Source organism: Pristiophorus japonicus, chromosome 9, assembly GCF_044704955.1.
Source record: "Pristiophorus japonicus isolate sPriJap1 chromosome 9, sPriJap1.hap1, whole genome shotgun sequence".
Classification (NCBI taxonomy): Eukaryota; Metazoa; Chordata; class Chondrichthyes; family Pristiophoridae; genus Pristiophorus; species Pristiophorus japonicus.
The window spans coordinates 183606210-183678298 of NC_091985.1; the positions used below are offsets into that span (position 1 = coordinate 183606210).

Genomic DNA, 72089 nt, shown 5'->3' on the forward strand with positions numbered 1-72089 from the left:
AATTAGGACCGGAGGCTAAGGTTCGAGTTCGCAGATTGGAGGACACACACAAATATATTGCTGTTCTGAGGAAGTGACAAAGCTCTAAAGGCCACATTTAGTACCGCTCGTTAGTTGCCTCAAGGTGAACATTCTTACTGATTATTTTGTTTTAAAATGGCTTTCTAGACCATCTCAGATTGCAGATAGAATTAATCATGTAGTGTGGGATGGGAATCACACGTTGGCTGGACTGGGCTTGGGTGACAGATTCTCTTCCTTGTAGCATCTGGAAACTCAGGTTACATACATTAAATACAGATTTATTAACTGCAATATGCAAAACATGCTGTTGGGAGTTGAACTCACAACATCAGGACTGTTAGGTCTGTACTATAGTCACTACTCCAATATGGCAGGCAGTGACGAGTGGAGTGCCGCAAGGCTCAGTGCTGGGACCCCAGCTCTTTACAATATACATTTATGATTTAGATGAAGGAATTGAGTGTATTACCTCCAAGTTTGCGGATGACACTAAACTGGATGGCGGTGTGAGCTGTGAGGAGGTCGCTAAGAGGCTGCAGGTGACTTGGACAGGTTAGATGAGTGGGCAAATGCATGGCAGATGCAGTATAATGTGGATAAATGTGAGGATATCCATTTTGCGGGCAAAAACACGAAGGCAGAGTGTTATCTGAATGGCGGCAGATTAGGAAAAGCAGAGATGCAACGAGACCTGGGTGTCATGATTCATCAGTCACTGAAAGTGAGCATGAAGGTACAGCAGGTGGTGAAGAAGGCAAATGGTATGTTGGCCTTCATAGCGAGGGGATTTGAGTGTAGGAGCAGGTAGGTCTTACTGCAGTTGTACAGGGCCTTGGTGAGGCCTCACCTGGAATATTGTGTTCAGTTTTGGTCTCCTAATCTGTGGAAGGACGTTCTTGCTATTGAGGGAGTGCAGCGAAGGTTCACCAGATTGATTCCAGGGATAGCCGGACTGTCATATGATCATATGTCATATGGATCAACTGGGCCTTTACTCACTGGAGTTTAGAAGGATGAGAGGGGATCTCAGAGAAACCTATAAGATTCTGATGGTACTGGACAGGTTAGATGCAGGAAGAATGTTCCCAATGTTGGGGAAGTCCAGAACCAGGGGACATAGTCTTAGGATAAGGGGTAGGCCATTTAGGACTGAGATGAGGAGAAACTTCTTCACTCAGAGAGTGGTTAACCTATGGAATTCCCTGCCACAGAGAGTTGTTGATGCCAGTTCATTGGATATATTCAAGAGCGAGCTAGATATGACCCTTACGGCTGAGGGGATCAAGTGCTATGGAGAGAAAGCAGGAAAGAAGTAGTGAGGGAATGATCAGCCGTGATCTCATTGAATGGCGGCGCAGGCTGGAGGGGCCGAATGGCCTACTCCTACACCTATTTTCTATGTTTCTATGTTTTATGTTTCCATCATACTGTTGTGTATCTGAAAAGCATGCGCTCACAAGTTCCGCCACCAGGTAGCTCATTCGCTGAAGTCCCAAGGGATCCCAGCATCCCTTGGGAGCATTGTACATAACCAGCCCCTAAGGCCTGTTCCTCATTCTAGCGTGTCTTATTAAAGACTGAAGTCACTGTTACTTTAACCTCCCTGTGTGCAGCCTCATCTGTGTTAGGTACACAATAACTGGCGACGAGAATACGAATCCAATGCAAAGATGCAGCAAACTGTGGGCATCCTGGTGAAGTTCTCGGAGGGTGAGGACTGGGAAGCCTATGTCGAACGGCTAGACCAATACGTTGTAGCCAACGAGCTGGACAGAGAAGGAAACGCTGCAAAATGGTGAGCGGTCCAACTCACATTCTGCGGGGCATCGACCTACAGCCTCATGAAGAATCTTCTAGCTCCAGTGAAACCCACAGATAAGTCGTATGACGAGCTGTGTACACTGCTTCGGGAGCATCTTAACCCGAGGGAGAGCATGCTGACGGCGAGACGTCAGTTCTACATGTGCCAGCGATCTGAAGGTCAGGGAGTGGTGAGCTACGTCACCGAGCTAAGGCGACTTGCAGGACAATGTGAGTTTGTTTGCTCCCTGGAGCAAATGCTCAGAGACTTTTTTGTACTGGGCATTGGCCACGAGACCATCCTATGAAAATTTTTGCTGTAGAGACACCGACCCTCAATAGTCCATTGCGATAGCACAGGTGTTTGTGTCCACCAGTGATAACTCCAAACAAATCTCTCAGCACACAAGTGCTAGCAATGTTCATAAATTAACTGGAAATGTGTTTGCGAGCAGACATATACAGGGCAGAAACCACAAGTCTGCAACTGCCAGCAGGCCTCAGGTTACCCAGATGACTCAGAGTCCCCAACAAAAGATGAATGAAAGGCAATTCACACCTTGTTGGTGTTCTAGAGGCTTCCATTCAGCCTATTCATGCCGCTTCAAAGGGTATGTTTGCAAGAGATGTGGAAACATGGAGCACCTCCAACGAGCTTGCAAACGAGCTGCAAGTTTCTGCAAAAGCTGCTACCCACCACGTGGCAGAGGAAGATCGGTCCAAGGTGGATCAAAGCAATTTCGAGCCTCAGAGTGAGGAGGCAGATGTTGAAGTACACGGGGTGCACACATTTTCGACGAAATGTCTGCCTAAATGCTAAACATAAAATTGAATGGCTCACCCATAGCCATGGAACTGGACACTGGCGCTAGCCAATCCATCATGAGTAAAAATATGTTTGCGAGACTGTCGTGCAACAAGGTATTCAGACCAGCCCTGAGTCCCATCCACACGAAACAGAATGTACACCACTGTCCTGGGCAGCGCCATGGTCAAGGTCACCTACGAGGGCACGGTGTATGAACTGCCACTCAGGATTGTCCCGGGCGACGGCCCCACACTGCTTGCAAGGAGCTGGCTGGGCAAAATCCGCTGGGACAGGAATGACACCCGAGCGCTATCACATGTCGAAGAGGCCTCATGTACACAGTTTCTTAAAAAATGTCCTTCCCTTTTTGAGTCAGGCATTGGAAACTTTTCCGGGGCGAAGGTGTGGTTTCACTTGGTCCAAGATGCACGACCCATTCACCACAAGGCGCGAGCGGTACCTCACATGACGAGGGAGAGAGTGGAAATCGAGCTGGACAGGCTGCAACGCGAGGGCATCATCTCCCCAGTGGAATTCAGCGAGTGGGCCAGCCCGGTTGTTCCAGTACTCACAAATGATGGCACGGTCAGGATTAGCATCGATTATTAATAATTTCTCGCAAAAGGACCAACACGCGCTACCTAAGGCAGACGACCTATTTCCGAAGCTGGCAGGAGGCAAGACGTTCACCAAGCTCGACCTGACTTTGGCTTACATGACGCAGGAGCTGGATGAGTCTTCGAAGGGCCTCGCCTGCATCAACATGCAAAAGGGACCGTTCATCTACAATAGATGCCCGTTTGGAATTCGGTCGGCTGCAGCGATCTTCCAGAGAAACAAGGAGAGCCGACTAAAGTCGGTACCACACACGGTGGTCTTTCAGGACCACATGTTGCTCACGGGTCGGGCCACCGCCGAGCACCTACAAAATCTGTAGGAGGTCCTCCAGCGACTGGATCACGTAGGGCTGTGGATGAAGAGGACGAAATGCGTCTTCATGGCAAAAGAAGTGGAGTTTTTGGGGAGAAAGATCGCGGCGGATGGCATTCGGCCCACAGACGCCAAGACAGAGGCTATTAGGAACGCGCCCAGGCCACAGAACATCACGGAGCTGCGGTCGTTCTTGGGATTCCTCATCTATTTTGGTAACTTCCTACCGGGGTTAAGCACCCTCTTAGAGCCCCTACATATGTTATTGCGCAAAGGTGAGAACTCGGTATGGCGAAAAAAACCAGTAAATGCTTTTGAGAAAGCCAGAAACATTTTATGCTCCAACAAGCTGCTAGTATTGTATAACCCATGTCAACCACTTGTGCTAGCATGTGACACGTCGTCGTACGGAGTCGGGTTTTTATTTCAACCAGCTAACGTTGTGGGGAAGTTGCAACATGTGGCCTATGCTTCCAGGAGCTTGTCCAGGGCCGAGAGGGTCTACAGCATGATTGAGAAAGAGGCATTAGCATGTGTGTTCGGGGAAAAGAAAATGCATCAGTACCTGTTTGGCTACAAATTTGAGCTGGAAACCGATCACAAGCCCCTCATATCCTTGTTTGCTGAAAACCAGGGGATAAATACTAATGCCTCAGCCCGCATACAAACGTGGGCACTCGCCCTATCAGCGCGTAACTATACCATCCGCCACAGGCCAGGCACCGAGAACTGTGCGGATACTCTCAGTCTGCTACCATTGCCCACCACGGGTGTGGAAATGGCGCAGCCTGCAAACTTGTTGATGGTGGCGCAGCCCACAGACTTGTTGATGGTCATGGAAGCGTTTGAAAATTATAAATCACGTTTCACGGTCCGCCAGATTAGGACTTGGACCAGCCAAGATCCTCTGCTGTCCCCCGTAAAAAAACTGTGTACTGCATGGGAGATGGGCCAGCATCCCTGTTGAAATGCAAGACGTAATCAAGCCGTTCCATCGGCGAAAGGGCGAGCTGTCGATTCAGGCAGACGGCCTGTTGTGGAATAACTGCGTAGTGCTGCCAAAAAAAGAGCAGGGAGACGTTCATCTCGGATCTCCACAGCACACAAACGGGTATAGTAATGATGAAAGCGATAGCCAGATCCCAAGTGTGGTGGCCCGGTATCGACTCTGACTTAGAGTCATGTGGACGGCAATGCAGAGTATGTGCTCAGTTGAGCAACGCGCCAAGAGGCACCACTAAGTTTGTGGTCCTGGCCCTCCAGACCATGGTCGAGGATCCATGTCGGCTATGCGGGCCCGTTTCTCGGTAAATTGTTCCCGGTGGTGGTGGATGCTTTTTCAAAATGGATTGAATGTGAAATAATGTCGGGAAGCACCGCGACCGCCACCATTGAAAGCCAGAGGGCCATGTTTGCTACCCAAGGCCTGCCTGACATACTGGTCAGGGACAACGGGCCATGTTTCACCAGTGCCGAATTTAAAGAATTCATGACCCGCAATGGGATCAAACATGTCACCTCGGCCACGTTTAAACCAGCTCCAATGGGCTGGCAGAGCGGGCAGTACAAACAATCAAACAGAGCTTTAAACGAGTCACAGAAGGCTCACTCCAAACCCGCCTGTCCCGAGTACTGCTCAGCTACCGCACGAGACCCCACCTGCTCACAGGGGTTCCCCTGGCTGAGCTACTCATGAAAAGGACACTTAAAACCAGACTCTCGTTGGTTCAACCGAACCGGCATGATCAGGTAGAAAGCAGGCGGCAGCAACAAAATGTAAACGATGTTGGTGCCACTGTGTCACGGGAAATTGATCTGAATGACCCTGTGTATGTGCTAAACTATGGACATGGTCCCAAGTGGATCGCGGGCACGGTGATAGCTAAAGAAGGGAGTAGGATGTTTGTAGTCATACTAGACAATGGACAAATTTGCAGAAAGCACCTGGACCAAACGAGGCTGCGGTTCACAGACTGCCCTGAACAATCCACAGCAGACACCTCCTTTTTCGAGCCCACATCAGACACCCAAAGGATCAACGACAGCACGCCAGACCAGGAAATCGAACCCATCACGCCCAACAGCCCAGCAAGGCCAGGCTCACCTAACAGCCCTGCAGGGCCAACAAAGGCCAGCCCAGCGAGAGCAGAGCCAACACAACAGAACAGACATTTGTACCGAGGCGGTCCACCAGGGAAAGAAAGACTCCCGACCGCCTCACCTTGTAAATGGTTTTCACTCTGACTTTAGAGGGGAAGCGATGTTGTGTATCTGTAAAGCATGCACTCCCATGTTCCGCCATCAGGGAGTTCATCCCCTGAAGTCCCAAGGGATGACAGCATCCCTTGGGAGCACTGTATATAAGCCGTCCCCTAAGGCCTGATACTGACTCTGGAATGCCTTATTAAAGACTGAGGTCACTGTTACTTAAACCTTCCTGTGTGCAACCTCATCTGTGTTAGGAACACAATAATACAATCTCCAGAATACTGTAAAAAGCACGGCCTGTCGAGAAGGAGAAAGGTAGAAAGATGTGGAGCTGAGAAAAGCATTGACTAAATTTAACAATCCCTTTATTGCATCCTGTTCAACCGTGCGAGATAATCGATGACCTCAGAAAAAAATCACTGCCGCTAGCCAGCTCACAAATGTCCCAGTTCCAGTTACAATCTGAACCAATCGCCATCTCCTGCGATACACTCTACCAATCGCAATCTCCTTCAAAAAACTTTAACAATCGCCATCTCTTGCTTCACTCTACCAATCTCAATCTTCTGCGGCGCTCTCTACCAGTCATTATGTCCTTCTACAATCTCTACCAATCGCCATCACCTGCTACAATCTTTGTTTTTATTCGTTCATGGGATGTGGGCCTAGCTGGCAGTGCTAAAATGAATTGGCCATCCATGATTGCCCTTGAGAAGGTGGTGATGAACCACCTTCTTGCACCGCTGCAGTCCGTGTGTTGAAGGTACTCCCATAGTGCTGCTAGGGAGCGAGTTCCAGGATTTGACCTAGCGACAATTAAGGAATGGTATTCAATTTCCAAGTCAGAATTGTATATAACTTGGAGCAGAACTTGCAGGTGATGTTTATATGTGCCTACCACCCTTTTCCTTCGAGGTGGTAGACGTCGCACGTTTTGGAGCTGCTGTCGAAGAAGCCTTGGCGAATTGCTCCGGTGCAGATGGTAAACAGTGCACCTACGGTGCACCAGTGGTGGAGGGAGTGATTTTTAAATGTGGTGGATGGCATGCCAGTAACGCGGGCTGCTTTGTCTTGGGTGCTGTCGAGCATCTTAATTGTTGTTGGACCTGGACTTATCCAGGCAAGTGGAGAGTATTCGATTACACTCCTGACTTGTGCCTTGTAGATGGTGGAAAAGCTTTGGGGAGTCAGGTGGTAAGACACTTGCCGCAGGATACCCAGCCGCTGACCAGCTCACTATTTATGTGACTGGTCCAGTTAAGTTTCTGGTCAGTGGTAAACCCTGGAATGGTGGGGGATTCGGTTATGATAATGCTGTTCAATGGCAAGGGGTGGTGCTTATACTATGTCTTGCTGCCGATGGTCATTGACTGGCACTTGCCGCCCAAGCCTGAATGTTGTTCAGTTCTTGCTGCATTATCTGAGGAGTTGTGAATGGAACTGAATACTGTGCACTCATCAGCAAACATCACCACTTCTGACCTTATGTTGGAGGGAAGGTGATTGATGAAGCAACTGAAGATGGTTGGGTCCAGGACACTGCCCTGAGAAACTCCTACAGTAATGACCTGGAGTTTATCTCAACCATCCCTTTCTACGAACTCTACCAATCGCCATCTCCTACTACAAATTCCCGCATCCCCAGCAATGAATTTTGATGTCCCATTGCATAATTCCTCATTATGTTTATCAACTCACCGAGACAGCTCATTCGCTGCCTCTTTCAGAGTCCTCCCATTCTCTGCTTCTCCTGGAGTCCCCTCTGTCTCTTTCACCCCCATATTTTCACACCCGCTGCAATCTCTCTCATTTTTCTGTGGCGAGATGATCTCTTATAGGAGCAGCAATGTCATTGTTCAGAAAACAACACCCGGGGCCAGTCTGCACGGTACAAGTGACATTAAAATCTCACATCCCACCCAGCCCGTCATTCTGCAGTGTCCACGTTTTACCAGATGATAATTCTTGGATGTGGTTACAATCCCTGGACCGTCCACTATTCCATACATACAGCTTCCTCTCTTTTATCTAGTTCATTGTAGGACTTCACACAGATTCTTATGAAGTTCACGACCAGCTGTGTCCTGTTTTCTTGGTACATATTGTGACAACCGGCAGTTGCACTCCCAGTATTGTGCCCAACTTCCCATTCTCGGTGTGAGAGTTTAGACATTGAGCACTCTTCACCGGAGCCACGACCAGCGGGAATCAACGCATACTTGCGATGAAGACAAACCTCTCTGTAATTCTCTAAAGCCTGGCCTCCAAGGCCAATTGCATTAGTTCCAGCTCCCATTCGTGGTAAAGATTAGTTAACACAGGACAGTGGTGGCACACATCCTGGCATTTAGAGATCATGTGGCTGGGTTAGCAGTTGCTTTTATCAACTGAGCTGTAAATAATCTGTTCCTGCAGAATATCAGGTGCTTACATATAAAATCATTAAAATCATATTTCATTGGCTTGTTAATTGTAAAGCTGTATTCAGTTTAAGGTTTGAATTCTGTGTCGTTAACGTTGTCCCATCAACTTCGAGGAGAAAGCTCTCCCAACCGATTGCTGAAATGACTGAGACATTGTTCAATTGAGGTAACTCATTGCAGATTGCATCCAATCTGGTGGAAGGTCCCTCTGCATTACTGCTGTTGTTCCTCACATGCATTGGGTTTGTATAGCTCAACAAATCTTTGGCTCCGAAAAATAACAGCAGAATTCCACGCCATTTCCCGTGTCTAAGGCAAGTCGTTATTCTGAAGATAATGGCCCTGGATTTGAGGTCGGGGGCTTCCTGCGGGGAAATGCCTCTGATCCGCAGATACAATGCCCGCGTGCCTGATGGTTCAGGTGGTGGAGACTCGCAGTTCTGGGCCTCTCAGGGTATCCACGGGTAGAGATCCAAATATCTGAGGGGCGCACGCAGTTCGCAAGTGACTCTGTGATCACGTAGTCTGGCCCAACGACTGATGGAAGGGAATCCACATTCATACATATGGAGATTCCGGATGTATGGAAATCCCATAAGCATGAGTTGGAATGTCCCCAAAAGCACGTACCCATCAAAAATTAATTCAACTGTCTTTTAATTAAATAATTAAAACAAATATTTAATTAAAAAACATTGTTTTAATATTTTAACTGGGCTAAAAATAAACTTACCTTATTGTACTGGTTTAAAAAAATCTATCGTTAATTTATAAAACAATATTTTTATGTTTTTCAAAACTCTTATGCTCGTAAAATCATGCCATCTGCCTGCTTTTACCAGGTGTAAGAATTTTACGGGCATTCACTGTGAATGCTCTGTTTCCATGCATGCATTGATCTGTCAAGTAGTTTCTTGACAGATCCGAAGTTCCACATTTTCACGCATGCACTTCACACATGAAAACCTTGTATGCGTGCATAAGGGGCACGCAAATTACAGCCCATTATGTTTGGGTACAGTATATGAGCAAATTGAAATAAGACATGTGGTAAGTGCATCAGCCTTGGGTGGAAAAGATGATACCTGTTCCCTCAAATGTCTCACCACTCGGGCTTTGCCCGTCTGTTGTAAGCTAATTTATAGAGACTGATTGCTATGATTAATGAACAACCCAATTATGGTTGTATCCTGCGACGACCAGGATTGTAGAAGGTGAAATACGTGGAACTTGGTCTTTTTTATCTTGCAATTTCTCTGCTCCTGTGTAATCACTGTGAATGACAGAACTAAAATCCATTGTTCCAACAGAACTCAACTATTCTGTGTTGCCGATGTGAGCCATATTATTAGCACATGTAAACCAAACTCTATCAGCAGAACTGAGCCATATTCGATGACCAGTAATGTGGTGCAGTAATTCTGTTATAGAATGCATCTGCACTTCCAATCTGTTACGAGAACTATTAACTCTTTGTTACGAGAACTGAACCTAAATGTTACTGGAAGTAGCCACACTTTGTTACCGAACTGAACCGCACTCAGTTATAAAGGTCACACTTCTGTGAAGTAAATGAGAAATGAACACACTATCTTAACAAAATTGACCCAAACTGTTACTGAAAGTAGCCACATTTGGTTACCTGTACTAAACCGCACTCAGTTAGAGAGGTTACACTTTGGTGAAATAAATTTCGTCAGTTCTAAATACATGTCTTGCCGGTGTTATTATCGGAAATACACAATTAAGACGCATTTGGATCTGTATAGTTCCTTGACAGACTTTTGACTTCCAATTTATTCAGCGAGCAGCAGGCCACTGGGTAAGAAATTATTTCAGAATAATTATCTTCTCTACAGAACCGAGAATACAAATGGTTCCAAACCACTATGTGTACACGGACCAGGAAATCCACGAATAATGATCCCTAAGGTTTGGGATTATTTTATTGAATCCTGTTCTTGGCTCACGGGGCAGGGTTTTGCAACACGAGACCCAAATAATCTGATAAAGAGCCACAGGTAATATTTCTGACCTGTGTAACGGAATACACATCGAGCTATTCGAAACTCAGACAGGAGGAACACTCATCAAAATGCACTCATTTATTGAGGCCAAACTTGTAATTTATAACTCCATAGTTTGTTGGAGGCAGGGGTTGAGTGAGATAAACATTACCACACTATTCAGGATATGAGACCAGTGAATTAGCATTTGGAAACAATGGAATGATTCTTGAGTGCAAGATGCAGTGTGGGAGAAGAGTGTGCCGACTGGAGCTTGAGGACCACAATAAGACAAGGATGTGAATAGCAGGTACAACAGTCAGGTGGATGTGAGGGAAATGACTCCACGGAATGTCCTAGTTAGCTGGAAGTAGCTGCTACAGTTCTGCTGGAAGATTTATTCATCATAGATTCTCCTGGCAACCCAGAGTTAGAAATCTCGTCGTGTTATTATCTCAAGGCAGGCACTTTCTAAGGTTCTACCGCTGGTCAGTTTTAGCTCAGTTCCTGTTCAGTGACGCACTGACAGAGGTACATCTCATAGAGCGATGCCTGCAACAACGAAAGGAAAGTTTCCGTTTTAATAAAGGAAATTCAAGAATTAATTATATCAAACACTGGAATGTCTGTTGAATTAATTGTCGCGAGACAGACATGCACATATTCAAGGTAAATACAGGGCTAATAAATGGCAAATTTTGAATGTAGATTTAAAAAATAAGATATATAAACTTTTATAATCAGAGCGAGAACATGAAGACAGGGGAAATTCACCTTTTTCTCAACCACAACACGTTGGACATAGTCATGGTATGCCACTAGTTCCTTTTTCTCCTTCCACGATAGAGTAGTTTTGATGCTGAAAAAGGAGGCAGAAATGACCACAATCCAGGATACCATGTGTGAATGAGCAGTTTCCTCAGTCAGAATCTAGCATTATTTAACATCTGGCAAACTGTACCTGCAGAAATCGTCCTCCATGATTAAATGCCTACACCTCCACTGATGATTATCTCGATCAACCTCTCTCCCCCTTTCTCTCTCTCTCTCTCTCTCTCTCTCTCTCTCTCTCTCTCTCTCGCTCTCTCTCTCACACATGCTCGCTGTATCTCTCTTCTCTCTATCTCTAATTCGCGCTCTCTCTTTTTTCCCTGTTGCTCACTTGGTCTCCTCGCTCTCTTTTTCTGTATCTCATTCTTCTCTCTCTCTCTACTTCGTTATAGCTCATCCAGATTTCGCCTATATTTCTCTGTAAGCCCCCTCTCTCTGTTCTGTCTAGCCTTTTATCTGTTTGTTCGCTGACATCTCGCTTTCTATTTGTTGATGACTTTGTCTCTTTCTGACATTACCTATCTTCCCTTATCTGTTACTGCTTCTCACCAGATATCTGACTCTTTCCGTCTCCCTAGACCTCTCCCGTTATCTCTCTCTCCCGCTGTTTTCATTGCTCTGCAACTTCCGCTGTCAGAGAAATATTTACCTCGAGTAGCACTTTGAAAGAACAATGAAACGAACATGAATCCGATGAGCATAATCAGAGTCAGAATGTAACTGTCTCCATTTAACAGGTTCCAGGTTGCCGATACGCACCATTAGCCAGAAGAGAAGTGACACATTCAGCAGGCCCTTAATACAGGTAGAGTAAAACTCTCACGTTGCATTCTTTATAATTTACATTTCGGTTAGATACAGAGTAAGTCTCCCTCTACACTGTCCCATTAAAAACTCCAGGTCAGGTACTGCATGGGTTAGATACAGAGTAATGCTCCCTCTACATTGTAACTAATCTGGTTGTGTCTGCTGGGACAGTGTAGAGGGAGGTTTACTCTGTATCCAACCCGATCTGTACCAGCCCTGAGAGTGCTAGATGGGACAGTGTGGAGGGAGATTTATTCTGATTCTAACCCGATTGAGATTACAGAGACATGGCTCCAGGATGATCAGGGCTCGGAACCCAACATTCAAGGGTATTCAACATTCAGGGAGGATAGAATAAAAGGAGAAGGAGGTGGGGTAGCATTGCTGGTTAAAGAGGAGATTAATGCAATAGTTAGGAATGACATTAGCTTGGATGATGTGGAATCTATATGGGTAGAGCTGCAGAACACCAAATAGCAAAAAACGTTAGTTGGAGTGTGTACAGACTTCCAAACAGTAGTAGTGATGTTGGGGAGGGCATCAAACAGGAAATTAGGGGTGCATGCAATAAAGGTGCAGCAGTTATCATGGGTGACTTTAATATGCATATAGATTGGGCTAACCAAACTGGAAGCAATACGGTGGAGGAGGACTTCCTGGAGTGTATAAGAGATGGTTTTCTAGACCAATATGTCGAGGAACCAACTCGGGGGGAGACCATCTTAGACTGGGTGTTGTGTAATGAGAGAGGATTAATTAGTAATCTCGCAGTGCGAGGCCCCTTGGGGAAGAGTGACCATAAAATGGTGGAATTCTACATTAGGATGGAGAATGAAACAGTTAATTCAGAGACCATGGTCCAGAACTTAAAGAAGGGTAACTTTGAATGTATGAGGCGTGAATTGGCGAGGATAGATTGGCAAATGATACTTAAGGGGTTGACAGTGGATGGTCAATGGCAGACATTTAGAGACTGCATGGATGAACTACAACAATTGTACATCCCTGTCTGGCAGAAGAATAAAAAAGGGAATGTGGCTCAACCGTGGCTATCAAGGGAAATCAGGGATAGTGTTAAAGCCAAGGAAGTGGCATACAAATTGGCCAGAAATAGCAGCGAACCCGGGACTGGGAGAAATTTAGAGCTCAGCAGAGGAGGATAAAGGATTTGATTAGGGCAGGGAAAATAGAATATGAGAGGAATCTTGCAGGGAACATTAAGGCGGACTGCAAAAGCTTCTATAGATATGAAAAAAGAAAAAAGGTTGGTAAAGACAAACGTAGATCCCCTGCAGTCAGAATCAGGGGAAGTCATAACGGTGAACAAAGAAATGGCAGACCAGTAGAAGAAGTACTTTGGTTCAATATTCACTAAGGAGGACACAAACAACCTTCCGGATATAAAATGGGTCAGAGGGTCGAGTAAGAAGGAGGAACTAAGGGAAATCCTTATTAGTTGGGAAATTGTGTTGGGGAAATTGATGGGATTGAAGGCTGATAAATCACCAGGGCCTGATGGACTGCATCCCAGAGTACTTAAGGAGGTGGCCCTGGAAATAGCGGATGCATTGACAGTCATTTTACAACATTCCATAGACTCTGGATCAGTACCTACGGAATGGAGGGTAGCCAATGTAACCCCACTTTTTAAAAAAGTAGGGAGAGTGAAAACAGGGAATTATAGACCGATCAGCCTGACATTGGTAGTGGATAAAATGATGGAATCAATGATTAAGGATGTCATAGCAGCGCATTTGGAAAGAGGTGACATGATAGGTCCAAGTCAGCATGGATTTGTGAAAGTGAAATCATGCTTGACTAATCTTCTGGAATTTTTTGAGGATGATTCCAGTAGAGTGGACACGGGAGAACCAGTTGATGTGGTATATTTGGACTTTCAGAAGGCTTTCGACAAGGTCCCACACAAGAGATTAATGTGCAAAGTTAACGCACATGGGATTGGGGGTAGTGTGCTGATGTGGATTGAGAACTGGTTGGCAGACAGGAAGCAAAGAGTAGGAGTAAATGGGTACTTTTCAGAATGGCAGGTAGTTACCGCAAGGTTGTGTGCTGCGGCCCCAGCTGTTTACATTGTACATTAATGATTTAGACGAGGGGATTCAATGTTATATCTCCTAATTTGCGGATGACACTAAGTTGGGTGGCAGTGTGAGCTGCGAGGAGGATGCTATGAGGCTGTAGAGTGATTTTGATAGGTGAGATGACTGGGCAAATGCATGGCAGATCGGTATAATGTGGATAAATGTGAGGCCATCCACTTTGGTGGTAAAAACAGAGAGACAGACTATTATCTGAATGGTGACAGATTAGGAAAAGGGGAGGTGCAACGAGACCTGGGTATCATGGTACATCAATCTTTGAAGGTTGGCATGCAGGTAAGCAGGCGGTTATGAAAGCAAATGGCATGTTGGCCTTCATAGCGAGGGAATTTGAGTAGAGGGGCAGGGAGGTGTTACTACAGTTGTACAGGGCTTGGTAAGGCCACACCTGGAGTATTGTGTACAGTTTTGGTCTCCTAACTTGAGGAAGGACATTCTGCTATTGAAGGAGTGCAGCGAAGGTTCACCAGACTGATTCGCGGGATGGTGGGACTGACATATCAAGTAACACTGAATCAACTGGGCTTGTATTCACTGGAGGTCAGAAGAATGAGAGGGGATCTGATAGAAACGTTTAGACAGGTTAGATGCAGTAAGAATGTTCCCAATGTTGGGGAAGCCCAGAACCAGGGGTCACAGTCTAAGGATAATGGGTAAGCCATTTAGGACCGAAATGAGGAGAAACTTCTTCACCTCGAAAGTGACGAACCTGTGGAATTCTCTACCACAGAAAGTTGTTGAGTCCAATTCACTAAATATATTCAAAAAGGAGTTAGATGTCGTCCTTACTGCTCGAAGGATCAAGGGGTATGACGAGAAAGCAGGAATGGCGTACTGAAGTTGCATGTTCATTTATGAACTCATTGAATGGCGGTGCACGCTCTAAGGGCCGAATGGCCTACTCCTGCACCTATTTTCTATGTTTCTATGTGTCTAACCCCGTGCTGTACCTGCGCTGGGATTGTTTGATGGGACAGTGCAGAGGGAGCTTTACTCTGTATCTCATCCGATCTATACCTGGCCTGGGAGTGTTTGCTGGCAGCGGCAAGTCGGGGCCATAAAAGAAGCGACGAGCAGCGGCCTGGAGCAACGTGGCGGCCGTGGAGTCGCATGGCGGTATTCCATTGCAACATACAGCGGAAGCGGGTGCTGGATGGCGACAGCAGAAAAGAGGGCGACTAGATTAGACGTCATCAAGGTCCAGGTCGATGAGTGGAGCAAGAGCGGGAGCGGCGAGGTTGGGATGAAGTCGCGGCAAGAGATCATGGAGCTGCGTAATCAGGCCCAGGAGAGGCGTCAGTTTGGTGCCAGAAGAGGCGAGAGCCCTGGGGCAGCACGGGCCAGCCCACATTGCGATATGTGTGCACAAAGTCCGTGCAGCAGAAATGGTCTCCAGCCGTCTTGGTCAATCCTTGCCACTGGACCAAGACCTAGCTCTGTCAAGCCGTGTGGTGGCTGGTGTGCAACAGCCACCACACGTTAAAAATTCCATGCACAGGCATCTTCCACCCTTCAGGATGCAGTTCGGGACCTGGAATATGTCCTTCATTGAAACATCTGCGAACTTATCCCTTTTTGGCGAGGAAGAAAGTCATCCTCGATACGAGGAACCGCCTATGATGATGATGATGAATTCACATTTATGGTAAGAAGTTATCACGGTCCGTGGCAGGTCAGGCTGAGATTCTCTGAATAAAATCAAGCGCTTTCCCTTGTTGCAAGACAAGGCCTTTTTGTTCTTGAGTATCTGAGAAGAAGAAAACGAAAATACACCACGTGAAGCGGACATCCAAAACATTGATTTCCAATCTTAGTTTGCAAGATTGTAATTGACCGGAGAATTGGGACAACCTCGTTATCTCTAAGAAATATATTAAGTTCTTAACGTCCACCACCTCATTCTGTGCCCAGAGAAAATGCCAGCATCTTATCTACCAAAGGAAGGCTAAGAGCTGAAAAATTCCAGCTACGTCAACCACAAATTACCAATCAGGTTAGGTACAATAGATGCTGGCACACAGTAAACATCACAGTACACTATCACATTAATCACGCATAGGGCAGGTACAACACGGGTTAGATACAAACTAAAGTTCCCTCTACACTCTCCCATCAAACACAGATAGGGCACCTACAGAACGGGTCAGATATAAAATAAAGTCCCCCCTGCACTGATCCATTGAATATTTCCAGGGCAGATACGGCACAGATCAGATGCAGATCAGAACTCACATTGTAATATCCCATCCAACACTGGCATCAACTACCATCAGGTTAGATACAGTAAGGATTAGATAAAGCATGCGTCAGATACAGTTAAGCTCCATCTACACTGTACCATCAAAACCACCCAGGGAAGGTACACCACGGATTAACTAAAGAGAAAGGCCCACTCTGCACTGTACCATCAAACATTCCCAGGGCGGGTACAGTATGCGTCAGATACAGAGTGAAACGCCCTCCACAATTCCCAATCAAACACTCACATCAACTATAAAGCAGTTACATAAAGTATGGGTTAGATAAAATATGCGTCAGGTACAGAGTAAAGCTCCATCTATAATGTCCCATTAAGGACCTTCACGTTAGGTAAAGCACAGGTTAGAAACAGATTTCATCTTTCGCTACATTGTCCCATAAAAATTCCTAGGGCAGGTACAGCACGAGTTAGATACACTGTTCCATCAAACGCTTTGTACACTGTTCCATCAAACGCTCCTAGGCTTGGTGCAATGCGCTTTTGGTGCACAGTAAATCTCCCTCTGCATTTTCTCCTCAAACACTCACGGGGCAGGTGCAGATCGGGATCTTGAACAATGCTTCATCTGCGCAGTCCAAGCAAATATATAGATGTTGAACACTGGCAGATATTCATTGGTTAGACTCAGGTTAATAAAAGCGTGCCATACCGCCCAGATCTGCGAAATGTGGGCCAAGTCCTCTCTCATTACATCGGCGAGGGTTTCGCCTGGTGTGTTGGAAATGATGAAACTTGTCAGCAATGAGAGTGGTGCCAGGTATGTCAAGGAGCTGAAGAACATACGCTTGATCCAGACTCTCTTGTTCTTAGATGCCTGTTCACTGAAATGAAAGCGAGAATCACCATCTTAAGTAACTGGTGGAAAACAGCTTCCAAAAGTCCACCAAATCACTGAAATAGTGAAAACTTAGCACTGCATGACACCAGAATTCAACAACAGTGATCTGAAACTACAGCATTTCTTAATATATGAGTTCTGCTCTCAGTACCAAACATTCACCTCAAATAACCTCCATTGCCGTAATTATAACATTAGGCATGGTGTTCATTGATGGTGTTCAATGGACGATATGCATTATCGGCTCCGTTCAATTTTCCTTGACATTGGGAGTAAATCTGACCATGTGATAATTTAAAATGGATAATAGCGAATCGATAGCCAGTTTTCTATCTCTCCTGATTAACTTCAATGGAAAGGAAAATCTCGTGAGGTGTATCGCGAGCTATCAAACCGATATAATCTGTGTTACACTATTGCCTAAAGTTAAAATGGTTACCATTATGATGCGCCCCTTTCTCCCAATATGTGGTGGTCACTGTTTCCAGGTCGCTCTCCTACTCTCAATGCAGTTACTTACCCCACTCAAATTCCCTGAAATATCTAAGTAATGCCTATTTCCTTGTTGAATTGAAACATTCTTATCTTACTTACCCGATCTCGTCTAAAATGTGTTCTCCACTTTGCTCACGCACATTATTCATGTCTATTGTTTGATTGCTAAATTCTCCCAATATGACTAAGCTTTTGTTCTTATATTATCTCTTTGATCTGGCTGCAGTTCTTCCCTCTATCACACAATTCTAGTGTTCTGTTATGTACATCGAGAATTGTACCATAGCCCTTCCAAGTCCGTAAAGCTGTCCATGTGAATCCTGTCTCATTGCATCGTTCGTGATATCACTATTTTCTAGCGCTGTAACTGATTCCATCATTAATACTGCTATTCCAGCACCTTTTACTGCCCATTTCTCTCATGAAAGCAGCAACAACGTGATTTTATAAAACGCCTTTAACAAAGTCAAATGTCCCAAGGTACTTCACAGGAGAGTAATCAGATACAAATTCATACCGAGCCAAAGAAGGTGAAAAGCTTTGCGAAAAAACAAGGTTTTAAGGTTTGTGTTATAGGAAGAGAGATGCAAAGAGGTTTGGGAAGGGAATTCCAGAGTTTAGGTCCTAGGCAGCTGCAGGCACCGCTGCCAATGGTGGGATGAAGGAAGTGGAGCATGCACAAGAGGGCAGAGTTGGAGGAATGCAGTGTTTTCGGAGGGATGTGGGGCTGGAGAAGGTTTCAGATAAGGATTAGCGAGGCGATGGACTGATTGTAACAGGCGGATGAGAATTTTGAAATCGCAATTTTGCTGGATAAGGGTAAAATGTCGGTAAGTGCTCACAGGGGTGATGGGTGAACGCTAATTGATGCAATTTAGGATAGGGGCAACAGAGTATGCGATTAACTCGAGATTATGGAGCGTGAAAGAAGGGATGCCAGCCAGTCGAGTCCATTCTGGAGGTAACAATAGCATGGATGAGGGTTTCAGCAGCATATTGGCAGAGGCAGGGTCGAAACTTTGAATATTGGACTATAAATTGACATCGGAGGCTAACTCCTCAGATCCACAAAACAATTCCGAAAATACCTCCTGACATCCAGGCTGAAAATAGTTGCAGTCTCGGACTCCAGGTGGATGGCAGCATAAAGGCCCATGGGATGCAGGCAGTTCGGATGTATCTCTGGGATCACATGGGTCTGGTCCTCCAATGGCAAAGGAGGATTCCATTGCAATAACTTACAAAAGCATCCCCCGATGATATGCATGGAGTCCCCAAATTATCAAACAATTTACAGAATTTTAACAATTATTAACGTATGAATTGCAATTTTAGTGATAACATCATTCACTTCATTATCTTCAATAAAAAATTAACTTTTTGATAAATAATTTTAAACATCCTAACCCTGGCCAATATTTGAATAAAATGATTTAAAGTATATGTGTATAGTTTTGGATTTATAAATGGTTTATTTAAGCATTATATATACTCTTACGCTGAAAGAAGAAAGCCCTACGCCTGCTTTTATTAGATGTAAGAGTTGCATGGGTAATTGCTTGGCAGTTGTTGGGCAAATACTCATTTTTCAGGCGGTTCATAAGTGCATGCAGGAATCCAGAAGTTGCTGAGCCTTTCAAATGGATTATGATGACATACTTAGAATACGCGGACACGGAGACTGCAATTTCAGTGCCAATAATTTGGCAAGGCAATCCAAATCTAAGCAACACTCCCATTACAGTTATTTCCTATTTAATCATAACTATTATAGCTTCTTATATTGTTTTCTTTCAACATTGTTTTGAATGCCTTGTGCATCAATCCTGACTCCAGTTTCTGTGTACTTCGTGCTTCAATACTCTTCCATGGATTCAAGGATCTCAGTTCACTTTGGATAAAATGGGTCATCTGATTTCTGTCTTGCTCTTAACTCCACGATTCTACCTCGTGTGCCTTGATAGTTCAAAATAACTTTTGTGAACGAGCCCATTAGCCTGAACGTTTCGAGGAGATCACGTAAAAGTATGATAATTGCTGTAAAAAATAAGTCTAATTTTCCTATCTAAATATTCCTGATAAAGTAATAGCAAGAACTTGAATTTATATAGCGCCTTTAAAGTTGTGAAACATCAAAAGGAGCTTCACTATAGCGTTATCAAACAAAATTTCACACCGAGACACAAAAGGAGATGTTAGGGTAGGTGACCAATAGCTTGGTCAAAGAGTTTTAAGCAGCATCGTAACTGAGGAAAGAGCGGCAGCGAGGTGACAAGGCTTAGAGAGGGCATTCCAGAGCTTAGGCTCTCGGCAGCTGAAAGCACGGCCACCAATGGTGGAGCGATTAAAATCGGGGATATGCAAGAGTCAAGAAATGGTGTAACGCAGAAAAGAATATAGAGACCAGTGTCCTTGCCCTGACATCCTCTTCAATTATAATACTTTTTCTGTTAGCATTTCTCACAGTGTTGTTTATTCCCATCCTAGTTTCCCCAGTCTTACCGCACCTGTCCTGAACACAGCACACACTAAAGCCTCACCTGCTCTCCTTGAGCTCGTACCTAGTTCTGCGGATGATCAGCTTGCAGTCCTTCTGCAGTTGGTTCAGTGTGTTCTGAATTATCCGGTTTATCACCTTTTCTGTTGTCGTGCACACCTCTTGGATCTGATTCATGCAAGGTGTTAGCTACCAGTCTAAAAGACACAAACAGACAGAGGAACCTACCATCTAATAAATTAGAAGCATCTGATTCTGAAGGACACACTGTACATTCTATTACCCACATCGATAATTAACTAATTTTTTGCGACCTCCTTACTTGCTGGCTGCATTTAGCTGAGAACTCGTTGCATTGATTCCTACACTAACTCAATGGAGATAATTTTACCAGTCACACAACTGTGTTGATAACTGAATAACTCTTGATGCTCTGATTGAACTGTCGTGAATCTATATTTACTGTAATCTGTCCAAAATTTCAGGATTCTTAGTCCGAATGTCTGACTTAACACTTTGTCGATGTGTTTTATGCTCGCTGTCCATAGTCCTCCCAGGGGCTGAATAACTCATACAGCTAAGCAGAATTTAATATCTTCATCGTTTTAAAGCATTCAATGATATCTCCACCGAACTAACATTTCCCTTATGATATTCAACTCAATTTATGGAGCCTATCCCAAAAACAAAGGGCCATAAGAATGAGTATTGCTTTGATCGCTTTCCACCATACCTTCTAAAGGGCCTCGATATCTCTCACCATCTGTGCCTTCCAAAATGGGCTGCAATATTCCAATTGAAACTATGTCAAAGCTCGTTATGGTGTTCTTAGTATATATTGTACTATTGTAGTAATACAACATAAATCTCGATTTACCTTACCAATATCTTTGTAACACTGCTTGTGGATCATCAATGATTTATTGCTTGTGACACCATGTTTCCTCGCTGCATATCAGCCTTTAACATGTACCGCTATGTTGTGAGTACAATCTTGGAATTTCCCATGCGGAAATGCATCACCCTACGCTTATCCAAATTGGAGAATATCTGCGATGCTGGGACCTATCCCATACATCGGTCTTAATTCACCCCAATACTAAACGCTCCACTTCCGACACAATGTGACTGCTGTATGTACGGTCTATAAGATGAACTTCAGCAACTCTCTGAAGTTACTTCGACAAAACTTTTCATTCCTCTGCGAACTTGACTCTAAAAAAAATAAGAGCCGCAAAGTACTGGGAGCATCAACTCCTCCAAATCATTCTCCATGCTACACTTCACCCTCACAGGGACATATATCGCCATTGCTTTACCGGATAGGGTCAATTTCATGAAATTCCGCCCCTGACGCCACCTGAGAGCACCAGCGTCACAAGGACGTCAGTGATTCTAACAGAATGCCCGCCATCATCTCAAGGAAATTTGTGAGCAGCAATAAAAGCTACTTATCCAGAACCACCCATATGTCGCGAACAACTAAAGGGGAAATTATTTCAAGTCCCAACTTCTACGCACAATTTTGTGATATGGGAGCGTGCTAACATTCCATACTCTCAATCAAATTACTTAAGAAGTTGGTTAACAGCAGTCACCCAACACACTGCAATGCAGGACTGAAATTGTGACCTGCCTTTAGGTGGATTTACCCCATTGATGAATGCCATTTGCCTGCGCGGTTGATACTAGTTCCTTATCCAACATGCACATTGGAAACCACACATGCAGCCTCAATAGAGCATTTTTCCTGTATATTTCTGATTACTATTGAGGGAACCGCGGCCCTATCTTGTTGGAATGTGGAATGTAGATGTTCGGCATATCAAAGCCACATTTGTTGAGCCCAGGTCTCTTGCACAGCGTTTGCACTATCTGCATCATCATTCTCTGAGGAAGAACACAGACATATTCCAATGTAAATCTGAACACAAATCTTGAGCAAACAACATCCAATCAGAAAAAAATAAATCCTATTGTTTTAGAGCTTTTAAAATTCTCAGAATGTGACAAAGCACTTCACAATTCATCAACTGTTGAATTGCAGTCACCGTGATTGTCAGGCAAACGTGGTGGCAAATTTGCGCATGGCAACATCCTGAAAACAGTATTGAGATAAATGACCAGATAAGCTGCATTATAGTGACGTTCATTAAGGAATGAATATTCGCCAACATCACTACCTTCTTCAAATAGTGTCAGCGGATTTCTTACATTCACGTGAGCAGGCAGACAAGGATTCAGTTTAACTTCTCGTCCAAAAGACAGGACCTCCCACAGTGCAGTTCTCACCCACATCGCAACAGTGACTTCACTCCAAAAGTATATCATTGACTGTAAAGCACTTTGAAACGTCCGGCGGTAGTGATGGGCGCTATATAAATGCAAGTCCTTCTTTTCATCTGATCCCAAAGCTCTGTTACTATGTGTGTTAATCATGTCACTCCACGGATGCTGTTGTTGCAATCAATCTAGTTCCGGTGCACAATCAAGTTGATGCACAGTTAGCCCCATGGGTTGAAAAGTCTCTCAAAACATTGCACTATGTATATTAGGATTTGAAAGCTTGCTCGATTAACATGCAAACCATTCCAACGCTGGATTCAACTACGTTGTCAGTTATTGCAACAGGCAGTTATTGGCAGGCGTTAATCTTTTTATTATCTATGGCCTATTCAAAATGTTATGCATGATGCATTACCGGTCTACGAAACCTAATTTCAGTTGTCACATTTCCCGTATAAATCTTTTTCCTCTTATCAATTGCGATGTCTAAGTTAATACTGCAAACCCCATAACCACCTGTAATCCTGTCGCACCACTGGTGGCGCTGTAACATCTCAGGTTCATTTCTTTCCGCTCCTGAGTTTTTCCAGCAGAGAAAGTCCAAGAAGCTTCAAAAAATCAATTTCCAAATTGCATTAAGACTTGCTGCTTAGTTAAAAGTAACAATATCAACTCAATGAATTATATCGAAAATAAGGACACTGCGTATGACTTTAAAATGGGGAACCAGCCGCCTCTACACAATTAATGACTTGGTGGGACTTTTTAAAAGCATAATTCTCTCATTCAAAGGAAACACCTTAATTTATTTGTGGCAGGATATAATAAAAGTGCTTTTTAAAGAGAATCTCATTGTATGCATATATTCCACATCATATCTGCCTTTTATTAATTGGTTGCAATTTTCAGTGAGCACCATGATCACATCATCGAATGTGGAAATCCATTCACGAAGTGGACTCCCAGCTGCAATAAAACGAACTCTGTCTGTATCTGTCTGTCACTCTCATTACAGCTTCATCAGCTTTGCTCAGGTAGAATTTCAGTTTATTGCCGTGCTTTTCGTTCATCCAGTACATTCAGGGTTCGTTTACACAGGGCCCTGCCCATCGGATCAGATCGGCCTGCTAACCTGAAGACTTGAAAATGAATCGATAATTACACTGCAAGGCTGGTAAGTGCACTGAAAGGTGTCGAACGGAAGCATATGATGGTACAAACCTATGTTCATCAGCTCTGCTGTTTTATCTACTCTCAGCCAGGCTGCAGTGAATGATGCAACTTTCCTGAATGGGCCCTGGGTCAACGATTGACTCCTGTAGCTGATCTCTGACCATTGACTCCATGCACGTGCAGGTAAGGGGAGGGGAATAAATGAGCTCGGTTGTATCAGACTGCCGCAATGAAAAGCCAGCCCACGCACAGTGTCTTGGCTGAAATGTGGAGAGTAACAACTCACATCAGGTACCAGAGGCCATCCCACGCCCGTGAATCAGAACCTGGCAAGAGTAATACTCAGAATGGAGAAAGCATTAACAAAAGGAAACAAAGATGGCTCCCTTGATGAAGTGGATGGCAATGAAGTGGCCATGGTACTGGCGTTAGAAACCAGAGGTTGTTCATTGGAATCTCACCATGGCAAGTTGTGAAACTGAATGAAATAATTTGGTAGTAGATAAATTACCATGGAAGCTCCTGGATTATTGTAGCAAACGTTCACTACCATCCCTTCAGAGAAGGCAACCTGCCATTCCTACCCTGCCTTGACTGCACGTGACTCCAGTCCCATATTATGGGATAAGACAGGCGCCACTGTACTCCAGTACACTTTGTGTCACCAACCATCGCACTTATTAATTGGAGATGAGAGGAAGACTATCACTGGTGGGTCGCATTCTTCCTACGTCGTTTCAGAAGATTGCAGGCTCACCACCGGGTGAGCAATCAGCAGGCCGTTTATTGGCGATTGGTATTGGTTCTACCCTTCTATATGTGGATTCCTCAGCAGGTGAGTACAGCGGGCAGCGAGTTGATACAAAGGAGGCGAACTGAAATCCTACCGCATGGATCTTCAAACCTGAAATCATGAAATGTGACACTGCCAAAACACGCTTACCAAGGTCATTTAAATTTCCATCCTCAGTCTTCCACATCCGGTCACATTGAATGTTGGTCGCCCATTACTCCCATCTTCACTGACCTACCTTGTGTGCTAATTCTCTAGATCCGTTAAATTTAAAATCCTCACACTAGCCCATAGTTTTCTCAGCAGCTTTTATCACCTATTTCTGGAAGCTCCTCCAGTCTTAAGTTGACCTCCATACACTTCATTTAGCGTTACATCCCTTCCCATACATTTCATTTACCCTTCGATATCCTTGCAAACCTCCCCATACATTTCACTTACCCTTCCATACGCTTCATCCCTCCCCATACATTTCACTTACCCTTCCATGCCCTTTATCCCTTCCCACATATTTCACTTACCCTTCCATACCCTTCATCCCTTCCCATAAATTTCACTTATCCTTCCATACCCTTCATCCCTTCCCATACATTTCACTTACCCTTCTATACCCTTCATCCCTTCCCATACATTTCACTTATACTTCCATAGCCTTCATCCCTTCCTATACATTTCACTTAACTTCCATACTCTTCTTCCCTTCCCATATATTTCACTTACCCTTCTATACCCTTCATCTCTCCCCATATATTTCACTTACTCTTTCACACCCTTCATTCCTCCCCATACATTTCACTTACACTTTCCTACCCTTCATCCCTTACCACATATTTCACTTACCCTTCCATACCCTTCATCCCTTCCCATACATTTCACTTATCCTTCCATAGCCTTCATCCCTTCCTATACATTTCACTTATCCTTCCATACCCTTCATCCCTTCCCATATATGTCACTTACCCTTCTATACAATTCATCCCTTCCCATACATTTCACTTATCCTTCCATAGCCTTCATCCCTTCCTATACATTTCACTTACCTTCCATACTCTTCTTCCCTCCCCATATATTTCACTTACCCTTCTATACCCTTCATCTCTCCCCATATATTTCACTTGCCCTTTCACACCCTTCATCCCTTCCCATACATTTCACTTATCCTTCCATACCCTTCATCCCTCCCCATACATTTCACTTATCCTTCCATACCCTTCATCCCTCCCCATATATTTCGCTTACACTTCCCTACCCTTCATCCATCCCATATATATTTCACTTACCCATCCATACTCTTCACACATACCCAGACATTTCAGTTTCCCGACCATACATTCGCCGCTTCCCATGCATTTCACTTAGACTTCCATACGCTTCACCTCCATTCATACCCTTCACTTCCCATTCCACATTCTTCCAACCCTCTCTTCCCTGCCGTACAACCCCCCCCATAACCCGCGTTTCCAGACCCATACACCACTTCCATTTCTGCACACTTCAGTCCTCCCATATCTTTCACTTCTCTCCCATATCTTTTATCACCCTCCGCCATATGTTCCGGTCTCTGACTCTATGTATTCAATCCTTTTCCTCATGCCTATCATCAACTTCTAACGCACTCGCTCGAAAGCCCTCCTTCAACCTCTCACGGCGCTCCAACTTTAATTAACCTATTTAATCCAGTTTGATTTCTTGCCCAGCCAGATAAGCGCTTTACCAACGTCAAACTCATAGATCATATCTCCATCCACACGTCCTGGTGTATCGATAAATGTCACCAGGTTAAGCTTCTTCTGTTTGGATGTGCTGATCTGGGTGGCCAGGTAGTCTGCCACGCCTGTGGCAGCACAGAACAAGCAGTGGGCAGAAGCAAATGTTGCTCAGGAATTCCAGGTTGAGCTTCGTGAATAGGACTTTACATTTCATGTCTATGTGTTTGTAATTGCTAAAAAGATTGTATTATAATACCCTACATGTTGTTTCTGAGATATATCATATAACGTCATGTAAAACAAAAAATCTTATGTATGTGCGCATTTCTGTCTGCAAATTTTTCACCGAAATCAGTTTTTTTTCAAAATTCTCATTAGCATTTTCCACATTATAAATTCCTGTGTCCATTTTATAAGATAAACTGAATGCAGACATTATGCTGTAATTGCAGCCTTCTCTCAATAGCGGTGCTGTGGTACCTTACTTGTCTATCTCCCTGCTCATCAAGCACAGAAATACATATACTCAATAGAACTCTACTTCTCTGCCTCGTAATTTCTTCTATGTTTGATTCTATGTGCTGGTTTTGCCTTTGTTTATTTCCCATTTAGATAATATACCCCTCATGCAAAATTCTGCTGCTCCTATCTTAACTTGCATTAAAATCCCGTTCTCCCATCAACCCTGTTGTTCCTAACCGACTCTGCCACCCAGTCTGACAATGTCTCGATATTAAAATTAAAATCGATCTGTTTAATAAACCCCTCATGGCCTCGACCATTCGTATATCTGTAACCTACTCCAGCCTGACAACACTCCAAGATCTCTGAGGTCCATCAATTCTAGCCCTTGCACATCTCAATTCCCCATATTGGCGGCTTTACCTTCAGCTGCCTGGCCTTAAGATCTGTAATTCCATCTGGAAAGTATTCCATGTCTCTACCTCTATCCCCTCCTTTAAGTCACTCATTAAAACCTACCTCTTTCTTAAAGCGTTTGGTCATCTGTCTTAATATTTTTAACGTGGGCTCGATAACAAATTGTGTCTGAACACTATCCTGTTTAGTTTCTTATTCTCTATATTTCACATTTAGATACAATTCTCCCTGTTCTTTCCCAGTTATTCACCATTCCGTCGCTTATTACACATTTGGTTTATGTACCGCTGCATATGCCCCACTGAGTTTATATTCTCCGTGTATATTCCCCATGTATTTATATATCCCATTTTATTTCATTTCATTGTCGAGTCTCATAGAAACATAGAAACATAGAAACATAGAAAATAGGTGCAGGAGCAGGCCATTCAGCCCTTCTAGCCTGCACCGCCATTCAATGAGTTCATGGCTGAACATGAAACTTCAGTACCCACTTCCTGCTTTCACGCCATACCCCTTGATCCCCCGAGTAGTAAGGACTTCATCTAACTCCCTTTTGAATATATTTAGTGAATTGGCCTCAACTACTTCCTGTGGTAGAGAATTCCACAGGTTCACCACTCTCTGGGTGAAGAAGTTTCTCCTTATCTCGGTCCTAAATGGCTTACCCCTTATCCTTAGACTGTGACCCCTGGTTCTGGACTTCCCCAACATTGGGAACATTCTTCCTGCATCCAACCTGTCCAAACCCGTCAGAATTTTAAACTTTCTATGAGGTCCCCTCTCACTCTTCTGAACTCCAGTGAATACAATCCCAGTTGATCCAGTCTTTCTTGATAGGTCAGTCGCACCATCCCGGGAATCAGTCTGGTGAATCTTCGCTGCACTCCCTCAATAGCAAGTATGTCCTTCCTCAAGTTAGGAGACCAAAACTGTACACAATACTCCAGGTGTGGCCTCACCAAGGCCCTGTACAACTGTAGCAACACCTCCCTGCCCTTGTACTCAAATCCCCTCGCTATGAAGGCCAACATGCCATTTGCTTTCTTAACCTCCTGCTGTACCTGCATGCCAACCTTCAATGAATGATGTACCATGACACCCAGGTCTCGTTGCACCTTCCCTTTTCCTAATCTGTCACCATTCAGATAATAGTCTGTCTCTCTGTTTTTACCACCAAAATGGATAACCTCACATTTATCCACATTATACTTCATCTGCCACGCATTTGCCCACTCACCTAACCTATCCAAGTCACTCTGTAGCCTTATAGCATCCTCCTCGCAGCTCACACTGCCACCCAACTTAGTGTCATCCGCAAATTTGGAGATACTACATTTAATCCCCTCGTCTACATCATTAATGTACAATGTAAACAGCTGGGGCCCCAGCACAGAACCCTGCGGTACCCCACTAGTCACTGCCTGCCATTCCGAAAAGTACCCATTTACTCCTACTCTTTGCTTCCTGTCTGACAACCAGTTCTCAATCCACGTCAGCGCACTACCCCCAATCCCATGTGCTTTAACTTTGCACATTAATCTCCTGTGTGGGACCTTGTCGAAAGCCTTCTGAAAGTCCAAATATACCACATCAACTGGTACTCCTTTGTCCACTTTATTGGAAACATCCTCAAAAAATTCCAGAAGATTTGTCAAGCATGATCTCCCTTTCACAAATCCATGCTGACTTGGACCTATCATGTCACCATTTTCCAAATGCGCTGCTATGATATCCTTAATAATTGATTCCATCATTTTACCCACTACTGAGGTCAGGCTGACCGGTCTATAATTCCCTGCTTTCTCTCTCCCTCCTTTTTTAAAAAGTGGGGTTACATTGGCTACCCTCCACTCGATAGGAACTGATCCAGAGTCAATGGAATGTTGGAAAATGACTGTCAATGCATCCGCTATTTCCAAGGCCACCTCCTTAAGTACTCTGGGATGCAGTCCATCAGGCCCTGGGGATTTATCGGCCTTCAATCCCATCAATTTCCCCAACACAATTTCCCGACTAATAAAGATTTCCCTCAGTTCCTCCTCCTTAATAGACCCTCTGACCACTTTTATATCCGGAAGGTTGTTTGTGTCCTCCTTAGTGAATACTGAACCAAAGTACTTGTTCAATTGGTCTGCCATTTCTTTGTTCCCCGTTATGACTTCCCCTGATTCTGACTGCAGGGGACCTACGTTTGTCTTTACTAACCTTTTTCTCTTTACATACCGATAGAAACTTTTGCAATCCGCCTTAATGTTCTCTGCAAGCTTCTTCTCGTACTCCATTTTCCCTGCCCTAATCAAACCCTTTGTCCTCCTCTGCTGAGTTCTAAATTTCTCCCAGTCCCCAGGTTCGCTGCTATTTCTGGCCAATTTGTATGCCATTTCCTTGGCTTTAATACTATCCCTGATTTCCCTAGATAGCCACGGTTGAGCCACCTTCCCTTTTTTATTTTTACGCCAGACAGGAATGTACAATTGTTGTAATTCATCCATGCGGTCTCTAAATGTCTGCCATTGCCCATCCACAGTCAACCCCTTAAGTATCATTAGCCAATCTATCTTAGCCAATTCATGCCTCATACCTTCAAAGTTACCCTTCTTTAAGTTCTGGACCATGGTCTCTGAATTAACTGTTTCATTCTCCATCCTAATGCAGAATTCCACCATATTATGGTCACTCTTCCCCAAGGGGCCTCGCACAATGAGATTGCTAATTAATCCTCTCTCATTACACAACACCCAGTCTAAGATGGCCTCCCCCCTAGTTGGTTCCTCGACATATTGGTCTAGAAAACCATCCCTTATGCATTCCAGGAAATCCTCCTCCACCGTATTGCTTCCAGTTTGGCTAGCCCAATCTATGTGCATATTAAAGTCACCCATTATAACTGCTGCACCTTTATTGCATGCACTCCTAATTTCCTGTTTGATGCCCTCCCCAACATCACTACTACGGTTTGGAGGTCTGTACACAACTCCCACTAACGATTTTTGCCTTTTAGTTTTCTGCAGCTCTACCCATATAGATTCCACATCATCCAAGCTAATGTCTTTCCTAACTATTGCATTAATCTCCTCTTTAACCAGCAATGCTACCCCACCTCCTTTTCCTTTTATTCTATCCTTCCTGAATGTTGAATACCCCTGGATGTTGAGTTCCCAGCCCTGATCATCCTGGAGCCACGTCTCCGTAATCCCAATCACATCATATTTATTAACATCTATTTGCACAGTTAATTCATCCACCTTATTGCGGATACTCCTTGCATTAAGACACAAAGTCTTCAGGCTTGCTTTTTTAACACCCTTTGTCCTTTTAGAATTTTGCTGTACAGTGGCCCTTTTTGTTCTTTGCCTTGGGTTTCTCTGCCCTCCACTTTTCCTCATCTCCTTTCTGTCTTTTGCTTTTGCCTCATTTTTGTCTCCCTCTGTCTCCCTGTATAGGTTCCCATCCCCCTGCAATATTAGTTTAACTCCTCCCCAACAGCACTAGCAAACACTCCCCCTAGGACATTGGTTCCGGACCTGCCCAGGTGCAGACCGTCCGGTTTGTACTGGTCCCACCTCCCCCAGAACCGGTTCCAATGCCCCAAGAATTTGAATCCCTCCCTGCTGCACCACTGCTCAAGCCATGTATTCATCTGCGCTATCCTGCAATTCCTACTCTGACTAGCACGTGGCACTGGTAGCAATCCCGAGATTACTACTTTTGAGGTCCGGCTTTTTAATTTAGCTCCTAGCTCCTTAAATTCTTTTCATAGGACCTCATCCCTTTTTTTACCTATGTCGTTGGTACCAATGTGCACCACGACAACTGGCTGTTCTCCCTCCCATTTCAGAATGTCCTGCACCCGCTCCGAGACATCCTTGACCCTTGCACCAGGGAGGCAACATACCATCCTGGAGTCTCGGTTGCGTCCGCAGAAACGCCTATCTATTCCCCTCACCATCGAATACCCTATCACTATCGCGCTCCCACTCTTTTTCCTGCCCTCCTTTGCAGCAGAGCCACCTACGGTGCCATGAGCTTGGCTGCTGCTGCCCTCCCCTGATGAGTCATCCTCCCCAACAGTACTCAAAGCAGTGTATCTGTTTTGCAGGGGGATGACCACAGGGGACCCCTGCACTATCTTTCTTGCACTGCTCTTCCTGCTGGTCTTCCATTCCCTATCTGGCTGTGGACCCTTCTCCTGCGGTAAGACCAACTCACTACACGTGATACTCACGTCATTCTCAGCATCGTGGATGCTCCAGAGTGAATCCACCCTCAGCTCCAATTCTGCAACGCGGACCGTCAAGAGCTCGAGGCGGATACACTTCCTACACACGTAGCGCCCAGGGACACCGGAAGTGTCCCCGAGTTCCCACATGGTACAGGAGGAGCATATCACATGGCCGAGCTCTCCTGCCATGTCTTAACCTTAGATACCCTTAAATTGGTAATAACAATGTTACAGTTCACTTACTGATATGAAAAAGAAAAGAAAAGCTACTCACCAATCACCAGCCAATCACTTACCCAATTGGCTGTGACGTCACTTTTCGATTACTTTCTACTTCTATTTTGCTTTCTCTCCCGCTGTAGCTGCACCGGTATGCTTTTGACAGGTCGCTCCCCTCTCACCAACTGCCGCTGGCTCTCGATCTCCCGCTGGGCTTTTGACAGGTCGCTCCCCTCTCACAACTGCTGCTGGCTCTCGATTTCCCGCTGGGCTTTTGACAGGTCGTTCCCCTCTCACCAACTGCCGCTGGCTCTAGATCTCCCGCTGGGCTTTTGACAGGTCGCTCCCCTCTCACCAACTGCCGCTGGCTCTCGATCTCCCGCTGGGCTTTTGACAGGTCGCTCCCCTCTCACCAACTACCGCTGGCTCTCTATCTCCCGCTGGGCTTTTGACAGGTCGCTCCCCTCTCACCAACTGCCGCTGGCTCTCGATCTCCCGCTGGGCTTTTGACAGGTCGCTCCCCTCTCACCAACTGCCGCTGGTTCTCGATCTCCCGCTGGGCTTTTGACAGGTCGCTCCCCTCTCACCAACTGCCGCTGGCTCTCGATCTCCCGCTGGGCTTTTGACAGGTCGCTCCCCTCTCGCAACTGCTGCTGGCTCTCGATTTCCCGCTGGGCTTTTGACAGGTCGCTCCCCTCTCACCAACTGCCGCTGGCTCTAGATCTCCCGCTGGGCTTTTGACAGGTCGCTCCCCTCTCACCAACTGCCGCTGGCTCTCGATCTCCCGCTGGGCTTTTGACAGGTCGCTCCCCTCTCACCAACTGCCGCTGGCTCTCGATCTCCCGCTGGGCTTTTGACAGGTCGCTCCCCTCTCACCAACTGCCGCTGGCTCTCGATCTCCCGCTGGGCTTTTGACAGGTCGCTCCCCTCTCACCAACTGCCGCTGGTTCTCGATCTCCCGCTGGGCTTTTGACAGGTCGCTCCCCTCTCACCAACTGCCGCTGGCTCTCGATCTCCCGCTGGGCTTTTGACAGGTCGCTCCCCTCTCGCAACTGCTGCTGACTCTCGATTTCCCGCTGGGCTTTTGACAGGTCGCTCCCCTCTCACCAACTGCCGCTGGCTCTCGATCTCCCGCTGGGCTTTTGACAGGTCGCTCCCCTCTCACCAACTGCCGCTGGCACTCTATCTCCCGCTGGGCTTTTGACAGGTCGCTCCCCTCTCACCAACTGCCGCTGGCTGTCGATCTCCCGCTGGGCTTTTGACAGGTCGCTCCCCTCTCACCAACTGCCGCTGGCTCTCGATCTCCCGCTGGGCTTTTGACAGGTCGCTCCCCTCTCACCAACTGCCGCTGGCTCTCGATCTCCCGCTGGGCTTTTGACAGGTCGCTCCCCTCTCACCAACTGCCGCTGGCTCTCTATCTCCCGCTGGGCTTTTGACAGGTCGCTCCCCTCTCACCAACTGCCGCTGGCTCTCGATCTCCCGCTGGGCTTTTGACAGGTCGCTCCCCTCTCACCAACTCCTTTTTTTTAATTTAGTTTCTATTCGATTTTTATTTGCCAGTTAGTTTCTTTTACCACGATTATTCCCCAGTTAATTTTCCGTTTAGTTTATATTACCCGTGTTTCTTCCCCACTTAGTTTTTATTGCTCTGATTATTCCCCATTTGGTGTCTATGCCCTCTGTTCGTCTCAAATTTAGCACTCACTCAGTACTGCAGTGAAATGTCCTCAGAGGTGAGAATGCTGCCACGGAGCTCCAGATGTCACGATCTATCCTTTCATTCAAACTTAGCCCTTTGATGCGTGCTCCGAGAATTTCTGCCTTTGTATTACTTTCTACATAAAACCTACTACAATAAAAGGTAAATCATCCCATGTAAAGCGGAAATAGATGCACCAGGCCTATAAGCAAACAGCATCGCAGAATGAAACAATGCAAATGAAGGACATTCGATTCATTGTGCCTGCGTTGGTTCTCTGAAAGAACAATTCTCTTTGTTCTATTTGCATTTTCTTTCCCCATTCGCAATGTTTGCTTTGTCAAATATATATTTCCTTTCCTTTTCAAATGATTCTGAATCTGTGCCCGCCACTGTTTGTGATAGGTAGTATATATCCTCACAACCAATTGCATAAAACATCTCCTAACCTCTCCACTCCTTTGCTGATGATCGTAATTTACTAATTATCCATTGTCACAAATGCGAAGAGATTTTTTCTCGATTCTACTTCACAAAATCCCCGAGAATTCTGAACCGCTATCAAATCGACCAGTAACTGTCTTTGTTCGAAGAGCGGATAACATATCACTTCTATCTCTCTCTCTCTCTCACACACACTCTCTCTATCATCCTCTCACTCTCTTGATCTATATTTCTCCCTCCATTATATCTTACTCACTCGCAAAAGACCAACATAAGTCTTTCTCCGGTGAGAACATTTTAATCAGCTGTCGAGCAACCTTGAATTTCAAGTAGGAGGCAACACACTCAAAATGTCTATAATCTTCCCAAAATGGATTCTATGTTTCAATTACAATAGATCACGTGCTCACTATCTAATGCTACATTGCTAAAACCTGTGAGTCCTAATTCCAATATTTAGGAAGTGACGATTAATCTGGGGGCACACACTGCCTGTGACAGGTTCAGAGTTCAATTGTTGAAACTTCACTAAATTGAGGGGCAGAGACAGTCAGCGTTTCCCGCCTATTGTCTACAATGCTGTTAGTAACTGTGACTTTACCTTCGATCAGTTCCAGAGCTTGGAATTGCGGATAGAGGTGGAGCGTAGCATTTCCCTGTGAAAATAAAATCAATGATTAGGAACATAGAAACATAGAAAATAGGTGCAGGAATAGGCCATTCGGCCCTTCTAGCCAGCACCACCATTCAATATGATCATGGCTGATCATGCAACTTCAGGACCCATTCCTGATTTCTCTCCATACCCTTTGATCCCTTTAGCCGTAAGGGCCACATCTAACTCCATTTGAATATATCTAACGGACTGACCTGATCAACGTTCTGTGGTACAGAATTCCACAGGTTCAAAATTCTTTGAGTGAAGAAGTTTCTCCTCATCTCTAATGGCATCCTAAATGGCTTACACCTTATCGTTAGAAAGTGATCTCTGGTCATGGACTTCCTCAACATCGGGAACATTCTTCCTGCATCTAACCTGTCCAATCCCGACAGAAGTTTATATGTTTCAATGAGATCCCCTCTGATTCTTCTAAATTCCAGTGAATATAAGCCTAGTCGATCCAATCTTTCTTCGTATTTCAGTCCTGTCATCCCTGGAATCAGTCTGTTGAACCTTCGCTGCACTCCCTCAATAGCAAGAATGTCCTTCCTCAGATTAGGAGACCAAAACTGTGCACAATATTTAAGGTGCGACCTCACCAAGGCCCCAGACAACTGCAGTAAGACTTCCCTGCTCCTATACTCAAATAATCTCGTTATGAAGGAAAACATGCCATTTCCCTTCTTCACCGCCTACTGTACCTGCATGCCAACTTTCAATAACTGATGTAGCATGACACCCAGGTCTCGTTGAGCCTCCACTTTTGCTAATCTGTCACCATTCAGATAATATTCTGCCTCCCTGGTTTTGCCACCAAAGTGGAAAATCTCACATTTATCGACATTATACTGCATCTGCCATGCATTTGCCCACTCGCCATCCTGACCATGTTATCCTGCAGTCAATTAGAATACTCCTCACAGCTCACACTGCCAACCAGCTTGGTGTCATCTGCAAACTTGGAGATATTACATTCAATCCCTTCGTCCAAATCATTAATGTAGTGTACACAGCTGGGGGCCCAGCACTGAACTTTGCGGTATCCCACAGCTAGTCACTTTAATAAATGCTCGGTCCCTGTAACTTCTTTAAAACATTATATTTTTGTAATACATTCTCGGCGAGTATTTCCGAGTGTAGTCCGGAAAAATGCAAGTGATGGCCCGATCTCGATCACTGATCCATACTAGGTTTGCTCGTCTCAGCCGGTGATTATAATAGAATAATCACACCCTTTGGGCTAGACAGGTAGAAATTGGCCACGGTTCCTATCCATTCAGCTATACTGCAAAATCCACGAGTGTACAAGGTAGCTGGGGCACAATACCCTATTAAACGCACGTTATTGATTTCCAAAATGAATTTCAGGGCTTCAGGGAGGGTATATGGCTGTGGGGATGTCACAGCCCTCACACGGAGGCGCGGGAGCCTTTATCGTTAATCTAGAGTGTGCTGAGTGTCCCACTCTGATGTACCGAGATTGATGACGTTTTTATTGACGTTCCTTCTCAGACAATCAATCAGCGACACAGAATGAGCCAGATTCATGGGATTACTCACTGTGAGAGATTCCCTTTTCTTTCCATTGGTGACGAAAGTAAATCCTTGTGTTTCTGTGGCAACTCCTGTTTTCTGTACATTTTTTTCAACAAATCTACAAGACGCAATGATTAGAGTGTCCAACTCGGTGCTCCCAGAAATTCCTAGCAGGGAGCCGGCAGACATCCAGGTGTCTCAGTGGATAGATGAAGAGACATACAACTATGTAAAGACAGAGAAATGCATAGAAAAATAGTCATATAAATTAGCATGGATGTGAACAGAATAAAGCTGAAGGCACTGTACATATTGACCGGCAATATCATATCAAGTCCTTCAATCTTCCTTTGTTTCTATCATTAATGCAGTGATTTTCTACCATCTGTGCACACTTCGTTTATTTAAGGTTCTACTTCCTGCTTTTGCGTTAATTACAATTTCAGATCAACTTTCCGCGTCCCATTGCATCTGCCCCGCATACCAGTTGTGGCGCTTTGACCTAGGAGCTGCCTGTACTGCAGAGAAACCCTGTTTGCACCAATCATGCCTGCTTCCTAAATTACCGTTGGTACTGTGATTTACCTCCAATAATAATATTACAATTATTATATAAAAATAAGGTGTGAATATTTTGTTCTAAAATGAAAAGTGTACTAAACGTGTGCACCCTGCTCCAGTTATTCATAGAATCATTGAATCAGAATGATTACAGCACAGAAAGAGAGCATTCGGTGCATGCAGCCAATGCCGGCTCTCTGCAAGAGCTTCTCACCGAGTCCCATTCCCCCGTCCTATCCCTGTAGGTCCGTTTTCTTTCCCGTTCAGGTACTTATCCAGTTCCCTTTTAAAAGCCACGATTGTGTCTGCCTCCACCACCTTCTCAGGCAGTGAATTCCAGATCCTAACGATTCGCTGATTCAAAAACGTTTTTCCACATGTCGCCTTTGGTTCTTTCGCCAATCATCTTAAAATTATGTCCTCTGCTTCTCGACCCTTTCACCAATGGTAACACTTTCTCCATATCTACTCTGCCAAGAGCCCTCATGAATTTGAATACTTCTATCAAATCACCTCTCAAACTTCTCCAGTTTATTTAGGTAACTGAAGCCCCTCATCCATGGGACCATTATGGTAAATCGTTTCTGCATCCTCTCTAATGCCTTTCAATCCTTCGTAAAGTGTGGTGCCCATAATTGCATACATACTCTAGTTGAGACCGGACCAGATACATAATGTCCTTTCTTTTCTTCTCTATATTTCTATTTATGACGCCCAGCATCCCGTCTGCTTTTTTAACCACTTTCTCAACCTGCCCTGCCACCTTCAACGCTTTGTGCACATATATCCCCAGGTCTCTCTGTTCATGCAACCCCTTCAGAATTGTATCGTTTAGTTTATATTGCCTTCCCTCATTCTTCCTTCCAAAGTGTATCATTTCGCACTTTTCTGCGTTAGATTTCATCTGCCACGTGTCCATCCATTCTGCCAACCTGCCTATGTCGTCTTGAAGTCTAACAGCATCCTCCTCACTGCTCACTATACTTCCAAGTTTTGTGTCATGTGAAAATTTCAAAATTGTGCCATGTACATCCAAGTCTAAGTCATTAAGTTATATCATGAAAAGCAGTGGTGATAGTACCGACCATTGGGGGCACCACTGCAAATTCCTCCAATCCAAAAAAACGACCGTTCAACACGACACTCTGACCACTGTCACGCAGCCAATATCGTATCCATGCTTACACTGTTCATTTTTTTCCATGAGCTTCAGTTTTGCTGGCAAGCCTATTTTGTGCCAATTCATGAAAAGCCTTTTGGAATTCAACGTACACCATATCAACCGCCTTGCCATCATTGACCCTCTCTCTTACCTCATCAAAAAAATCAATTAAGTTAGTTGAACACGATTTGCCTTTGACAAATCCGTCCTGGCTTTCTTTAATTAATCCAGACTTGTCCCAGTGACTGTTAGTTTTATCCCGCATTAACGTTTCTCAAAGCTTCCCCTCTTCCGTGGTTAAACTGACTGGCCTGTAGTTGCTGGATTTATTCTTACGTTTTTGAATGAGGGAGTAAAAATTGCAGTCCGCTGGCCTCCAAGGAGGATTAGAAGTTTATAGCCAATACTTCTGCTATTTCCACCCTTACCTACCTCAGCATCTGAAGATGCATCCCGTCCAGTACTGGTGACTTATCCACTTTAAGTATAGCCAGCCTTCATTGTAAGTCCTTCAAATCAATTGTTAGCTCTTCCAGTATCTCAACTACCTTGCATTTCACTGTGACTTTTGCAGCAACTTCTTCCGTGGTAAAGACAGATGCAAGGTAGTCCTTTAGGACCTTAGCCATGCCCTCTGTCTTAGATCTCATTTTTGGTATCTAATTGGCACCAATTCTCCTCTTGCTACCCGTTTATTAATTATCTACCTATACAAGACTTGTTCCCTTTTATGTCAGCTGCCAATCTATCGCATACGCTCACTTTGCGCCTCTTATTTTCTTTTTTGCTTCCCCTCTGAACTTTTTATGTTCAGCTTGGTTTCCACTTGTATTCACAATATGCAATCGACCACACGCCCCCTTTTTCAGCTTCAATCTTACTCTCTATCTCCTTCGTTTTCCAGGGAGCTCTGACTTTGCTCGCCCCATCTTTCTCCCTCGGAGGTATGTAGCTCGACTGTACCTGATCCATCTATCCATTAAATGCATTCCATTGATCGATTACAGTTTTGCCTGCCCATCTTTGATTCCAATTTACCTGGGGCAGATCCCTTCTCATCCCACTGAATTAGTCCTACACCAATTAATGTTTTTATTCTAGATTGTTCCTTGTCCTGTTCGATGGTTAATCTAAACCTTATGATCACGGTTCAATCAATATTCCCAATGATACTTGGTCCACTTGACCCACCTCATTCCCCAATACTAGATCCAGGAATGCCTTCTTACACATTGGGCCGGAAAAGCATTGATCAAGCTTTTAATATAAAATGCCACGTTTGTCTGCTGGGTAAATTTAATTTTCCTGGCATTCAGTGGGGCGATGGTTTATCTGCGGTTGTGGTGGGAAGTGCAACTCAAAAAGTTATTCAAAATATACAAGACTGTTTCCTTACTCAACATGTGAATGAAGTAACTAGGGATAATCAAATATTGGATCAGCCTAACATCATAACATTCGTCCATGTGGGGGAACACCTGGGCAACAGCGACCACAACATTAAACAGAGCAAGTTATCTAGTGGAACTAAAGTTACTGATAACGTGCAACTTGCCCAAAATAACAGATGATTTGGAACAGGTAAATTGGCTAAACCTCCTCGCTGGTGATGAGATCGATGTTGAATATGAATGGAGATTTTTTTTAAGAACATGTTTAAAAATGTGGAATACAAACATAAGAACAAAAGAACATAATAATTAGGAAGAGGAATAGGCCATCTAGCCCCTCGAACCTGTTCCACCACTCAAAAAGATTATGGCTGATCTGGCCGTGGACTCAGCTCCACTGACCTGCCCGCTTCCCACAACACTTAATTCCCTTATTGGTTAAAAAGCGATCTATCTGTGATTTGAATACATTCAATGAGCTAGCCTCAACTGCTTCCTTGGGCAGAGAATTCCACAGATTCACAACCCTCTGGTAGAAGAAATTCCTTCTCAACTCGGTTTTAAATTGGCTCCCCCGTATTTTGAGGTTGTGTTCCCTAGTTCTAGTCTCCCGGACCCGTGGAAAACCCTCTCTGCCTCTATCTTGTCTATCCCTTTCATTATTTTAAATGTTTCTACAAGATCATCCCTCATCCTTCTGAACTCCAACAAGGAAAGACCCAGTCTACTCAATCTATCATCATAAGGAGCCCCTCATCTCCGGAATCAGCCTAGTGAATCGTCTCTGTACCCCCTCCAAAGCTAGTATATCCTTCCTTAAGTCAGGCGAACAAAACTGCATGCAGTACTCCAGGTGCGGCCTCACCAATACCTTGTATAGTTGCAGCAGGACCTCCCTGCTATTGTACTCCATCCCTCTCGCAATGAAGGCCAACACTCCATTCGCCTTCCTGATTACCTGCTGCACCTGCAAACTAATTTTTGGGGATTTATGCACAAGGATCCCCAGGTCCCTCTGCACCGCAGCATGTTGTAATTTCTCCCCATACTGTTTGTTTTTCCAAGATGGATGACCTCACATTTTCCGACATTGTATTCCATCTTCCAAACCTTAGCCCATTAGCTTAACCTATCTAAATCTCTTTGCAGCCTCTCTGTGTCTTCTACACAACCCGCTTTCCAACTAATCTTTGTGTCATCTGCAAATTTTGTTACACTGCACTGTGTCCCCTCTTCCAGGGCATCTATGCATATTGTAAACAGTTGTGGTCCCAGCACCGATCCCTGTGGCACACCGCCAACCATCGATTTCCAACCCGAAAAGGACCCATTTATCCCGACTCTTGCTTTCAGTTAGCCAGCCAATTCTCGATCCATGCTAATACATTTCCTGTGACTCCGCGTACCTTTATCTTCTGCAGTAACCGTTTCTGTGGCACCTTATCGAATGCCTTTTAGAAATCTAAACACACTATATCCATAGATACAACACCAACCACCATGCTCGTTATAGAGCGAAAGAATTCCAGTAAATTATTTAAACATGATTTTCCTTTCATGAATCCATGTTGCGTCTGCTTGATTGCACTATTCCTATCTAGATGTCCCGCTATTTCTTCCTTTATGATAGCTTCAATCATTTTCCCCACTGCAGATGTTAAACTAACTGGCCTATAGTTACCTGTATTTTGTGTCCCCCCTTTTTTGAAAAGAGGCGTTACATTACCTGCTTTCCAATCCGCTGGTACCTCCCCAGAGTCCGGAGAATTTTGGTAGATAATAACGAATGCATCTGCTATAACTTCTGTCATCTCTTTTAATACCCTGGGATGCATTTCCTCAGGACCAGGGGACTTGTCTACCTTGAGTCCCATTAGCCTGTCCAGCTCTACCCACCTAGTGATAGTGATTGTCTCAAGGTCCTCCCTTCCCACATTCCCGTGACCAGCAATTTTTGGCATGCTTTTTGTGTCTTCCACTCTGAAGACCGAAGCAAAATAATTGTTTAATGTCTCAGCCATTTCCACATTTCCCATTATTAAATCCCCCTTCTCATCTTCTAAGGGACCAACATTTACTATCGTCACTCTCTTCGGTTTTATATATCGGTAAAAGCTTTTACTATCCGTTTTTATGTTTTGCGCAAGTTTACTTTCGTTATCTATCTTTCCTTTCTTTATTGCTTTCTTAGTCATTCTTTGCTGTCGTTTAAAATTTCCCCAATCTTCTAGTTTCCCACTGACCTTGGCCACCTTATATGCATTGGTTTTTAATGTGATACTCTCCTTTATTTCCTTGGTTATCCCTTCTCTTACGGCCCTTCTTTTTCACTGGAATATATTTTTGTTAAGCACTATGAAAGAGCTCCTTAAAAGTCCTCCACTGGTCCTCAATTGTGCCACCGTTTAGTCTGTGTTCCCAGTCTACTTTAGCCAACTCTGCACTCATCCCACTGTAGTCCCCTTTGTTTAAGCATAGTACGCTCATTTGAGACACTACTTCCTCACCCTCAATTTGCCCAAATGCAAAATGAGAAAATGTGGTAAGAAAAGGCCAAGGTGACTGACTGGCGAAGGACAAATGAGATGTAATCAGATATGATTCTATAATGAAAAACATTTAATACTCAAATAAATCTGTTGAATACAAGGAACAACAAAAAAAAAACAAATGAAATTATTAGATCAGCAAAAGGTGTAGGGCAAATAATATTAGTAGACAACTGCGGTAGTAATGGGAAGAGCTTTTTATTTATGTGAAGAGTCAGGGAACTATCAAAGATTGTATTGGGCCACTGAAAGATGTTGAAGGACACGTTAAAAATGACTCACGAGCAAGATGTGGTCCATACGGCTAAAGGCTAAAGGGGTATGGAGAGAAAGCAGGATGAGGTACTGAAGTTGCATGATCAGCCATGATCATATTGAATGGTAGTGTAGTCTCGAAGGACCGAATGGCCTAATCTTGTATCTATTTTCTATGTTTCTATGTTTCTATGTTAATGCTGGAAATATTAAATGAGTACTTTGCTTCAGGTTTCACCCTTCAAGATGATGCTTGAATATTCGAATTCAATAACATTGGTTTTGTTTGTAACATTATATCGATGAACATCTTGTTTTAGATATTATTAAGAACTTGAAAATAGCAGACGTACAGCATAATATCCAGCGTTGGGTCGTCCGGAGATGGGACATGTGTTTTGCGAGCACTCGGATTGTATTTTTAAAAGTTTACTGCTTCTGGAATGGTTCCTCCAGATTGGAAGGAGGCTAATGCAGTTGCCATTAAAAAAAAATAAAGATGGTAAGGCAGATCCTGTTAACTATAGGCCCCTCAGTTTATCATCAATAATAAGTAAGATACTTTAAGGAATCATAAAGGTTGTAAGGAAGGATATACTTGCATTGGAGGCAGCTCAGACAAGGTTCACTAGGTTGATTCCAGAGAGGAGCGTGTTGACTTGTGAAGAAAAGATGAGTAGGTTGGGCCTAAACTCATTGGAGATCAGAAGAATGGGAAGTGACCTTATTGAAATCTAAGATGCTGAGGGGGCTCGACAGGGTAAATGCTGGGGTGGGGGGGGGGGGGGGGTGGGGCGGCGTTTCCACTCGTGGGGGAATCCAGAACTAGGCGGCAGAGTTTTAGAATAAGGGGTCGCCAATTTAGAACTGAGATGAGAAGGAATTCCTGCTCTCAGAGGGTTGTAAATCTGTGGAATTCTTTGCGCCAGAGAGCTGCAGAGGAGTGGTTATTGAGCATATGTAAAGTAGAGATAAACAGAGTTCTGATCGAAAAGGGAGTGAAGGGTTATTGCGAGTGGGCAGGGAAGTGGAGTTGAGCCCAAGACTAAATCAGCAATGGCCCCTCGAGCCTGCTACGCCATTATTAAATAGCGTAGCAGGCTCGAGGGGCCAATTGGCCTACTCCTGCTCCAACTTCATATGTTAAATCACCATCAATTATTTCCATGTATCTATTCGTGCCTGCAGCTCACCAATCTTATTTCCCAAACATTGTGCGATTACAGACATGCACGGTAAAACCTGCCTTAGACCTTTTTGTATTCTCTCTTAGTCTGACCCCTACCTAATACCTTACTATTTCTTAATCTAGTGCTTTCTGACGTTCCCAATCCTTTGCACACGCCGTTTCTCCTTTGTAATGCTACATTCTGGTCTCCTGCCCTTGCCAGGTTAGTTGAAGCCTTCCCCAACAGCAGTGGCAACCGAGGATATTGGTCCCAGCTCTGATGACTTGCAACCCGTCGGGCCTGTACAGGTCACACTTTCTCCAGAACCAGTCCTACTGCCCATGGAATTGCTGTCGTCTCTCCTGCACCTACTCTCCAGCCACACATTCATCTGCTCTCTAGTCACTAGCTTGTGGCTCCGGAAGTAATTCGAAGATCACTGTCTTTGAGGACCTGCTTTTTTAATCTCTTTCCTCGCTCCATCAAATCTGGCCCCGGGACCTCATTTCTCTTTTAACCTATTTTTTGATACCGATATGGAGTCCAAACTCTGTCTGCTGCCCCTCCCCCTCAGAATGTTGTGCAGCCATTCACGGACTCGTTGAACTTGGCACCAGAGAGCCAATACACCATCGTGGAATTATTTATACGGCCGATGAAAAGCCTGTCTGTTCCCATAATTATGGGATCTCCTATCACTTTTGTTTTCCCGATCTTCCTGCTCCCCCCATTTACAGCTGAGCCACCCATGGTGCCATGGACTTGGCTTTGGCTGTAGTCCCTCAGAAAGAACGGAAAACTAGTATGCTCGAATCACACTTCACCAGGCAGGCAAATGGAAGGTCAGGAAGGCAAATGGAATGTTAGAAAGGCAAATGGAATGTTGACCTTTATTGCATGGTGGACAGATTATAAAAATAGAGAAGTTCTGCTACAATTGTACAGGGTATTGGTGAGGCCACACCTGGAGTACGGCGTACAGTTTTGTTCTCCGTATTTAAGGATGGATATACATGCATTGTAGACTGTCTACAGAAGGTTCACGAGGTTAATTCCGGAGATGAGGGGTTGACTTATGACGATAGGTTGAGTAGGTTGGGCCAATAGTCATTGGAGTTCAGAAGAATGAGAGGTGATTTCATTGAAATACATAAGATAATGAGGGGCGTCTACAAGGTGGATGCAGAGAGTATATTTCCACTAATAGAGGAAACTAGTTGAAGGGGACACAGTATTAGAATAACGGGCCGACAATTGAAATCTGAGATGAGGAGACATTTTTTCTCTCAGAAGGTTATAAATCTATGCAAATCTTTGCCCCAGAGAGATGTGGAGGCTGGGTCATTGAATATATTCAAGGCGGAGATAGACAGATTGTTGAGCGATAAGGGAGTAAACGGTTATGGGGAGCGGGCAGGGAAGTGGAGCTGAGTCAATGATCAGAACAGCCATGATCTTATTGAATGGTGGAGCAGACTCGAGGGACAAAATGGCCTATTTCTGCTCCAATTTCTTATGTTCTTATCTGACTTCGACTAGACCTATGCCAAAATATATCAAAATCATTTCAAATATTTCGCTCAAAGAAGAATTTAAGGAAAAATAAAAAGTTGCATTTACATCGCTCCTTCAACGTAACACAACGTCCCAAGGTGCTTCACAAGAGCTTTATCAATTAAATTTGACACCAATGCACAGACGGAGGTATCAGGACAGATGACCAAAAGCTTGGTCAAAGATGTAGCACTTAAGGAACATGTTAAATGAGGAGAGAAAGGTAGCGAGGTGGCGAGGCTTAGAGAGGGAATTCCAGAGCTTCGTACCAAGGCAGCTGAAGGGACGACAACCAATATTGGGGTAATTAAAATCGGGGATGTGCAAGATGGAAAGATTGGAGGCACACTAAGTTTGCGAAGGCTTGGCGGGCTGGAGGACATTATAGAGTTGTGGAGGGACGAGACCACATAGTGATTTGAAAGTAAAAATTAGAAATTTAAAATTGAGGCATTGCCAGACAAGGTGCCAATGTAGTCAGCGAGCATAGGTATGCTGGGTGAATGAGACTTGGTTGTAGTTAAGATAATGGCAGCGGAGATTGGGATGAGTACAGATTTAATGAGGGTGCAAGATGCCCTTTGATACTGAACCACCAAAGAGATTTATAAACAGGAAAAAGACACTTAAGGGAACCGTGACCCAGTGCAAAGACGTGATATAGGAAGCAGAAATTGAAATGCACAATGACTGATGTACCACGGAACTGTGTGCTGGGTCTGCTCTTATTGATCACACATATCACTTAATGTAGAAACACGTTAAACTTTGAAAATAAATCCGGGGGAAGGGTACATAACTTAAATACACATATTAAATGGAACAGAAAACAGACATTTCTGATGTGTAGATGCAGAGGTCATTAGAGGTGATAGTGCAATAAGGTTTTGCATGAACAATTAGCTATAATTATTGCTTTGTGCCTTGATAGATGCGTCCAGAATTTTCCTTTGGTTTTTCCCACTCGTCTGCCACAAATTCCTGGCGATAGAGTAAGAATCCGAGGTGATAATGTGAAATTGCTTAAATATCTGAGTTATGCTGCTGTTGGATTATTGAGTACAGATTTTGGAAGGAACAATGAAACATAAATGGACACGGTTCACCTTAGATCCGCTATAATGTTTCAGGAATAAGGGGTTTCCATATTAAGGCATACTTGAGAGGCCAAGACCTTTTCCATTGGAGCTATGAAGACTGAGGGTTGACCTGATAGAGATGTTCAGAATTACAAATGGTAGTGGTAAGAAACACGGTGACAAATTGTTTTCATTGGTCAGTGAGATAGTAATGAGAGGAAACAAAATGAAACCAATCACAAAAATAATAAATTGTGTATGTTGAAAACAATTTTTATGCAGAGCTTGGTTAGAATATGACATAATGAAACTCTATTACAAACCTCTATTCATGCAAACTTTAGAAATGTTATCAAATGGAATTAGTCCCGTGAAAAGGAGGGCTATTAATTACTGTGGCTACCCATCAGCAAAATAGAATTAGACTTTCTGAGTTGTTAAAAATATGGAGGGAATAGTAATCTAGTTGATTTTTTTCAGGATGTCGCCAGCATGGTAGAGAAAAGAGTGCCTATGGATGTTGACTATATGGACTTCGAAAAGGCATTTGATAATGTTATGTACAATAAATAACAACAAAAAATAAAGCGTGTGGAATTGGAGGCAACGTGCTCATATGGGTTGGAAATTGATTTGAGAATAGGAGACAGAAAGTCGGGGTCAATTGTAAATTGTCTGATTGGCGTGATGTGAAAAGTGCTGTCGACCGGCATTTAATTTGGTTCCTCAGCTTCTCGCTATAGCTTTCAATGATTTGGATAAAAGAATAGAGGTTTGCATCTTGCAATTATGTTCTTATTTGGGAGACACATTGATTCTTGCAGATTGCAGCAGGAATTTACAATGGATGCAAAACAGTTTAAGTGAGTGGGAAAACTGTGACAAATAGATCTCAAACAGAGAAGTTTGAGGACATCCACGCAGGATCCAAAACAGATGATTTAGATTATTTTCTGTATTATGAGAAATTGGGAACTGTGGAGGAGCATATATATTTCAGTGTCCATGCAAACTTATCTTTAAATATAGCAGACATGTACACAAAAAAAAATTATTGGAATGATGGCCATTATATCACGCAGGCTTGACTACCCAGTATAGCATTCAGCAAGCAGCGGATTGGGGCTGGGCTCACGATTTTTACATTTTAACCTCTCCTCTGCACTGTTCTTGCTGAGAGAGTGGTTAAATTCACAACTCTTATTTCCTCTCTGTCAACCAATGTTACACCTGTAATGCTATAGTTTTTCAGACCATATTCCTGATTTTTTTTTTGTAACAACCTTTTTTGAGACGTTTTGTCAAATATTTTGGTAAATATCATATGTAGTATTATTTACATCAATTATTCAAATGGCTTGCTACTTTTATTATTCCAATTGGTCGGTGCTTCAAAACATTCGACTACCTTTGTCAAAAATGGCTAACATTTCTGAATAATTTTTTCATTAATTCCTACCTGTTTTGGTACACACATAACTTCATTCCCACACCTTCCCTTCAAGACAACTAGAGTTATGAATAAATGCATCCTTGCTGGCGTAGCCAACGTTATGAGAGTAAAACAGAAAATCGCATGCCCACCAGTTGATAAAGGAGCTCTTGCCGGCCGAAGCCTTTCCTATCAGCAGCACCGTGATCTTCTTCCTTGCAGACAAGAGGCCAAGTCCCAACTGGTTGGCAATGCCTACCAGGCCTGTTGAGAGCAGAAAGATCTCTCGTGATCTCATTCCAAGCAGCAACGTTGTGGGTTCGGTATGCATTAAAGTGACAGAGAGGCAGGATTTTTAAATAGGGCGATGGTGTAAAACGAGACATAGCCAATGATTTTACCAATGTATACTACGCCCGATGTTCTGTCTTATGGAACTCAATCGAAGGCCATTTCGATGTTCCCCATTTTACAGAAGCTAAGGTGCCCCCAGATAATGATAGTGGGATGGGGAAGGTAGCGATATTAAAGTAGCCTACTTAATATACGTGAGACTTTGATTGTGAGAAAAAACAAAGAGGAATCAAGTTTATCTTTGGGCGATGGAGTAAAACAGGTGCTGTAAATTGGACGCCCATTATAATCCCTGCCCGATTTTCCCTTTCACTGACTTCCAGAGAAAGGAAAACCCGACATGATGTATAATGCACATCTAGTTTTACATCACGCATTGTACAGCATCGCAACCAATTACAAGTACTCCCAGATAGAGAAAGAGAAAGGAGGGGAGGTGTATCAATTCACCCTCGGCAGTAGCACAAAATGCACTAATGAATCGCCAGCCCACTTTGCACTCCTTCCGATTTTCCTTTCGACTGAAGTCAATGTTGAAATAATTAGGAAGAAATCAGCCAACGAAACGATTGATGGACTTGTCTATAGTTATATGGATTGCCTCTCAATCACTTCTTGCACAAAGGATATCCTTCAGGCCTTCACTTCCGTAAATTTAATTCACATTCCCCCAATCAATAAATCTCGCTTCCTTTCACTCACTCAGTAAAAATCACTCCCATTCTCGCATTCTTCAAATATCATTCGCTTTCCACCACTCAGAAAATCTCACTCCCATCCCCTCACTCTTCAAATGTCACCTCCATTCCCTCACTCTGCAAATCGCAACCCATTGCCCCAGTCTGCAAACCTCATTTCCATTCCCTCATTCTATCACTAGCATTGATAATCTCTCACTCTGAGAATCTCACTCTCATTCACATTCTCTCACATTCTAAATAGCACGCCAATTCCTGCCATCTGTAAATAGCACACCCATCCCGTCACTCTATGAATCTCAGTCCGATTCCCCTATTCTGCTAATATCATCCCTTCAATCAGAAATTCTTACCTCCATTCCTTCAATCAGAAAATATTTTCCCCATTCCCTCATTCCATAAATCTCACTCCCATTCCCTCACTCATTAAACCTCTGTCTTCGTACCTCAATCTGTTTACCTCACTCCCATTCCTTCAATCTGTAAATCTCAATCCAATTCCCTCACTCTGTAAAGCTCAATTCCATTTCCTCACTCTGGAAATCTCATTCCAATTTCCTCACTCTGTAAACCTCACTCCCATCCCCTCACTCATTAAACCTCACTCCCATCCCCTCATTCATTAAACCTCACTCCCAATACCTCAAGCTATAAATCTCACTCCCTCTCCCTCACTCTATAAATCTCACTCCGTTTCTTCATAAATTAAACCTCCCTCCTACTCCCTCAATCTGTAAACCTCACCCCCATTTCTTCAATCTGTAAATCTCATTCCAATTCCCTCATTTTGGAAATCTCACTCCCAATTCCTCATTCTGTAAATCACATTCCAATTACTTCCCTCTGTAAATTTCCCTCCCATTTCCTCACTAATTCAGCCTCCCTCCTATTCCCTCAATCTGCAAACCTCACTCCCAGCCCTTAAATCTGTAAATCTCATTCCAATTCCCTGACTCTGTAAATCTCACTCCCTATTCCTCACTCTGTAAATCTCATTCCAGTTACCTCAATCTGTAAATCTCATTCAAATTTCTTCACTAATTAAACCTCCCCCCAATCCCGTCAATCTGTAAACCTCACTCCCATTCCCTCACTCATTAAACCTCACTCCCATTCCGTCAATATATAAACCCCAATCCCGTTCCTTCAATCTGTAAATTTCATTTCAATTCCTTCACTCTGTAAATCTCACTCCCATTCCCACACTCATTAAACCTCACTCCCATTCCCTCAATCTGTAAACCTCACTCCAATTCCCTCACACATGAAACATCACTCAAATTCCCTCACTCTGTAAATCTCACTCCCATTTCCTCACTAATTAAACCTCCCTCCTAGTCCCTCAAACTGTAAACCTCACTCCCATTCCTTCAATCTATAAATCTTATTCCGATGTCCTCACTCTGTAAATCTCACTCCCATTTCCTCACTCATTAAACCTCCCTCCTATTTCCTCAATCTGAAACCTCACTCCCATTCCTTCAATCTGTAAATCTCATTCCAATTACCAGACTGTAAATCTCACTCCCTGTTCCTCACTCATGAAACCTCATTTCCATTCTGTCACTCTGTAAACCTTACTCCCATTCCCTCACTCTGTAAATCTCACTGCCATTCCCTCACTCATTAAACATCACTCCCACTCCATCACTCTGTAAATCTCACTCCAATTTGCTCACTCATTAAACCTCCCTCCTATTTCCTCAATCTGTAAACCTCACTCCCATTCCTTCAATCTGAAAATTTCACTCCCATTCCCTCATGCTTTAAATCTCATTCCAATTCCCTCACTCTGTAAAGATCACTCCCATTCCCTCACTCATTAAACATCACTCCATTTCCCTGAATCTGTAACCCTCACTCCAATTCCCTCAAACTGTAAACCTCACCATGATTCCCTCACTCTGCAAATCACATTCCAATTTCCTCACTCTGTAAATCTCATTCCAATTTCCTCACTATATAAATCGCAGTAATATTTCCTCTCTCTCCAAATCTCACTCCGGTCCTTCTTCTTTCTGCTGCTCAGCTGTGCCCAGACAAGTCGGATCTGGTGCATTTTAAGCAACGTGAATTCTTAAAACTGGAGTAAACTACAGAGCTTGCGTTTCAAGTATATATATATATAAAATACTATAGATATACATATAGCATCTATTTATATATATATATATATATATATTTCTACACAAGTATATACGAAGCATTATAGATATATGTACAATTTTTGACATCATTTTCCTCCCAAAGACACAGCTGTAAGAGAGACCTCTGGCAAGGGCCTGCTGAATGCAACTTCGGATCGAAATGGGTGCCAACTCAGGCTGAGTGAAACCCGTGAGCGAGTTACTCAGAAACAGTGAATACAGCTGTCAGTTGCTGACTTTCATATATGCAGGAAGGGACTGGCCGTGTGCAGTAATTATGTGTTGAAAATATACCTCAAAGCTGGCGTTAAAATGCTTGCGGTCAGTGTCTTACCGTGTTCTGTGTCCGTGTACAGCAAGTGTCATTCCCTGAGGATCCTTGGAGAGGCTCACACTCTCCAAGGGATTCGATGAGGATCGCAGCCTCAGGCTTCCTGAAATTGTCTGTGCTAGGAGCTCCGCAGACTCCTTCAATCTGACCTGGGACAAGCAGGCACGTAGCTGACAAGACCATAATGCTGACACGTTATGTAAAGCAGGAGGAATGTATGTTAAGTCCATGTGTGAGTGACAGACCATATGTGCGAGCCCGCTCACATCATCAGTTCAATCCCTCTGAGCTCCTGTCCAAAAGAATCTTTAAATCGCCACCCGCCCCAAACTATCAGTGGGCTGGGGCATCACCCTTGATGTTTTATTTAATTAAGGAAGTTAAAACGGAATCTGTTGTTACGGTCTCAATATTTTGTTTAATGTTAGTTTTAATCAAACATTTATTAACCCTCACGGTTACGCCTAACTCAGTAACTAATTACATTTGAAAACATGTTTAATCTCTCGGCGTCTAATCAAATAGCTAAACTATATTCATGAACAACCCTTCCATTTATACCTTTTTATTCCATTAATGTAGCTCAGTCCTCTGAAATATCACACATTCTTACACAAATTGGCAGGGTAGATGCAGGAGGGATGTTTCCTCTGAGTGTGGAGTCTAGAACCAGGGGTCTCAGAATAAGGGGTAGACCATTGAGGACTGTGATGAGGAGAAACATCTTCACTCAAAGACTGGTGAATCTTTGGAATTCTCTACCCCAGATGGTTGTGGAGGCTAAATCTTGGAGTATATTTAAGACAGAGACATAGATTTTTGGATATTAAGGGATTGGAGGGATATGGGGATAGTGCAGGACAGTAGAGTTGAGGTAGAATATTAGACGTGATCTCATTGACTGGTGGAGCAGGCTCTCGCGGCTTAATGGCCTAATCCTGCTCTTAATTTCTGTGTTCATATGTCAAAAACAACAACTAGTTCAGATCAAACTAAAATACAAATATGGCTAATCATTAGAGGTGCTGTTTTGTTCATTGACTAGTTATAATCAAGCTCGTTGGTAACCACTTAGTTCCATTTGCTTGCGCTCCTCTAATTAATGTCTCATCTCTTCCTTGTGTGCTCCATGCTCTAGCGAAGGCCGGGTTCACTCAGGTAAGTACGAATGAGGCAGGACATTCGGTCCATCGAGAAGATCAATCCATTGGGACCCACAATCCCATCACGTCCGTCCACCACGACCCATAAAATGTTTTCAGGAATCAGTCAACGCAAGTGGGAAGAACTGACTCATGGTACAAGTTCTGGTCCTTTATCTCTCTGTACCATGAAACCTGCATAAGGTATATCTTGTTTACCATCCCTCGTCCCTTGCCTTCGTCGACAGGATCCACACTCTTATAGGAGATCTGCGAGGTTTATAAAATATTGAAGGCCATGGACAGGGTGTCGATGATACAGCTTATTCGAATTTGAGAGATTGGGGAGAAGCAGATGATAACCAGTTAAATTAAACAACAGTAGTTATCGACTGGATGCTGGGCGTTCCCGGAGAGTAGTGACCATCTTGATTGCATTACCAGTGTGTCTGGTGTGTGCTGACTCTGCTCATTTTCAACAGGGATCTGGACTGGTCTTGGCTGAGCCAGAGATCGTCTCATATCAAATATAAACAGTGTAACAGTTAATGTGATCTACTGGACTGGTATCGATCGCCGGAGGAGGTCGGAGAGGATTTTTCCCCTGATTGGCCCTGCTTCTTCCTAGTATTTTGCCGCTCCAAGGAGAACGTATTGAGGTCGTGATCATGCTCAAAAAAGGGGTCAAGTCGGCCACAGGGAAATTCATTGCAAGAATCCTCCTCAATCGTATCTTACTTGTGGCTAAAGAGCTTCTCCCAGAGTTGCATTGCTGATTCCGTCCACTAAGGGTAAACATGCATGATCATCACCGCGGTGCAACTAGAAGAGAAATTCAGGCAACAGCACCAACCCTTGTACATGGCCTTCTTTGATCTCACAAAGACCTTCGACACTTTCAACCGTGAGGAAGTATGGAATGTCCTCCTCCATTTCGGCTGCCCTCAAAAGTATGTCACCATCATCCGTCTGCTCCACGATGACACGCAAACTGTGATCCTGACCAATGGATCCACCACAGCCCCAATCCACGTCTGGACCGGAGTCAAGCAAGGCTGCATTATCACGCCAACGCTCTTTTCGATCTTCCTTGCTTCAATGCTACATCTCACCCTTAACAACTCCCCACCGGAGTGGAGCTAAATTATAGAACAGAGGGAAATCTTTTCAAACTCCGCTGCCTCCAGACCAGATCCAAGGTCGTCCCATCTTCTGTCTTTGAACTACAGTAAGCAGATCATGCTTGCATCTGCATACACTTGGAGGCCGAAATCCAAGCCATCGTCAACACCTTCACCGAGGCATATGAAAGCATGGGCATTACGCTAAACATCAGTAAGACAAATATCCTCTAGCAACCTGATCCCGCCACACAGCTCTGCCCCCCGATTATCAAAATCCACAAGACCTTGGGCAACGTGGACCTTCTTCATCACCTCGGGAGCCTACTGTCAGCAAAAGCAGACATTGACACCGAAGTCCAACATTACCTTCATTATGCCAGTGCAGCCTTTGGTCGCATGAGGAAGAGAGAGTTTGAAGATTAGGACCTGAAATCTGCCACCAAGCTCATGGTCTACAGGGCAGTAGTGATACCCGTATATGGCTCAGAAACTTGGATTATATACAACAGACACATCAAAGTGCTGGAGAAGTACCTACAGCGCAGCCTCCGTAAGATCCTGCAAATGCACTGGCAAGACAAATGCACGAACGTCAGTGTTCTCTCTCCGGCCAACATCCCCAGCATCGAAACATTGACCACGCTTGACCAGCTCCATTGGATGGGCCACATCATGCATATGCCCGACATTAGATGCTCAAAGCAAATGCTCTTTGCGCAGCTTCGACACAGCAAGCCAGCCCCAGATGGACAGAGGAAATGCTTCAAGGACACTCTCAAAGCCTCTTTTTCAAAACGTAACATCCCCACCATTACTTGGGAATACCTGGCCCATGACTGCCCAAAGTGGAGGCAGATCATCCTGGAGGTCGCTGAGCATCTCGAGTCCCATCGCCGAGCACAAGTAGAAACCAAGCGTAGACAGCGGAAGGAGCATGCATCAAAGCAGGCTCGCCGACCACACTTTCGTTCAACCACTGTTTGCCCCATCTGTGTTAGATACTGTAGGTCCAGCATTGGACCCCTCAGTCCCCTGCGAACTCACTTTTAGAGTGGAAGCAAGTCACCCTCGACTCCGAGGGTCTGCCTATGATGATGATGATGACATTGACGTAGAAAGACCTGATGCTACAAGGTTGTTCGAGCAGGATTGATGGGCCAGCTGGTCTTTTCCTTGGCCGGCAGTTCTTGCAGCATCTCTAAATTTTTAACAACCTGAATTTTCGCTGTGCTTTCCTCGTGGTCGCGTTCACTGAACCTGCATCGCGTCCAAGTGACTACTTTCTATCCCGCTCCCAGGCGTTGATGCTACCTTTGCACATGAGTTACCAGAAGTAAGGTTAGTGCCCAGGATCAGTTCTGAATGGAACAACGCACAGCTGCAGTGTTAGAGCTTGAAACGTCACGTTGTTCGATTGCTGCTCCACAGTGCTCAGTGCATTGCGATGCGATAATGACCAGATAATCTTTTTTAATGTTGTTGCTGAAAGCACAGAGGCAGAACTCAACTGCTGTTCTTCACAATAGTTCCATGGGATCTTTAACTCCATCCAAGAGGTCAGAGGGGACATCGATTTAACTTCCCTGCGGACAGCTCCCGTACACTAGATAGTGTTTTGAAGTCTCTGGAGTTGCAATTGAAACGACACCTTGCTGCATTGAAATCGCGATTTCGAACAGAGTGCCACGGCTGCGATCAGCGCTGTGTAATGGTAAACCATTGATTAATTCCCATTCCCACACATCCACATGGTCCCCAGGAGCACTGAGAAAGCCGTACATCCTGACCTTTTAGGAAAAAATGGATATCGGGCGAGAGAGATTGCTGCGTATTAAAATAGGAATAAAAGATCATGTGGATATCGGTACAGCAAATGTGAGCTGGCATGTTTGTAAATGATTTGATATTAATTACTCTGTGAAATGAGATCTGGGTAAAGTGGAAGATTTGAGGGATTGGGGGTGGGGCGGGGGGATATCTGTATGACCCTTAAAGCAGATCCTCAACTGGAAAGGCCCATTATTAATTAATGGATTACTAGGATTAACGGAACGGCTATTGTCTATAACAGTACAAATGTATACATAGATGTGCAATATAAAAGCAATTCTGTGCATAACATTAACAGATCACAGTTTGAGAATGCATGCCGTTTTCGGTTCCACAAATTCAGAAGGCAATTGCAGCGATAGCATGGAGTAAGTTGATGGAGATAGATAACATTATTTAAAAAAATGATTGTACTGTGCAAATAGATGGGATTTTCCATTTTTTTCAACAGCCTCAAGTGGAATCTTGGCCTTTATTGCAAAGGCAATTGAGTATAAAAACAGGGAAGTCTTGCTACAGTTGTACATGGTATTGGTGAAGCCACATCTGGAATACTGCCTGCAGTTTTGGTTTCCATATTTACAAACGGATACACTTGCATTGGAGGAAGTTCAGCATGTTGATTCCGGAGATGCGGGTGGTTGACTTGTGAGGAATGGTTGAATAGGTTGCGGCTCTACTCATTGGAATTAGAAGAATGTGAGGTGATTTTATCGAAACCTATAAGATTATGAGTAGGCTTGACAAGGTGGATGCAGAGAGGAAGTTTACACTGATAGGGGAGACTAGAACTAGGGGACATAATCTTAGAATACAGGGCCGCCCATTTAAAACCAAGATGAGGAGAAATGTCTTCTCTCAGATGGTTGTGGATCTGTGCAATTCGCTGCCTCAGAGAGTTGTGGAAGCTGGGACATTGAATAAATTTAAGACCGTTTCTTAAACGATAAGGGAATAAGGGGCTATGGAGAGCAGGCAGGGAAGTGGACATGAGTCCATGATCGGATAAGCCTTAATCTTATTAAATGCCGGAGCAGGCTCGAGCGGCCTTCTGGACTACTCCTGCGTGCATTTCTTATGTTCTTATGTTCTTAAAATAATGTTAGAGAAGGGGCTCCACCAGCAATGTTAGTGCAGGGTCAGCAACAGTAATTTAAATGTAGGTAACGATAGAATAAGGTCACCACAAGTAATAATAGAGTAGAGTCATCACCAGTAATGTTAGCGTGGATTCACCGCCAGTAATGTTAGGTTATAAGGTGAATACCAATAATGATAGACTAGAGTCAACACCAATAATGATAGAGTAATATCAACAGCTGTAATTTTAGAATAGCATCAATATGAACGATAAATAAAAACGTAAGAACATAAGAAATAGGAGCAGGGGTAGGACATACGGCACCTCGAGCCTGCTCTGCCATTTATTACCATCTTGGCTGATCCGATCATGGATTCAGATCCACTTTACTGAAAGCTCTCCATAATCCCTTATTCACTTATTGATAAGAAACGGTCTATCTCTGCTTTAAATTTATCTATGTCCCAGCATCCACAGCTCTCTGAGGCAGTGAATTCCACAGAGCTACAACCCTCTGAGAAAATAAATTTCTCCTCATCTCAGTTTTGATGAGCGGCCTCTTATGCCCTCCAATTCGAGGCTCCCCATTCAGTGGAAACATTCTCAATGCATCCGCCTTGTCAAGCTCCGTCATAATCTTATACGTTTTGATAAGATCACCTCTCAATCTTATCAATTCCAATGAGTAGAGGCCCAAACTACTTAACTTTCCTCATAAATCAAACCACTCATCTCCACATTCAACCTTGTGGACGTTCTCCGAACTACCTCCAAACCAAGTATATCCTTTCGTAAATATGAAACCAAAACTGCACGCAGTATTCCAGGTGTGGCCTCACCAATAGCCTGTATAAATGTAGCAAGACTTCCCTGCTTTTATACTCCATACCCTTTGCCATAAAGTCCAAGTTTCCATTGGCCTTCTTGATCACTTGCTGTACCTGCATACTAACCTTTTGTGTTTCGTGCACAACTACCCCCAGGGCTCCCTGCACTGCAGCACTTTGCAATCTTTCTCCATTTAAATAATAACTTGTTCTTGCTTGATTTTTATCTGCAATATGCATGGCCTCACAATTTCCAACATTATACTCCATCTGCCAAATTTTTGCCCAACTAAATGTTGAGTAGATTTCCCACCAGTAATTATGAATAGGATCAGGATTATTACGGTTATATTACGCACCTATGTTAAAGGAGATTCTCAACCAGTAATATTGGAGCAGACTCACCACCAGTGACTTTATTCTACAGTCGCCACCAGTAATGTTAGAGTAGCGTCACTACCAGTAATGTTATCTTTGGGGCTCCATCACTAATATTAGGAATACGTCATCATCATTAATGTTAGAGTAGAGTCAGCACCATTAATGTTGTAGAAGTGTCCCTCCACAAATAATGCTAGACCGGGGTCAATATCACTCTCATGTTAGATTAGTGCCAATAACAGTACGGTCAGAGTATAATCGACAGCATTCACGTTAGAGTCCAATCTCCAGCAGCAATGATAGAATTGGGCAAGAACCAGTAATGTTAGATAGGAAAACAGAAAATGCTGGAAATCTCAGTGGTTCAGGCAGCATCTGTGGAGAGCGAAACAGGCCTCGGCCTTTCGTCATCGACCTGAAATCTTAACTGTGTTTGGCTCTCCATAGATGCTGCTTGACCCGCTGAGATTTCCAGAATTTTCAGTTTATATTTAAGATTACAATATCCGCAGTATTTGCGACTGACTCTTTATGCTGCACTTTTTTTGACAGGCAGGGGTCTGTCCAGCCACTCACCACCCTGCGCATGCTGTGCTTTCTTGAACGACAGGCAACAAGCCCCGGCACCCTGTAAAGCTATGCCGCCCCCTCCCTGTGGAATCATTCCATCCACGAGGTGCCAGAAGCAGCACCAGAGGCCCCGATCCTTTCCCCCGCTCACCCACTCTTCCCATGCCCAGCCACGGGAGGGATCCAATGGCGCGGGCTTCTGCTCCACCGCGAGCCTGCTTCTCTGGCCCACTGAGCTTCCCGGTGAGTTGCGAGCCCTGAGCGGTGATGGCGGCGGGGGCGAGAGTGGCGGCGGTGGACCAGAGGGGTCGCGAATCGGAGGGCCTTGGGACGGTGAGTTGGAGGGCCTTGGGGCTGTGAGTCAGAGGGCCTTGGGACGGCGAGTCGGAGGGCCTTGTGACGGGGAGTTGGAGGGCCTTGGGCCTGCAAGTCAAAGGTCCTTGGGTCCTCGAGTGAGAGAGGCTGGGAGAGAGAAAGGCTGTGGGTGAGAGAGACAGCGGAGGGGGATCGGAGGGGAGAGAGGGAACTCAGGAAAGACGGATCACGTCCTTCTAACCCTCTCACACGGGACACCGTTGGAGTGGATGATATTCAGAATTCATTACACTGCCAATATTCACTTCATACCCAATAAAACTGTTAACAATAATGCACAATGCCCATCTATGGAGGGGCCGGGGCGAAGATGCATTTGGACTGGGGTAAGGCACTTTGGCTGGGGGAGGCATACACTTGGACTGGGGTACGGGACTTTGGCTGGGGTGGGATCTACTTGGACTGGGGTACGAGACTTTGGCTGGTCCTGGCTTTCAACTGGGGAGCACTGTCCTCTCTCGCTTCAGAAAGTCAAAGTGGATCGAGTTACAATTTGCAAAGTCAGTGAGACTTTGGGATGAGCGGATCCAGTGACACATCGCTGTGAAACTTTAGGATGTGGCTTATCTTCCAAGGCGACCAATCCGAAATAAGGTGTGGAGCCTGTTGCCAGGCTTTGCCATACAAATAACCGCGTTTTGCTTTTGTATCAATTGGTATAGTTAGAGTCTGGTCACCAGCAGTAATGTTAGATTAGATTATGGACACCCTTATTTGTACTGCAAAAGTGGCCAAAACACTCAACCCCTTATTTCTAGTTGGCCCCTGTTGTAGGGCGCTTCCAAAGGCAAAGGCACCTGCAGAATATATGCATGTATGTATGTAGAAAATGGCTGCCAGATATAAATTGGCTGACGGAGATTCCGCAAAGCATTAGGGGAAATCAGCTATCCAGCTTGACTATATTTCTAGGTAGCTGATGACACTGCAGTTCCTTACACAGCAACACTGAAAAAGGCGCACTCAGCATAATGTCTCTAATCAGCAACCCCAGACAAGATGTCCTAGTAGAATACTGAACAAAGAAATTCCTGTGACTGTGTAAGGATAACCAGGTTAGGCGCAAGCAGAACCCAAGGACAGTAGAGATAATGGGGTCTGGAAAACATCACGATTCCATGAGTAAGTCCCTAGCTAAACATAAGGTTTATTGGCCCAAAGAAACCGATTTGTAATCTATAATCGTTATGATTCGATTGTGTCCAGCCAACATTAGCTGACTAATAGTATTGAACTGTTGTAAAACATACAAATATCGAAGATTTCTCTGTTCGGCAGAGAGTAGTGCATGGAGTAGCCCAGAGGCTTTCTCGCCGCTGGCGTAAATAAACCATTTTTACGTTTGGAACCGACCCGGCTAACGAGTGATTCTTCCAGAAAACATTCGCGCTAACAGTGGCGTAATCGGCAGGATATTCGAAGATCGCTTTGATACCCTTGGAAACACCGGGTGAGTATATGGAATATATACTTAAACTTATCCCGGGGCCGGCTGGTGTCCAATGACCGACGATTATCCAACCTGAAAACAGGGTTGGAAACATAGGCAAAACGGTAAGAGGTAGTTCGTTAAGGAGACGTAGAACACTATCGGGAATAGCTTAACATATTTAAGAGTTGTATCATAAGCCTGGTGTAAGAAAGACATCGTGACAGACTTGTGACCTGACAGGCAGCTAGGTGACGGTCGACTACAAGTATCGCTAGACGAAAAGCAGACCTCTGAGTGCAGATTCCTAACGGTTCTAATCCTACCTGGTTAAGAAAAGGCATAACAAAATGCAATACGTTTAAAATAAAAGGTTAAATCTGATCTGTTAAAAAAATAAATAAAACTAAAAGGTTTGGAAACAATCTAGAAACACCTTCAGGGATCAGGTCAAACGCCTGGGAGGTGGTGAACTCTCTGTGAAAGAGTAAAGGGGAATTTGGAAAAATTAAAATTAGATAACGGAAAGCAGCATTCAAAGCCTACGTGCTAGACCCTGTTCTAGTTATGAAAAAGACGAAAAAGATAAAGATGCAACCTGAAGTTGGTGAAAAAAAAACGATAAGCTCTATTTGGTGTGAATGTTTGTTGAAGCTTGACTGTTGAATCCACAAAGGTCAGCTTGTCTTTATCAAAACATAAAGACGCAAACTTGAAAGAAAACAAATTGAACAAATTTGGAAAAAAAGTGTTTTCGATTGTCTTATGATTTTAAATTAACAAATTTACGGAGACACAAGCCCTCTGTGTAAAATACAAAATCTAATTTGAAGAAAGGAGATTTAAATGAAAAAGGACGTAACTTACTGAATTAAAAAAAACATAACATACTAAATAAGTGCTGAAAAAAAGGGTGTTTGCAATGGAAAAAGATGTAACTTACTAAATACTAGCTGATATTGGCTGTGAAAAAGATATTGGTTTAATTGGGAAAAGGAAGAAAAAAGGGAAGAGGTAAAAGACACTCTACATTGATAATGATTTTAAATTATGAGAAAGTTTCACTGCAGTTTGAAAATATTTCCAAAATAGACGTTGTTTATTAGGAAAAGTCCCGAACAGTCTAAACAAGCAGGCGGGTTCTGAAAATAACGAGGAGAAATTATCTAAGCTATGCTAACTCAGCACAGAAAAAGAAAAAAATGGAAATTAGGAAATCTTACTGAATTTTAAAATTCTTATGGAACTGGCACGGATGTTTAGGTTTTGTGCCGAGAGAGAAATAAAACACAGGATTTGCTCAGTGAACTGGACCGTAAAAGAATCCGAAATTTTGGAATGTATACAGCTTGTGTGAAAATTGGATGTCAGTAAACAAAATAGCTATTAAAAAAGGGCACAAAGGCTTGGAAAAAAATTCGGATGATTATGCAAAGTCACATAATGACATCAGGCCTTCTTACAAACCTGTAAAGGAGTTAACACTTTCCATTGACAGTTGTTTTATACTGGACATTATTAATTTATTAATAAAATAAAGAAGACTCACCTGATAGACAGAGGAAATGATGGGATAGTCAGAATAACAATAAAACAGAACTAGCCGATGTAATAATACTCACTAGATACAGATAAAAGTAATAGATATTCAAACAAAACATATTCAAGAGTTAAAGCAAAGATAACTAAGCTGGAAGAGATTTAAAAACAAAACGGGGCCAGAGGGATAGTGCAGTGCGCAGCCATAGCACCATCACCTCTGGCAATAGAGCCAATGTACCCCACGGTGGGTAAGTGTAGTTCTCAAACCCAACCCTACAGTAAACTAGACTGGGATAATGAGTGCGGAGCAGAGTGGCCCCCGGCACATGATAATGGCTATCTATCAGCGGTACCGATATGGACTACCACCATTCCCACCAACGGACGTGGAGCAGCATACATCTTAGCCAACAGGAGAGACACATTAGTTTGGATTGAATACAAAGTCCACTCTGGGGCGGATAATCACGACAAAAATGATGCAGCATTCTTGAAAATGTTTAAAGACCGACTAGGAGAGGCAATCAAAAGATAATTAAGTGAGGATTTAAGATAGGAGATGATTACGATGGAACTTTGGAATGAGCAGAAGATGTAGAAGAGTTAAGGTTCAAAAAAATCAAAAATTGTATCAACACCGGCAGCAGCACAAACGATGGAGAGGAGACACCCCCCCCCCCCGCGCCCCACCGCTCCCCACCGCGCAGCTCCCCTGATATGTTTTTGCTGCAATAAGGGAGGACGCACAGGAAGGCGAGGCCCCTAACAGGCAAAGAAGGGAGCACCGTTTTACAGTATGTGGATTATATCCTTATTGCCTCCAGCACAGAATAACAACATGTAAATGCTTTAATTAAAGTGCAAGGAGTGTTACAAAGCGCAGGACTAAAAATAAATTCTAGGAAGGTCAAGGTGGGAAGGAGCGAAGTAACATATCTAGAATACATAATAACAATTGTGGTTGTAAGGTTACAACAAACTCTCACAAGTGCTCCAGCCCTGGATTACTCGACCAGTATAGGCCCTTCCACATCTATACCCACCACAGTAAAGATCATTACATGGGACGACTATAAAGAATTTGGATAGCTTAATCCTTACCTCCGAATTCACAGAGTGACCTCGACATGTGTGGATAAAAGATGAGTAGACCAGAAAGTAACACCTGGTGACGACCAGGATATCTGTTTACAATTTGCAGATAAAACACTCACCGAGATGGGACCGCAGTGACTACTCCCGCTCTGGAGATTTGTGATATTGGGAACCTTGAAGCTCACACAAGCACTGGATGATGCCGATGGATTACGGCCCACGCAGGAAATGAAGGTTGAGCTATCAGGTTTTGTTTAATTTAACGGATGGAATATGCATCCCAGCAGCAAAAGACTGGAGCAAGGACGGAACTTATTGTAATGCATGGCTGCAAGTACATTCAAATAAAGACGAAATATGTGTGCAACGCTCCACGTGTACTAGGGGCAGCTGCATCTGGAGACGGGAGGCCGGGGGGCCCGGTAAATGTATGTTTGGAATAATTTGTACGGCGCTGCCAAGCCCCAACCGATGGTTGCCTACAGGCAGAGGGTGGGGGCTGTGCGGGTATTATGAGGAGGTAGGGGCAGCCGCCGTATCTTTGTATATATGCATTTCACCTTCCAGAACACCACACCCCATAAGAATCTCCACACAGCCTAAGGAATTTCCGGCCCCATAACTAATAAGGGGCCGGAAAATGGGACCTTACTGATCAACGACGGTGATCTATTATATGCTAATGTTAAGCATGAAATTTTGCCTGTTCTGCTCAATATCTCAGGCATACAAATGCCGGAATATTGTACAGAGCAGGCAAGAAATATGCATAGTGTGTTAGTAAAGTTGCAATGCAGCAGGCTGCCGATGCCATGCGTGCCAGTAGATTCCGGGGACATGAGCCAGTTCATACGACTAAGAGGGGAATAGTTCGTGATGTTGCTACCTGTTTTAACACCGGAACCTCTAAAGTGAACTCGTTGGGTATACAAGGGCTAACCGAAAAGGTGGAGCTACGTAAAAGGGTGATGAAAGAACCATTAGAACGGGCAGAGCAGAATCAGGAAGATCAAGCCAAACTAGGAAGAGAAGGCGAAGAAATCCAACTGGATGGAATTTCGGTTCTAGATGCTCATGCGAAAACAATTAATAGCCTTAGCGACAGAGAGAAGGAAGATGCTGGAAAGTTTAATCAGAGACAACTCTGCCACCCTTATGGCTCATGGATGGTGGGACAGAGACGACACAACCTTGATCAGATCCAAGGGGGGGAGGTGCCAGACTGGATAGACAATCCACATCTGGCTCAATTGTCCAATCGAAAGGGGACACTGTATAACAATACTCTGAAGGGTCCAACCAGAGTATACCTAGCGATCTCAGACTGCCAAATGGGCAAAGCTGCCGGAGTGGGACTGGTCCTGATGATACTCATAGTCACAAAAGACTCGGGGCCGTTTCCCCTTTATCAGCTGGAAAATATCGGGATCTTACAGGAAAACACCCCCATCCGGGACTATCTGACCACAATTTCTGCTGTCTGCAGAAACAACACACTCTATGGGATCTCCTGAACGGGATGCAAGCAAAGAGGTTACATCACAGTGTGCCCTCAATGGGTGGGACAAGGAGAACTAGACGAGTGCGAGTTCAATCGAACTGATGGATGCATATTAGAAATAGTACCTGCCCAGACACATTTCGCCAGAGCAGGCTTCAGAGGCAAGGGAAGAACTGTGTCTCTACCACGGAACGCTCTTATGAGTACAATGGCCTACAATGCCAGATCCCACAGACAAACTTTTGCTTTACGCCTCTACGGCCCGTTACTACAGAACAAGCCCGCATTATTCAGGTTAGACGTCAAGGTATCGAAATCTTTAACGTCACCGATTAGCTCCACGACCAATTACAGGATTATGACGAGCCAGAGCATGCCCCTATTCCAAATTTAGCTGAGGTACCAAGGGAACTAAACTCAGAGTGGGCCAGTGTGTCAAGCTTTACCACCAATTACAGACAAAGATTGAAATACTGGAAAAGGATACAGATATAGAGTTACAAAATCAAAGTTGGTGGAGGAAGGTTTGTGACTGGGGATGAATATAAACATCCACCCATGGATTCGAATAATATCGCACATACTGGTCGGGGTACAGCTGGTCTTAGCACGAACATGCGGTATTATGGCCTGTCGGTCCTGCAGTTATTATGCAGAACGAAGGAGAATCAGAACCACAGCTCAAGAAAATAAGGAGACCAGCCTAGCAGAGAGACAGGGGGATTTGAATTATATCAATTTGATCTCAGCAACCGAAACTCTCGAAACCACGTGACTGGCCAGCACGTTCAGGCAGGGAGTAACGGGCGGTGCAGAAAGACATAAATGGGGGAACAAATTATTACAAATATTGTCGTTTAAAGGGGACTCGGATTAGTCTCTTAACTAAAAGGGAGGGTGGGGGGGAGAGGGGAGTTTTTTCGGACGCTTCCAAAAGCAAAGGCACCTGCAGAATAAATGTATGTATGTATGTACAAAATGGCTGCCAGATATAAATTGGCTGCCAAAGATTCCACAAAGCATTAGGGGAATTCAGCTAACCAGCTTGACTACATTTCGAGGTAGTTGATGATACTGCAGTTCCTGGCACAGGAACACTGAATATGGTGTGCTCAGTAGAATGCCTTGAATCAGCAACCTCAGACAAGATGTCCCAGTAGAATATTGAACAAAGGAATTCCTGTAATTGCGTAAGGATAAGGAAGTTACGTGCACGCAGAACCCAAGGACAGTAGAGATAAGGGAGTCTGGAAAACATCACGAGGCCATGAATAAGCCCCAAACTAAACATAAGATGATCACGCAGTCTCCTGGTAGCTGGGGGCCAATTCCATTAGCCCAAATAAACCGATTTGTAATCTATAATAATTATGATTGGTTTGTGTCCAGCCGACATGGGCTGTGTAATTGTAATGAACTGTTGTAAAACATATACATCTCGACAGATTTCTCTGTTCGGCGGAGAGTAGTGCCTGGATTAACCCTGGGACTTTCTTGCGTAAATAAACCGTTTTGACGTTTGGAACTGACCCGATTGACGAGTGATTCTTCCAGAACACATTCGGGCTAACAGTTCCGTTGGAGGATAAGCCACACCCTGACGTTTCACAAGAATAGTTCCCTGGAACCGCCCATACCAAGGTCAGCACTAGGATGGTTAGAGTAGTGTCACCACCAGTAATGTTAGAGCAGGGTCAACAGCAGCAACGTTAGAGTAGGGACAACACTAGTAATGTTAGAGTAAGGTCACCACCAGTAATGTTAGAGTAGGGTCACCTCCAGTAACGTTAGAGGAGGGTCACCACTATTAATGCTAAGAATTGTCAATACCAAAATTGTTGGAGTTGGATCACCACCAGCAGTTTGCGTAGGGTGATATCCTTCGATAATAAGGCGACCAGAACTGCACGCAGTAATCCAGCTGTGGCCTTACCAAGAATTACACCAATCCCGCCATAACCTCCCTGCTATTATATTCTATGCCTCGACCAATAAGTGCAAGCATTCCATATCCCTTCCTAACCACCTTATCCACCTGGCCTGCTACTTTCAGGGAATCTGTGGACCAATGGTGAGCTGTTGGAGGCGTGGCCTGATCAGTTGGAGCTGTGCTGCCGTGAGAGAAGGAACTCCCTGCTGTTGCTCCTGGCTGGAAGGCCTGGAGTGAGGCCTGTGATACAGCCCAGGAAGAGGAGGAAAAGGCTTACTACAATTCCAATTCATCCAGAAGGAGAGGAGGAGAGCAGAAAATTCAACAACTTCATTACTTTTACAAAGAGTTCGAGAGAGGGGGAAAAAGAACAACAACTATCCAGTGTGGAAGGAGGGAGAAAATTAATCAACCAAAGGTGGGTGTGTTTTGGTGCATTCCCCTAAAAGACTTTGTTGTATCGGTGGGGGGAGGAAAGAAGACCATTTCGAGGGCCGGAACATCGCAGGGGGTGTGTGTGTGTGGAAGTGTGTGTGAGGTTCTTGCTTACAGCTAGGCCCCACACACCACTGAAGCACCCCTCCCCCATTGCCTAGCCTGGGATAACTGGAGCTACCTGGCTGAAGAACTATTAATTACCCTATTTAACATCGTTGGGAGTGTGTGCCTGGGTGGCTCCAGCTGCCCCAGGTGAAGACATCTTCTCCCCCAACCCGAAGACCATCTACAAAGACTGTGTTTTTTTTGCCATCTGGGGAGTGCACCGCAAGAAACACCCACCCATCGCTGTGAGGGGAGACCTGCCCTCACAGCTTCCCTCTTTCCCACCCCATCTCTCTCTCTGTCACTCTCTCTGTCACTCCCCTCTCTCCCTGAGAGCCTCTTTCTCCTAATTGGAAAAATCAATTACAAGGCAGCTGAGCAGAGGGAGCAAGGCCCCTCCACAATCGTCAACTAGGGGAGAGGTGCGCCTCTTTCAGAGCTCCCTCTGTTCAAACACCAACGAGGCCATTTAAGACCATTAAGGCCTGTGACTTTGGGGTGGGTGTAGCCCTTAACGGGATCCCGTGATGGCGACCCCATCCACGCCGGTGGCCGGGCCAGCAAGGAAATATGCGCAGGCGGCGTCCACATCCATGGCACTTCCTGCACCTGCTGCTGCCCTGCCACCTTTCAGACTAATAACAAAGAAACACGGGGTCAAGAGCTACACTCACCCCACGATGAGCATTGAGGAGTGCGTGCGGGCGCTGGCTGGGGTAGTCGGCCCCTCGGCCATTGTCGCAGCCTCCAAGATGTCTGGGAAGGCCGTGTTCTTCCTGGGGTCGGAGCGGGCGGTGTCCCTGGCCCTTGAAAAGGGGCTCACGGTGGGCGGGACGTTCCTGCTGGTGGACCCTCTCGAGGCCACCGCGCAGAGGGTCATCCTTTCCAACGTCCCGCCCTTTGTTCCCGCTGAACTCCTCCTCCCTCAGCTACACCAACTGGGGGAGGTAAGGTCGGGGATTAACACCATGCCGCTCGGCCTCAGGGAGAACAGCCTGCGCCACGTGATCTCCTTCTGCCGCCAGCTCTTTGTCCGGCTGGCACGGGAGGAGACGACAGAGGGCAGTTTTTATGTGGCGCACGAGGAGATTGCCTATCATGTCTTTTGGACGTCGGACAGCGTGCAGTGCCATGCCTGTAGGGAGATGGGCACGTTCGCAAGAACTGCTCCGCCTCCAAGGCCGCCAAACCACCGAGGGCGGCCAAGGCTGGCGCCAGCGCCACCCCTCCCCCTAGTTGCGTCCGAATACCGGGAGCCGTAGGTGCGCGGGCATCGTCGGTGGCCTTTGTATTAATGGCCTCCGGCGGGGGGGAGGGAGAGTGTCCGACCAGAAAGAAGGCGCGGAGGAAGGCGAAACATCTCAAGGCGGGTCCCCTCAGTGCGCCAGACAGTCTGATCACCGCGCTCAGCCCAACTCTGTCACCGGCGAGCGTGGGGTGCCCTGGGACCGTGCCCGAGCCCTTGACCATTACCGCAGAGGGGCTCGGGTGCGGGCAAGAAAAGAAAAAGGGGGGAGTGCAGCGGGAGGCCTCGGCAGATATGGGGGTCTCGCTGCCTCCGCGCCCCCCGAGGAACAAAAGGAGGCGCCGGTCCAATGAGGCGGAGGGGGAACAACACCCCTCCGCAGAGGAGTCGGTGCCCGCCGCGTGTCCTGCGTCCCCCACCAGTGCCCCCAAACTGCGCCGTAGGCGAAAGTAGTCTGTCCCCGGGGGGGGTGGGGCAGTCGAGGCTGCCCAGCCTCTGCCTCCCGGGGATGGTGTGGAAGATCTACCTGTCATGGGGGGGTGCGGGGCCAGCGGAGGAATTCGTTGCCGCCGGGACGATCGTCCCGGGGACTGAGGCGGGCGGGGCCGAAAAGGCCGAACCTGAGCCCGCCCAGCCAATAACCAACTTCCCCCGGGAGTCGCTCTACCCGGAAGAAACACAAAATGTTAACAATTTTAATGATTCTTTACACGCTGGGCCGGGGGGAGGCGGCGGGGAGGGGGAAGAACACAAACCCTCGCCCCCTACTTTGGAGCTGGGGTACTTGGAGGACCTGGAGAATTTCTTTGGCCAGGTCTCTCCATGTTCCCCGGTTCCTGGGGCGGAGGAGGAACCCCTTCCGCTGTCGCTTCCTGACCCAGCACCGCTTTTAAAAGAGCCCAGTGGGGACTCCTCTGCCGATGATCCTGGGGGTGGGATCGGGGAAGAGCCAGGGTCGGATGGAGCGGCCGGGCCGTTTGCCATACCTCGTGTGGTCGACGGGCCGGCTGATGGCGGCGACCTCCCGGAGGGGGACGGGGACTCGGTGGGGGACTCGGGAGAAGATCTCGAGTCCATCGCCAGTGAGGCGGTGGATCGCCTCGTGCCCGCTGCTGAGTTCACCCTAATTCCTGTAAAGGAACTCCGGCTCTTTTTGGCACAGAGCCAGGGTCGCCGCAACCGAGGCCAACTGGCCCGGGAAAGATGGTCCGAGCCGGGGCTGCACATCGCGTCCGTCCGCGCCGCCGCTAAAACCATGGCCGCGGGCTGGCCCTTATCAAAGGCACAAGGCCTTGAGCTGCGCCGGCTCAAAGGGTTCCTCGCTGGGCTGCTGAGGGAGTGGATGTCAACAAACGACTCCACTCGCACCCCACAATATGTTAGGTAGAAGTGGCACTCTGCTTTTGTCATCAAGATAACCATAGCCAGCCTCAACATCAACGGCGGCAGAGAGGCACGCCGTAGATTTAACAATTTTACCTCCTGCGGGAGGGGAAATATGCGGTGTGCTTCCTGCAAGAAACCCACACCGTTCCGGGAGACGAAGCCACGTGGCTCCTGGAATGGCAAGGAGAGGTCCGCATGAGCCACTTCACTGCCACTTCTTGTGGGGTGGCCATCTTGCTGGCCTCGCATTTTCAGCCGGAGATCTTGGGGGTCGAGGAGCCCGTGCCAGGCCGCTTGCTGCACGTCACGGTTCGCCTGGGGGACGTGCCACTCCATCTCGTGAACATGTACGCCCCTCAGCCCGGCCCGCAGCAAACGCGCTTCTTCAAAGAAGTGTCTGCTCTTCTTGGCTCCGTCGACGTCGGCGACTGCATTGCCCCCTTGTGGGGGATTTTAACTGCACCCTCTTGGCGAGGGACCGCTCCAGTGCCCCGCAGAGCATGAAGGCGAGCGAGAAGTTTAGGGACCTGGTCGGGTCCTTCGACTTGGTGGACGTCTGGCGAAATCTCCACCCCGACTCCAGCGCCTTTATTTGGGTGAAGCCTGGAGTAGGAAGGTCCAGAATCGACCGCCTTTACGTGTCTGGGGCGTACCTTTCCTGCGTCCCTACGGCCTCCATGCGGCCGGTGCCGTGTTCGGACCACCACCTGGTGTGGGCGGAGCTCGCTTCGCTCCGCGCGAGGACGGGGTCCGCGTACTGGCATTTGAACAACCAGCTGCTGGAGGACGAGCGGTTCCAGGACTCGTTTCGTCGTTTCTGGGCCGACTGGAGAAGGAAGCAGGGGGGCTTCCCCTCCTTGAGGCTATGGTGGGACGTGGGCAAGGTTCATGTCCACAGCTTCTGTCAAGAGTATGCGAGGGGGTGGACCAAGAGGCGGGCGGCCAGGGTCGGGCGCCTAGAAGAAGAGGTGCTCGACCTGCAGTCCCGTCTCGGTCAAGTCGTCGAGGACCCGGCCCTGCGGACGGTGTAGTAAGCGAAGAAAGCCGCGCTGAAGGACCTGCAGTTCGTCGGGTACCGAGGCGCATGCGTGAGGTCGCGGATCCGGTTCTTGCGGGATCTGGACCGCGGCTCCCCTTTTTCTACTCGCTGGAAAAAAGACAGAGTGTCCGTAAGCAGCTCTTGACGCTGCTGGCCGACGACGGCTCTCTCGTCTCGGATCCGGAGGGCGTCAACAACAGGGCCCGTGAATATTACGAGGCTCTGTTCTCTCCGGAGCCGTCCAGCGAGGAAGCGCATAGAGTTTTGTGTGAGGACCTGCCGAAAATCTGGAAGCTCCGCTAAGCCTGGCGGAGCTGACCAGCACCCTCGACCAGCTCTCGATGGGTAAAGCCCCAGGGCTGGACGGGCTGACCGTGGAGTTCCACAGGGCGTTGTGGGACATCCTGGGGGGCGACTATGCGCGGGTCCTGGGGGAAAGTCTGGCGACCGGGGAGATGCCCCTCTCTTGGCGCAGGGCAGTCATTGTCCTGCTGCCTAAGAAGGGCGATCTTCACCTCCTTAAGAACCGGCGCCCGGTCTCCCTCCTCAGCATGGACTACAAAATCTTCGCCAGGGCGATGTCTGCTCGCCTTGGCGCCGTGCTGGACCACATGATCCACCCCGACCAGTCCTACACGGTCCCAGGCTGGACAATCACACGATAACATCCATCTTGTCCTGGACCTCATCCATCATTCCCAGGAGGCTGGTCTGTCGGTCGCCTTCCTATCTCTCGACCAAGAGAAGGCGTTCGACAGGGTGGATCACGACTATCTGTTCGGGACTCTGTGCGCTTTCGGGTTCGGGACGCATTTCGTCGCCCGGATCCGACTTTTGTACGCCGCCGCAGAGTGTCTGATTAAGGTTAACGGGTCCTTGACGGCGCCCCTTCGCTTTGGGAGAGGGGTGAGCCAAGGATGCCCCATGTCCAGCCAGTTATATGCCATCTGCGTGGAGCCTTTCCTGCGCCTCCTGCGGACGAGGTTGACGGGACTGGCTCTGCAAGGGCCGGGCGTGGAGGTCGTCCTCTCGGCTTACGACGATGACGTGATCCTCATGGTAGAGGATTCCGCTGACCTGCGGAGGATGCGTGAGTGCCAGGAGATTTACTCGGCGTCATCCTCCGCCAGGATCAACTGGGAGAAATGTTCCGGATTCCTGGTGGGTCAGTGGCGGGTGGACTCCCTGCCGGAGGAGCTCAGGCCTTTTGCCTGGAGCACGACCCATCTCCTCTATCTGGGAGTCTACCTTAGTCCCGACGAGGAAGCCTGGCCGGCGAACTGACAAGAGCTGGAAGCCAAGGTCGCCGCTCGCCTATGGCGCTGGACAGGACTGCTCCGAGTGCTGTCCTACAGGGGTTGAGCGCTAGTCATAAACCAGCTGGTGGCCGCCATGCTGTGGTACCGGCTGGTCACTTTGACCCCTCCCCCTGCGTTTGTCACCAAGATACAGAAGAAGCTGGTGGACTTCTTATGGAACAACAGGAAGCACTGAGTCTCTGCCGCGGTCTTGAGTCTCCTACTTGGGGAGGGCGGTCAGTCGTTGGTGTGCTTCAGCACCCAGCTCGCGACTTTCCATCTTCAGACCCTGCAGAGATACCTTTACGTCGAGCCCCCGCCTAGGTGGCGTGCTCTGGTGACGTATTTCTTCCGCCAGCAGCACGGCCTCAACTACGACACGCAGCTCCTGTTTGTGAGCATGGGGGGCGTCAGGACCGCCGTCCAGGAGCTGCTTGTCTTTTACAAGGAACTCACCAGGATCTGGAACAAAGTCTCCACCAAGTGCAGCTCTCCACCGGCTGGAGTGGCGGCCGTCCTGCAGGAGCCGCTGCTCGGGAATCCGTACCTGCACGATCGAGGTTTTAGGTGGCAATTGGACGAGCGGGCTGTGGCTGGTGAGGTGACTAGGGTCAGGGACCTGCACGATGGTGGAGGAGCGGGCTAGATGGCGCCAGACACGCTGGCGCAGCTCCTAAATTCGGCTGACCTCCGCCGCGCAGCCAATGCCATCGAGTCGCTAAAAAGAGCTCTGGGACCTGACTCCGTTAGATGCATCGAGGAGGCTCAAGCACGTGGGGAGATCCCGTCTGACATGACCCCTGTCCGGCCGGACGGAATTCCTCATCGCCGCCAAACCCCAGAACCTCCCCCGGGAGCCGGCGCCTCACAACTTGAGCCGCCTCGGGGAAATCCCCTCCGTGCCTTTCAGTTCCGCGTGGAGCGGTTTCCTGTACGGGCTGCTCCTGCACACTCTCAACTTTGCCATCCTCACCTGTCGTCCGAACACGCCATGGTGTACCATCTTGCCGTCCGGAGGAGGTGGGGGTCCCCGATGGTGGGCATTCTACGCGGGAGTCCTCCCACAATTTATCAGGGAATTGGCCTGGAGGGTGGTGCACAGAGCAGTGCCATGCAATAAATGTTTAAGCCGGTTCACGGGCTCCTAGGCCGCCTGCAATTTCTGCAGTCTGGAAGAGTCCGTGTTCCATGTTTTTATCGAATGCACGAGGTTGCAGCCCCTGTTTTATTATTTAAAGGGGCTGCTCCTGGAATTCTGGCTGCACTTCAGTTCCACACTCCTGATCTTTGGGCACCCTGTGCGGAGGGGAGCGAGTAGGTCCGAGGGCCTCCTCGTAGGACTGCTCCTGGGCACAGCCAAGAATGCCGTCAGCCGGTCCAGGCTGAGGGCGGTCGAG

General features: G+C 45.7%; 1 pseudogene; it reads right to left on the bottom strand.

Moving 5' to 3' along the window:
• Positions 1 to 10694: 10694 nt before the first annotated feature.
• Positions 10695 to 49934, bottom strand: LOC139273989 (uncharacterized; annotated as a pseudogene).
• Between the last annotated feature and the right edge of the window lie 22155 nt (positions 49935 to 72089).